The following is a 72,089-nucleotide window of genomic DNA, read 5'->3' on the forward strand; positions in this document are numbered from 1 at the left end:
GATCAATCTCTGCAAAGAGTTAATATGCCTATATCCACTGAAAGTAGTTCATCTCATTCGCAGATGGATGTACATTCAGGGGTGGATATGAGTTTTTCGTTGTATTCTTAAAACGATAACTCTAGATTATACCTTTTAGCAAAGAAATTTGAAATGTTTGAAAAATTTCATTAATTTCTAGCAATGGTTAAAACCATTAAAGTAAGTGGTTAAAGATCTTGCGAACTGATAGGGGTGGAGAAATAGTTAGTAGATATGCAATTCAAAGATCATTAATTTGATTTTTGAATTATATCCAAACTTACCTCCCCAGAAATTTCGAGTTGCATGTTGATGATTAGTTACTAGTCGTTGCCTAATTCCTTCTATGGTAATACAATTTCAGAATGATGTAATGGTTGTATACTTAATGTAAATCATTACTAGATTCATGGATGACGTAATCAAAATCTTAAGAAAAGCTAGAACTGTTAACCATGGTTTGTTAGCTATTCTAAGTGATTAGGGGTGGACCATCCCATTGTCAATAGATAAGAAAGTGTTTGTTCAAACAAATACTACTTTTCTAAGAAAATGACTAAGTCTGAAAAACAAGTAGCAAATAAAGGAGATATTTAATTCTTGATTCCAAAAGTGTTCTATCATCTTATATAACATATGATGATCCCACCGCCCTCTGTTGTCTTGTCACGGTAGAAGAGATCAATACCATTTAGTTTTCTTAGACATAATTCACGGTGCCTTGTCGTAGTGGGAGAGTTTCTAGGAACTCACCTTCTTATGACTTGGGAGACACTAGTGATTAAAATCCATTGTGAGTTTAAACAAGTAATGGATTGTCAAGATAAGAAACTAAGAAGAAAGCCAATAGAACTATGGTTTAATCCATTCACATGGGATAACCTAAAGTTTTCTATTACAAGGACATAAAAGGAAATTTTAGTTAATAAGTCTATTCTATGGACTTAACAAACTTCCTGTTCCTAGTATTATAGGTTTGAGTTTATCTAAACCTATGGCTTGTGGTATACACAGTAATTACTTACTCTAATGCAAGCAACTTACTTTAGTAAGATGCTGAAGCATTTTCTTTCTAATGGCAATCTATAGAAGCTTCACAACTTCTTAGGTATAGATTTTATTTATCTAAGGAAAAGTCTTAACTATTCCAGAAAAGATAAAGCCATGAAAGAATTTCTTATATCAACAGTGAGAGGTCTTAGATATGCTTATGTATGCCTTAGACCAGACACCTGCTGTTGAGTGGGAGTAATGAGTAGGTATCAGATTAATCCAGGAGAAGAACATTGGAAGACAATCAAGTAAATCCTAAGATTAAGAAGAGGAACTATATGTTAGTCTATAAGGGTGTGTTTAAAACTCTTAGACTCCACCATATCAGATTTCGAAATTTGCCTTTGTGCTAGTAAATATTTCTGATAAGATGGTGGTTACTCTGGGGGTGGAATAGTGATTTTGGATAAGTGTAAAAACCTATCTGAAGTCTCTAGGTCTACCAGAGAGGGACTGAATGTTAAAGCTGCAGGAAAGGTACTTATTCAGTCTAAGGAAATTTCTATACATTTTTGGCATCAATCCAAATTGCCTTAAACTACTAGTGTTAATTTCCTGATTAACCAAATGTAGTTGCCAAAGATATAGAATCCAGTATCCCAAGAGAGTAGACATATAGAGAGGAATTTCACATTATCAATGATTTTGTGATTAAGGAAGAGTAATAGTGGAGAAAAGATTGTGGTTAATTCAACCTTTCAGATCCTATTACGAGGAGTTTACTACTACTACACTTGATTTGTATATCAAGGTGTTGAGATTATTTGAAACGCACTTTTTGTTTTATATTAGTGCAAGTGGGAGTTTGTTGGGTTTTATGCCCTAAATAAAACTCATTTCAATATAATCAGATTTACTTATTAATATAGATCAGAAATAACATTTAATGTTGCATGGTTCACATGATTTATTTCATGATTATATGTACATAATGTATAGATTCATCTGAAACCCTTTTCACATACTTGATCCTGTTTATTGTGCCGTCAACACATTGGAAAGTAAACATGACTATGTGAATAAAGTTTCCTAGATTTATCAGACATAGGGTTTTACTGATATGATAATCTACAACAAGAGTTTACTTGTATTTGGAGAAATACTATGTTCTTTCCAGAACATTGGTTAAAGTAAAGCTCAGGTTGGATGCATGGAGTATGCATCGGAAGGGACCGATATTGAACTTTGACTTAGATTTATTAAACTTACCGTAATATCTATTCAAGTCAATATCGCCTAGTTGATCCTAGATCGAATGTTCTTAATCCTGTTATGATTAGGCTCAATCTTGAAAGGCTATTCGTGTTTCTTGAATTGTTAGTTAAGCCTACCTTTTGGTCAGGGTGATACGTACTTTTTGGGAACACGGTAGTGCAATTGAGTGGGAGCGCTATCATAAACATGGAATCTATAGCTTCTATCTGGCGAATAGTAAGCAAAGGATGATCTCCTTTGAGCTTGACCAAACGAACATAAATGATGGAGTACACATTTCACATAAGCTGAAATATCATTTATACGGGGTCAAGTGTTTTAAGGAATAAATACATTGTAGGGTGTAACGGTAATTTAATCCCTTTACAGTGTAGATCATTCATATAGAGGATCATTGATCACATTAGGATTATAACAATGGATAACTAATGATGTGTCTATATGGTGGAACATATAGAGCATTCTATATAACTGAGAGTGCAATTCTAAGTTCTATGCGTGGATTCAACGAAGAATTAATAAGTTAGTGAATTTTAGTGCTAAATCCTTGATCTACTTATTGGAAGCTCGGTTATATAGACCCATGGTCCCCCCACTAGTTGAGATAATATTGCTTGTAAGACTCATGTAATTGGTTTTGATTAATCAATTATAATTCACGAATTAGACTATGTCTATTTGTGAAATTTTCACTAAGTAAGGGCGAAATTGTAAAGAAAGAGTTTATAGGGGCATATTTATTAATTATGATACTTTGTATGGTTCAATTAATAAATATGATAAATGACAATATTATTTAATAATTATTTATAGTTATTAAATAGTTAGAATTGGCATTTAAATGATTGAATTAGGAAATTGGCATTTTTGAGAAAATCAGATACAAAAGGTGTTAAAATTGCAAAATTGCAAAGCCCAAGGCCCAATCCACTAAGTGTATGGCCGGCCACCTATGTAGCTATTTTAAATTGATTTTTTCATTATTTTAATGCCATATAATTCAAATCTAACCCTAGTGGAATGCTATAAATAGATAGTGAAGGCTTCAGGAAAAACACTTCTTCTGATTTCAGAAAACTGAGCTTTCTCTCTCCCTATCTTTAGCTACCACTTCTTCTTTCTTCTTCCTTTGATAATTTTGAAATCCTTAGTGATGAGATTAGTGCCCACACACATCAAGCAGCAATACCTCAATCATAGTGAGGAAGATCGTGAAGAAAGATCATCAGCAAAGGAGATTCAGCATCAAGGATTCAAAGAAAGAGATCCAGGTTCAGATATTGATAATGCTCTGCTACAGAAATGAATCAAGGGCTAGATATCTGAACGGAAGGAGTCATTATATTCCGCTGCACCCAATGTAAGGTTTCTTTAACTTTATATGTGTTTATTTCATCGTTTTAGAAAGTTCATATTTAGGATGTTAATAAACATACTTGTGAGTAGATCTAAGATCCTGGTAAAATAATTTCCAACAGGTAACATGTTTAGAAAAAGGATTATGAGAAAAAGATTGAAAGAAACTTATGTTACAACACATGTGGTGTGTGGCACCACTATCAACCATCCAAGATTCAGAAAAAAAAAAATAAATGAATTGTTACTAGCCATGTTGGAAGCAGTCGCAGGAACAGCACGTTCTGGACGAGGAGCGATTTAGCTGAGTTGTTGACTGAGTAGAGAAATTAGTTGCTGACATTGAGTGAACAAATCAACTGAAATCAGTGTGCAAGATGCATCATCTGCATTGAAACTGGCCGAGGCTTGATGAGCAATGGCATTTCCTTTTTCTTGCTTCTTTTTGTTCCCATATCAGGATGAAATCCATGAATGAAGTAGCATCTTTCAACCAGATGGCCTAGTTTTCCACAGGTGGAACACGAAGGTCTGGGTTTCTTTGTTCGTCGAGGATTGGTGGAAGAAGATGGCCTAATCAATGTGCAAGTGGTGGAATATCAGAATTGCCAAGCGTTCTTTGGCGTTCTCTTGAACAATCATGGAGCAAACTCTGGAGAGGTTAGGAATCGGCTCCTTGAGTAAGATTTGAGCACGAATAGAGGCATATGATTCGTTTAAACCAGTCAAAAATTGCAGTACCTAGTTTTGGTTGTAGTAGTCAAGAAAGACCTTCATGGCACCACAAGTGCATGTCGTATTGGGTTGAAATTCTTTTAATTCATTCCAAAAGGATTTTAGTTTGGTAAAATATGAGGTGACGGATTGATCACCTTGTTGCAAACAAGTTAATTGTGTTTGTAATTGAAAGATGCGAGGACCATTTGCCTCATTGAATCTTTCAGTAAGATCATGCCACATATCAGTAGCAAGATCAAAGTACATTATACTTTGAGCAATTTCAAGGGAGACTGAATGAACGAGCCAAGACATTACCATATTATTGCAATGAATCCAAGAGTTTATATAGGAGGTTACTAGTAGTTGGTCGAGGCAAAGATCCATCGATGAAGGCCCTATCTTGTTTTTAGCAGCAAGTGCCATGGTGATGTCTCTCTTCCATGACTGATAATTTGCACCATTTAGGATCGAGGAAACCAAGACGAGGCCAGGGTGATCGTCGGAGCTGAGGAAGAAGGGGTTGGAAACATCGTCAAGAGTTCCACGATCTTGAGCTGGTGGGAATGAGTATCAACAACAATAGGGGAATGAACAAAGGAATCTAGGCCAATCTAAGATCGAGGTCTTGAAGATCGGCGAGGAGCAGTTGAAGATGGAGGAATCGGAGCAGAGGCGTCGTTGGGAAGTGTCTCGGACTGAGGAGGCTTAGAATTAGATGGAGGAAAACCATCTTGGGATCTTGTTGAAGATTTGGCCATGGAAGAAGTGTGAGATGTGTGCTCTGATACCATGAGAGAATTCGAGAGAGATAAAGACAATATTTTATTATCTCAATTGAATTAAATAGTTTGTACAGAGCATATGCCTATACATAGGCAGCGAATGAGAACAAAGTTAGTTGGAGTTTAACGAACTTGAGTTAGCTCCATAACCGAAAATAACAACCTCGAACATAAACTATAAATTGAACTAAAGCTTATAACTAAGAGCATCTCCAATGGTAATAAATAAAGGGATGCTTGCTTAGGTGGATAGATGAAGTGGCAAAATTTTGAGATGCTACACCATTGGAGGGAAAAGAATGTTATTCTAGGAATATGTGTGAATGTTATACAGTAGCATTAATTTTATCATTATTTTTTTAATAAAAAATTGAAACTAAAAAATTATTGTTACTAAAAAATTAAATAATAATGTGTGAGATTATAATTATAGTATTTTTGAAGAGTGATATCCTATTAATGGAATGATTTTAGAAGTAAGAATGTCAAAAATGATGTAGAAGAGAAATAAAATATATTTTTTTTTTTTAATAATGTAGAGAATTTTGGAGATGCTCTAACTATTTCTAATACGTAGTGATATGATACTTGCTTCATGCACCATGTGTACGTGAAATAGAACAAGATGAGGTGAAGTGAGATACATTTTTATAAATGTTTATACTTATATACATATATATATACATATATATATATATGCAGATCTAGCTTATACTTATATACTTGTATTGTTTATATATATATAAATTCTGTGTACGAGTACAGTTTTCTGGATTAGAAGATGATGGAACGTGAAGTAGTGAAAGTTCGAGCGGACATGGTTGCCCAACGCTTAAAATGCAATCTTTGTCAAAACTTCCTTGATGACGCCACTACTATAGTTGAATGCCTCCATTCCTGTGAGTTATATAAATATATATATATATTTAAATATTTGTATATATATAGATATACATCTCATCATTTTCCTAGTGTCTGTTTATATCATGTATATAGATAGTATACAACAAATACAATAGGCAGCCTTTCTTATATTCTGACCATGATCTTGGTTTTCTTGGCATATTTTCTGACTTGGTTAACATGTTCTTGATTTAAGTCTTGTTTAGTTAGAGTTTCTAATATTAGCAATTATGAAGCTTGATGAATAATGGATTCTTCTACTATATTTATATTCTCTAATCTCTTCCAAGTGAGAATGAGGCCATTTATGGTTTTTCCGTTCTCGATTGGTTTTCTACTTTTTCTAAAACTATTGGTTGTATGGCTTTTGATTTATTCTAAACTCTTGAGAATCATATAAATAGTTTGTCGGGTGTGCATTGTTAAGAAGATAACAGAGGAAGGGTGCAATACCTGTCCAGTATGCAAAGTCGAATTGGGTGCTGTCCCACTTGACAAACTCAGGTATATCACTCTTATATACTATTCAGAGATTTTCACATTGTAACTAATTATTTATATATGCAATCTCAAATCAATGAATGTTCCAGCTCTATTACCTTTTGTTGTACATGTCAAAAACACTGAAGAACCCCCACACATTAGTCCCATGTTAAAAAAAAAACATCACAAAAAATAAAGAGACAGAGAGAGAGAGTTTAAGGAAAAGCTAAGAAGATTCACTTACTAGAAAAAGAAAAAAAAAAAGGAAGTCTTTTGTTTTGGTTTTGACACTTAAGATTCCTAGTGCTCTGGCTGTTGTGAATTGAATTTTAACTGCTTGATCAGTTCTAGTAAGATATCTTGGTTTGTTTAAGAGTTTCTGTTATATATTTTTATCATGCATTGTATATTTGGTTGAAATGTTGTATATCCTGTTATTCGAAACTTCATTCTTTGTTTACACAGGTCAGATTACAATTTGAAACAACTAAGAGAAAAACTCTTCCCTCCCAAACTTATACCGAAACCCAATCCCGAAACCAAAACCAAAAAGGCTAACAACAAAGAGGCAGAGGCACATGATGAAAGCCATAGTATGTACTCATCATCAGTTCCAGTGACAGCTAAGAAGAAGGAGCGATCTCTTTCGTCATTGGCAGACACTGAATGTAAAGTATCAGCACTCAAGCCCCCCCTTTCTGGATTAAGAAGGAATCCTCCTAGAAACAGTTACATCCTCAGAGAATCAGCTATTCCTATTAGAGAAGACTATTTCAGAGCTAAAGTTTATGTGAATAGAAAGCATGGACAGGTTGTTAGACTATGCTTATTATGTCTTTTCAAATCTAACAAGATACTATAACAAAGCATTGATTAGTATAGTCAAAATTGAGCAAATAGTGTGTCTCGTTCTATGTAGACTTTTTATTGCTTGACATGTTTCAAATTATCATGTTGCAGAAGAATGCTACTGGGTCATCTAAGAATGGAGTTCAGAATATGAGTACAGAGAACAATGCCAAGATACTGAAAGAGAAAGTTGCAGCAAGCGATATAAAGACTGATGATCAGGCCAATACACAGGAAGCAACTGTTACTAATAACCCTGTTTTAACTGATCCTCCTGCCACAGTTTCTAAGGTACAAGGAAAAAGATTCAGAGGCCGTGGTCGTGGTCGTGGTGGTAGCCGTAGTCGTGGAAAAGATTCTGCTCCAACACTTTCAAAGACAGAAGAAATAGTTCAACTAACAAGCGCAACTGTCACTGAGGGACAACATAGTGTTCCTCCGGTTGAAAGTAAGGGTAGCGATTTTTCCACCGAGGGGCAGCATAGTGTTCCAGTTGAAAGTAAGGAAAGTGAACCTGCCACAGAAAGACAAGATAGTGTTCGGGTAGAAAGTAAGGGTAGCGAACCTGCAGAGATCAGATTCTTTAGTCCAATTTGGTTCTCCTTAATTGCTTCCCATGACCAGTAAGTGTTGGGTTTAGCTTGTAACATATCTAGATAGGACTTGTCATGGTTGAAAAGTTTGAATCTTTGCTCAAATATTTGATTTCTCTTTGATATAAATGCAGGAAAGTATATCCACCTTTGCCTCAGCTATCCTCACGCTTTTTGAGGGTTAAGTATGTTTCATTGCCTCACTATTTTGTTACACTTTTTCTATTTCATTACATGTTTATGTTAGGCATTGTAATCTATGCTAACACTCTCATTAATATTCTGTCATAATTTTTGCAGACATAGTCTTGAAATGAATTGACTGTGTATACTATTCTCTATTCATAATAGACTCATCAATTTAGCGTTCCTTACATTATGTTTCAAGTTTGATATTTAGTATTACTTTATGCGATTCTTATAAGATTTTTTTCTATGTGTTTCTCTAGAGATGATACTGTAACTGTCTCTTTGATCAAAAAGTACATAGTGAAGAAACTGAATGTTTCTAGCGAGTCAGAGGTAATTACTTCATATTTTGCTATAAATTTTTGACAAGTTTTAACCACATGAATTGATATAGTTTCATAATCAAGTCTTATTTAGTATTTCAAACTAAAACTGTTATTTTTGTGGGACACTAAATTAATTCTCTTAATTGTCAAAACTCTTACAGGTAGAGATTTTACTGAAAGGTGAACCAATGAGTTCAACACTACAACTGCGCAGCTTGCTGGACATCTATGGCCAATCAATGTCTTCTGAGAATATAGAGACGTCACCGGGCAGCTCAGGCGAAGATGTGGTGATGGATCTAACCTATGCTCGAAAAGCTCAGTCTTGAGTAAATCATAGTCATATCTCTTTTTCTATGAACAACAGTTATAATTTGGAGTAGCATCAAGGATTTCAGTCAGCATAAACAATTTCATGTTATTTATTTGTGATCCTCTCTTGCCAATGTTTCCTAATTGGTTTTCCTTTTAAAACAAGGTAAATGAGCTGAAAGTGAATAAGTGAAGCTAGAGTAATGATTTCTCATTACAACAATTTCATATCTGGTTTCAAAAGTAGGTCTTTTCCCAACTGATAGATTTGAACTTGTAAAGTCAAATCCCATTTTTCCAATTTAATTTGGTCTGTAATTTCATTTGGCATTATGACAATTTCTTTTTTTAGTGCATTTCTTTCAACTAATTTGTCAATTTAATTTTAGCAGTATTATTATCCCATAAGAGTAGCTCAAATGGTCTGATATGATATGAGGTTTGAGTCATACTAAACATTTAGTTGTTATAATATTCTGCTCCAGAGAGAGAGAGAGAGAGAGTAGGTAATATTATCACATCTAAAGTGGACAACTGAAATCAATCACTCTATTCTCTATGTACATTAAAACTAATAGGAAATCATAACTACCAAGTAGGCATTTTCAAAGACAGAGAACTAGTAAGTGAAAGAAATTGACAAACAATGTTACAAATCAAAATAAATGTTTCCAAGAACTAAGTTTCCTGTTTATTATGTTGGTACTAGGTACCAAATTGAAGAGACTCAAGTCTCAATGATCTTGTGGAAGAAAACTTCATCTACGTTTTGAACTACATAGACAAAACAAATTTATATTTGGTTCCAATAGTAGAGTGTAATGTATATGAACTCATGAAGGTAATACCAATTAAAATTTTCAATTTAATTTGCTTTATTATCACATCTACAAGTAGAATAAAAGAATGGTCGAAAAAGTACTATGAAATCTTGTAAGTAGCTGTATTAAAGAAACCAAATGGACCATAGAAATCAATTAATCTATATACACCATGAAAATGTATCAAATATGAATTTGCTTAAAACTAAAAGGAAATCATGACTACAAGTGAACATTTTCAAAGCCCAAAAACTAGTAAGCAAAAGAAATTGAAAAACAAATGTTTTGTCACAAGGTAAATGTCTTCAATATACAATGTTGGGAGAGACAATGAGCAATTTTGGACATCGATAACTTGGTTGCCAGGAATTAAGAATACAGTTTGAACAAGCTTAGACGGTTGAAACTTCATAGTATCAGATATTGACAATGAATTAATCGAGTCAAAATCTTCCACCACTATAGTGAGAACACCCCATTATCAGATATCGTTCCCAATCACTGCAAAGAAGAGAAAATGTTGACAGTGAAATTACGTTGAGTAGAAGCACAGAGATCAAAGCCTTCAACAAACATTTAAATGGTGAAAAGCTTTACTGTAATGTAATGGTTGGCTTCAGTTTAATAACCAAAAAAATTCTTCACTAATTACATTTCAAAGCAATTACATTAATATTTTTTATTATTATTATTTTTCTGAAACTAGGCTCCGGCCTAACCTACATTATCTGAGGCCAAAAAGCTAAAGCAATTGTTATGAAGGCGCCCTGGAAAGACTAGAACTTCAAACTTTGTGGGAGCAAACTATTATAGATACTACAAATCTGTTTCCTTGATCACAAATGCATGAAAAGGCCAAGTCCTTTTCAGATAATTGATCTAACAAAATACAACTGCCCATGACCCAAAAATGCAATTTTATTCTCACACAACTTGGTTTCACTACAAAACCTTAATGAGTTACTAAATTTGTTTCCTCATTAACATGACTAATAACATTTCGAGGCACAATCTTGTGTTCTTGATCACAAAAACATGAAAAGGGATTGCCTATTTTCAGATAACTAAGGGATAAAAAATATGCTGTGACCCCAACATGCTAATTTTCATTCCCATACACCTTGGTTTCTCTAATACAAATCATGAGAAACACAAAAGAGTGACTACATGTTTATCCTCGTTAACTCAACAAATAACATTTCAAGACACATTCTTGAGTTCTTGAACACAAATACATGAGAAGGCCAAACCTATTTTAGATAATTGTGATGAAAATAAAACTGCCTGTGATCTCAAAACGCAATTGTATTCCCATACAGCTTGGTTTCACTAATACAAACCAACAGAAGAAAAAAAAACCTGACCAAACACGAGTTTTTTCAGAATTTTTTTTTTCCTCATTATCATTGCAAGACACAATCTTTGTGTTCTTCGTCACAATGGCAAGAAAAAGGCCAAATCTTTTTAAGGTAAAGTGACTAAAAAGACAACATGCAATCGTATTCCGAAACATCTTGATTTTACTAATCCAAACCACCAGAAACATGAAAAGAGTAACCAAGCTCAGTTGGGATTTTCACCAAAAACAAACAAATAAATAAGAAAGCTCACTAGGAAAATTAGCATTACAAGTTAAAGAAATTTATACAAAAGAAGAGGAAGAAGACTCACCTCATATAATAAACAGGTCAAACAATTGTATAGGTACCAGGAGAATCATCTGATAACTGTCCATAAGGGGATTGTTGGTCATCCATGACTAGATCGTCCGTACTCCTAAGCAAAGCGTGCAACGACGCCAAACCAGCTCCAATAGCAATCGAAACAAAAAAGTTGAGCCACACGTGGGTCATGAACAGAGCCACCAAACTAACCACCCCAAGAACCGCCACGACGATTCCATCATCCACAGTAACACCGGCAACGGTGAGAGGGACGTCGCGAGAAAAGTAGAGGAAGATCCAGGCGACGAAGACGATCAAGAAGATGACTAGAGAAAACGGGTGGAAGATTAGGCTGAGGAAGAGGACGGCCAAGACCGCCATGGCGTAGTTGAATCGGAAATGAGTCAGGTTCTGGGCGAGCCTGGTGGTGGCGTCCGAGACGCTGGAAGGGAAGCTCAGTGCGGTCGGGTCAAAGAACTCTCCCCATGGTCGACGCGTGGCCATCGCTGACTGGCCGGCTTCTCTCAATTGGGACGTGAGTCCGGTGGTTTCGCCGGACATTGGAGAATCTCTGGGGCGAAGCAAGGGCAGAATGGTAATTTGGGCGTAATGGAAACCCTTTTTCTGAGAGTTATTGGTAATGCCGTTCGTCAAAGTCAACTATTGTAAATTTATTTGATAGGCATGGGCCTTCGTAACGGAACGACGAAAACGACATGAAAAGAAATTGATTAAACAAACGACATTTCAATGAAAATATAATACGACAATCTTAGTAAAACGAGACTTTCAAAACGGCAAGCGTCTCACTATTTTACTATAGTATATTTGATCATATAGATTTTATATTTTGGATTGAAACTATAGGAATAGGAATGGAATGCAATAAAATTTAAAATGCATAAAAAAAATTGATAAAAAAATCATTAAATTTTTTTTCTTGTTACATTGGAATGGTCATTCCTTTTTTTTTAAAATGGAATAGTCATTCCACCAAAATGGTGGAAAGAGCATTTTATTGGAATGTCATTCCAATACTTTAAAATGTAATCAAACAAATGAATAGAATGAAAATTATTTCCTTTCCATTTCATTCTCTCCAACCAAACGCCACCTTAATTCGCATAATATATTAAATTCAATATATAAAAGTGTGAACTAAATAGTTAATTTTATATTTCACTTTTTAATATCAAATTATTTAATATTTATTAAAAAATATTTTTTAACATAATTAATAAAAAAAAATATATTATTATTTTATATCTCCAACAATAAATTAATAAAAATAAAATAAAAAATAATAAATTCAAAAGATAAAAATATATATATAGAATAATATTTATTTTTATTTTAAATTATATATATAAAAAAATAAATTATATATATTTTGAAAGGGAAATTTAATTTTTTATGCTTACATTTGGTTAAAAAAAAATTCCTAATCAAATAATAACTAATATTTATAGGATATGACAACTTTTATGATATCCCTAAAATACTCCTCATTTACATCACCATCATTTACACAATCGGACCCCCATCGAATTCCACATCGGACACAATCGGACCCATCGGACCACTATCGGACCCATCGTACCATATCTACTACCAATTTTTTTTTTTTTATGTTTTTATACATAAAAAAAATAGCATCAGGTGACCATCGGACCCCATCAGACCACATCTGCTACTATTTTTTTTTTTTTTTATGTTTTCGTACATACAAAAGTAGCATCAGGTGACCATCAGACTAACATCGGACTACTAATTTTTTTTATTTTTTTTTATGTTTTTTGCACTAAAAAATTATGGGAAATTTGAGAGGGGTATTTTCTGGTTTTAGATAAAGTGGTCATATATTTTCAATGGTGATATATATTAGTTTAGGGATAAAATATTATGTATATGTAAGTATAGAAAATCAAATTTCCCTTTTGAAATCACTATATAAAAATAAAATATACATTTATGTTTTGAAATATATTTATATTATATGTATTATATTTTAAAATTATTATTTTTAATTATATATAATTTTTTAAAAAAAATATTTAAATATGTGTAGATTGAATTAGATTAGTTACTTTTACATATCAAATAACATTCCATTCGCACTAGTGCGAATTTTGAATTTTTTAAACCAATCCAATCCGTGCAGATATCCGCACTTTACAAATTAAATTAGATTGACTATTTTACGAATACAATTACATTGTTGGGGAGAAGGCGTGAGGTAAGAGTGTTTTTTTATAAGTAAGACTTATATTAAACAAAACGAAAACACAACCGAAACAGAGTTCAAATAGCAATCACAAAGGGGATTGCTTCCCTAACAACAGACCGCCTGCAAACACGATAAACTCTGGCAAGATAAGCTAGCTTATCAGCAACTAAGTTCTCTGCATGAGGTAGAAACTTGAAAGAAACACAACTATAAATTAATTGACAAAGACAAGCAATCTTTAAAAATAGGATAAGACCCCCAAGCAAAAGGTAACTCTCCTGAGGAAGAGCCTTGACTGCAACTGCAGAATCTGACTTGATCAAAATAGAGCTGCAATTTTCCTCAAAAGCCAGTGCCAAAGCCCTGTGGATGGCCACCAGTTCTGCTTTCAAAACACTACCCACAACATACTGAGATTGGTTCATAACAGCGACATCATCAACAAAACCATATTGAACCAGACCAATCCTAACATCTTCATCCAAAATAGAGGCATCAACTCTCAACCACAAATCCCAAACTTCAGTATCTGAAAGCTGATGAAGAGCAACATCACCTTGAATCACTGAGGGGACTTCAGTATTCAAACTAGCACTAAATTCATTCACCCTCTTCAAAATACAGTTGAGAGTTCCCATCACACTCAGACTTATGCCACGAAAGAGAATGTCAATCCTTCATAACCAGATTGTTTCGAATAAACATGCTACAAACACCATAAGCTTATTATCTTTCACACTGTAAAGCCAAGCAAAAAAGTCTTCAAAAGTCGAAATAGAAAGATTTTTTTTGTCTTTAAACCCCAAAGGTTGAGGAACCATAAGCTACAGACAAAGGAACGGCCACAAAAAAAATATGAAACTCAGACTCCATGTCTGAACCACAAAACTGCAAAGCATCTCCTGATTAGAAAGAAAAGTCAGACGTATTTTCAGAGGAAAACGATCCTTGATTATGTCACTTATTTGGTACAACTATGCTTGCATGGAAGGATCTGTTGCCGTTGCTGTTGCTGAAGAGACTTGATTGACTGGCCCTCCTTAGGGGGCTGCAAGCTTGAATGTACCAGGGTCTGGCTGGCCATACTCTAAGAGAGTGTATGGTGGAGGTCAGCCAGACTTGTGTTGTGTTGTAGGCCTTGGCTAGCCACTCCTAAGTAGGGATGTTGAATCTGGTCGACCAAGCCTATACTGGGTAGCTATCCATGTCGGTCTGCCCTGTGCCAGGCAAGGCTTAGTCGCCCATGACTCCTTGGTTGGTTGATGTTTCTAGTGTGTTGAAAGGAGGTAGATCACACCAGTTGTTGGAGTTAGGTGGACCTAGATACCTGAAGTGATTAGTCTCACTTCTCAAATTGTTGTTTTGGGTGTTTCCACCTATTCACAGTCCTAGTTGGTTGAAGATTGGCCTTTGGGTGGCTCGCTCCCCTCAAGGAGGGAATGCAGTCCCCTGGCTAGCCTGAGGTGCACCAATAGGTGGCTGGCCAACCAAAGGTTGGTCGATGGGGCTGTTATTGAGCCTGAGATCCCTGGTCGGCCCCCTAGATTGCTAGTTGCTGAGATATGGCTATTCTTGCCATTAGACCTTCGTGGCAAGACCTGTTCTCCTTTGGGTAGGGGAAGGTGTGTCCTGGTTCCTGAAGAACCTTGTAGGTCAGCATGCTGATAAACCCTCCCCGATCTGTTAACTAGTCTTCCTTGGAGTGGATCTTTGATGAGATTCTAGTCTCTTCTAGTGGTTCTTTAATTGAACTGCCTTATCATATCATTTTCTTCTCCATTGCGATGATCCAGCTCCGCCAGGTGAGATCAGAGGATGTCCTCTTGGTCATCCATCTATCTTAGGAATTCACGTCTCTATTGAGAGAATACATCATAATCAGCAACACATGGTTCTTCAGTTAGGCTGGCTTGGCAGGCAACCTCTCTAAGTTTGGCTAACTCAAGATCTTCTCCTAAGTCCACATGGGGCTTGCTAATAGCAAGCTCACCAATTCTTGGTCCTGTCTCTCTAGCATAGTACCAGGACGAGGTCAGGTTGTTATTCCTAGGGGTTGTTCCCCAAGGGTCCTTCCTTCAGTGGGAGGCACCAGTGGAGGGTCCTCCCTCAGAGGCAAGGGCCGATTATTCAGATCCACCGAGATGTTTGTGTCACTCTGGCCAGCTGTAGTGACTAGATTTAAAGTGCCTGCTAAAATGGCAGGATTGACCACATTTGCAATCACTACTACAAAATAGACTTTTGGTGTCAGTTCGAGTGATGTTTTCTTTTAAAAAACTGACACTAAAGACTACCCCAACTCTTTGGTCTCGATTTATAACTGACACTTATAATGACTTTTAGTGTCAGTTAATAAACCGACACTAAAAGTATAACTGTGACCAAAAATAATTTTTTTAAAAAAATATATATACAGAATGAGTATATGTCTCGGTTTATAACCGAGACCAAAAACACTAAAATGTTCTTTGGTCTCGGTTATAAACGAGACTTATAGGATTTTTTTTTTTAAAAAATAGAATAATGAAAAAAATAAGGATAAATACAATATATTATGAAAACCTAATATTAACCCTCTCTCTTCCCTTCTCTCTCTCTCTCGATACGCTCTCTCTCTCTCTCTCTCTCTCTCTCTCTCTGCTTCATATACCCTCTCTTCTTCTTCTTTGTGCGGCGCCGATGGACCCAACCCCAGAAACCTAACCCCGACCGAGAACCCATAAATAGTCCCTCAAAATTGCGAGGGTTTCTTAGCAATGGGGCTTTAATGGATTAGAAGAATTTAGCATTTAAGGGAACTGTGAAGCTCTTAAAAAATCTTCATCTTCATCTTCTCCGCCTTCACCTTCTTCAACTACAGCTCCAGAACCAGACCCAGAACCGGCCTCGCCTTACTTCTTAGACACACTTGGTACAGGTCGGTTCTTGACCAATGAAGAGCTTGATATGCTCAAATTCCTTGATGGGTTCTCGTATTCTCAAGAATTGGAATCTGGGGTTTTTTGTGTTCGGGTTATTAGAGTAGAGGAAATGGATATGACCATTTATTTGCTCGCTGAGTCCTTTGTTGAGTCCATGGATATGCCTTCGGCTTATGATACTCTGCTTAAGTTTTTCATAAAGCAACACTTGATGGAAAGAAGGTCTCTAATGCCTCATGCTGTAACCCTCGTTGGGTTTTTCAGAAAGAAAAAACAGCAAGAAGAAGATGATGATGATGATGAAGAAGAGGAATTAGCGGAACCGTAGAAGTTAGTTTTGACAAGAGAGGTGCTAATACTTCTACTTCTCCCCCAACGCCTACTCATCCCAAGAAGAAGACCAATGGGGCTTCATTATCACCTCAGCTTCACTCACAGGTATCATTTTGAGGAACAATATTGGTTTCTTGTAGCTTTAATCCATTTCTACAAAGATTTAATTTTTCCATTTCATAATTTTTGATTTCTCTCTGTTTCTTTATTTACTTTTTTTTTTTCTATGGTGTAATTTTATTTATGAATTAATGCCTGTGTTTTTGTTATGATTAGTGAAAAAGTATTAGTTTAGCTATTATGTCCTATTTTTCAAGCTAATACATCACTGCAATTCGATAATCTAGATCTTCTTTTTATCTTAGCTGATTTTGAAATATTTTATGTTATGTTAGTGTCTATGAAACTGATTGCCAGGGCTGTTTGCATTTGCTGTGAGCGCTGAGTATGAGCAGACGCCATAGTTGATCCGTTTCTGCGAATCGTAGAGGCCTTTTATGGCTGCAAGGAACTCATTGCCTCTCTCCTTTTCGTCATTTCAGGCAAATTTTCTTTCATTTTTATACATTTATATATATGTATATTGTTTAGTTGGAATTCCCCAGATGATTGAAGCTGATTATACTGAGAGCACTATTATTCTCCCTGAGAGAATCAAGCCAATTTTCTGATCCATACATTCACATATATATATATATATACATATTTTTGTTTCTTTTATTATTAAGTTCAACCTAACTTATATTTCAAGATGACTATTTCCCCAAATGATCGAAGCTAATAATATTGAGCGCACTAATGTTCATGGGAATTCTAGCCGTGGCTGGAACATGGACATAAGGATTTGCAATTAGAGGGTCTTGAGGAAGACTCAATGATGCAGATGGTGCAACTAGAGTTCTCTTTGTGTTAACTATGGTGTTTGATCAGATATGATATCAACTCGCTCTTAATGAAAGCACCAAACTGTTGACCTCAGATTTGGCCAACCGACAGCGGAGTCATATTCACACTGATGCTTGCCACATGTTACACAATTAGAACTAGAAAGTAACAGAACACAAGAATTTTTATAGAGGTCTGACCCCTTAATTAGTGGGTAATGACCTACTCCCCTTTTAGTTGTATTGATACTGAGAGTTAATAATTCATATCGCTATAGGTGGGATCTGATATAGCACTCTTAAGGTTACAAAGAATGAATCAAGGATGGCATCTCGAGTGTAGAGAGAAGCAATGGACGTGTGAGAGAGATGAGATGTCAAACCTAGAGCTTAAGGCTTAGGGTTTTCCACTTAGTTATGACTTAGGGCTTTAGGATTGAGTTAAGACTCTTTATATGGGAAAGCTTAAACCCTTCTTAGTAGATAAAATAAGCAGATATTTACATATTAAATTGATAAAATACAAAAGACTTGTTGGGTTTTATGCCCTAAATAAAACTCCATTTCAATGTAATCTATTTTATTCAATATCAATAAAGAAACAGAAGTATTTTTCATTCATTTGTATGTTTTGGTTCATCTTATCAATTGTTTGTCTATTTGATTTATAAATTCATCCAAACCCTTTTCACATACTTGATCATGTTTATTGTGTTGTCAACACAGTGGAAAGTAAACATGACTATGTGATTAAAGATTCCTAGATTTATCAGAACACTGAGGTTTTACTGATATGAAAATCTACAACAGAGTTTACTTGCATTTGGAGAAATGCTATGTTCTTTCCAGAGCATTGGTTAAAAGTTAAGCTTTGGTTGGATGCATGGAGTATGCATCGGAAGGGACCGATATTGAACTTTGACATAGATTTATTAAACTTACCGTAATATCTATTCAAGTCAATATCACCTAGTTGATCATAGATCAAATGATCTTAATCCTGATATGATTAGGTTCAATCTCAAGAGTGTTATTCGTGTTCTTTGATTTGTTAGTTAAGCCTACTTTTGGGTTAGGGTGATATGTACATTTTGGGAACATGGTAGTGCAATTGAGTGGGAGCGCTAACATAAATATGGAATCTATAGCTTCTATCTGGCAAATAGAAAGTAAAGGATGATTTCCTTCGAGCTTGACCAAACGAAAATAAATGGTGGAGTACTCATTTCACTTAGCTGAAATATTATTTATACGGGGTGAAGTGTTTTAAGGATAAAATATATTGTAGGGTGTTACGGTAATCTAATCCCTTTACAGTGTAGATCATCTATATAGAGGATCATTGATCAAATTAGGATTATAACAATGGATAACTAATGACGTGTCTATATGGTGGAACATATAGAGCGTTCTATATAGCTGAGAGTGCAATTCTAAGTTCTATGCGTGGATTCAACAAAGAATTAATAAGTTAGTGAATTTAAGATATAAATTCTTGATATGCTTATTGGAAGCTCGGATATATAGACCCATGGTTCCCACACTAGTTGAGACAATACTACTTGTAAGACTCATTTAATTGGTTTTGATTAATCAATTATAATTCTCAAATTAGACTATGTCTATTTGTGAATTTTTCACTAAGCAAGGGCGAAACTGTAAAGAAAGAGTTTCTAGGGTATATTTGTTAATTAAGATACTTTGGTTGGTCTAATTAATAAATATAATAAATGACAATATTATTTAATAATTAATTATAGTTATTAAATAGTTGAAATCGACATTTAAATGGTTGAATTTGAAAATTGGCGTTTTGAGAAAATGAGATGCAGAAATGATAAAACAGTAAAATTGCAAAAGTGAGGCCCAAATCCACTAAGTCATGGCCGGCCACTTATGTAGGCATTATCATTTAATATTTTCATTATTTTAATGCCAAATAATTCAAACCTAACTCTATGTGGCATGCTATAAATAGATAGTGATGGCTTCAGGAAAAGTAACTTTTACATCTATTCCTTTCAGAGAAAAACCTGAGCCATCACACTAAACCTAGCCGCCACTCTCTTTCCTTCTTCTTCCTTGATTGTTTCGAATCCTCTTAGTGATAGAGTAGTGCCCACACACAGCAAGTAGTACCTCAATCATAGTGTGGAAGATCGTGAAGAAAGCAAATCAACAAGAAGGACATTCAGGCTCAGATCTTGATAATACTCTACGACATAAAGGATACAAGGGTTAGAGATCTGAGTGGAAGGAGACATATTATTCCGCTTCATCTAATGTTAGGTTTCTCATACTTTATATGTGTTTATTTATAATCGTTTTAGAAGTTCATATTTATGATGTTAATCAACATACTTGTGAGTAGATCTAAGATCCTGGTAAATAATTTCCAACAAGACTAAAATGCCCCTCAAAAAAAGATATTTTCCATCTACTTTTGTGGGCTCCTAAGGCTCAATTCCCAGTCTAGCTTGCTGTCCACGTATAATGTTGTACACCAAAGTTATGCCAAGTCCAGTTCTAGCTGGCCATGCACCTGCAGGATGCAGGTTGGCCAGCCTTGTGTTGTCCAGAAGCTGGCTGGCCATAGGGCCAACTAGGGGTGGCTAGACAGCCCCCTTAAGGTGGCTGGTCTGTCACTCATCGTCCCGTTTGAGTGTCGGGACCCCCTGTTGGCTAGGGTGCTGAGTAGATGACTTTGACCTTCTTGTTGGTGAGTTGTATTGCCACGTGACGCTGATATTGGCTATGTGGACATGCCACGTCAGGTGGACAAAAATCGAGATAATAATTAATAAAAGTAGTATTTTTTTTGTATATTTTGTAGTTTATTCAGAATTGATTTATGAATGATTTGCATATATTAACAAGGTTGATGTCTTGTTATTTTTCTATTTATTTATAGTTATCTTTTTGTTATTTTATAGTTATTATGTGTATTATTATGGTGTATATTTTTAGTTTATTCTACACAATTTTTTTTGTTGTATATATGCGCATTTGTTTTGTAATTTTTTAGTTGTTTTAAGTGATTTCGAGAATATTTTTTGTTCAACAATTATTTTTTATTTGTTTTTTTATTTATGTGTATTTTTTTATGGTGTATATTTTTAGTTTTCTCTAGATAATATTTTTTGGTTTTATGTGTGTTGCTTTATAGTTTATTTAGTTAATTTTTTTGACATACTTTATTAAAATATAATGATAAGATTTTTTATTTTAGTTGGTACAATGTGCAACAGTAGTTATTAATATATTAATTATATATTACCCATTATATTGTATACCACATTTTGAAATCATGAGATTTTGTTATTTCTATTACTAGTGTAATTATTTATTTAATTTTTAAAAAATAAATTATTATTAAATCAAGTTGTCAAAACTAAGTAAAAAAATTCGTAATACAAAAACATATTGAGGAGTTGATATGAATTTACATATTGCAATTAAGTCATTATTTTGTTATATCAGTTGCTTTGTAGTTATTTTTTTGTTATTTTATAGTTGTTTTTTTTTTTATTTTATAGAAATATAATATTTTTGTAATTTAAAATTTTCAACATAGTATTTTTGAAAACTTGGTACAATAAATTAATATTTTAAAAAAAGTGTGAGAGTAAAGAGTTTTTGAAGCTAAACTCTCTCAATTATCACTCTACTTCCACTTAATAACCCTCTAAGCTCAAATTTTGATGGTAAAACACTCTAAACTACTAATCTGTTTGTAAATTTAAGGTGACATCTACTTTCCACATTTAACTACCGACATAGACTGCTTATCTGTACACTCTTATACACGTGATACGTTTATATTAGTACAAATATTGTTATTATTTAAAAAATATAAAAAATATTTCAAATTTTATAATATTTTTTATTTTTTTATATATATATTTTTAATTTTAAAATGACTTTTGAAAGTAATTTTTAAATAATAATATCTGGTGTACCAATATAAATATGCTACGTGTATAAGAGTACACACATAAGCAGTTCATGGTAGCAGTTAACCGGATGACACATTAAATTTGCTATTGTTTTAGTAATTTTGAGAATTTTATCGTCAAAATTTAATTAGAAGATTAAATATAAGTGAAACAATAATTAAGAGAATTTAGCTACTAAAAATTTGAAGGTAAAAATATAAAAGTGACCAAAAAAATTAGTATTTTTTGTAACATACCCTATTATTATTTTGGAGATAAAGGGTGAATGAAATAATGATGTGCTATTTCTAAGAAAAAAACATAAGAGAGAGAAATAATTATTGATGTCAAGGTGTTTGAAACGGAAATGGATTAAAAAAATAGTAAATGAGATGGAAAAGATAAAATACCTGGCAACTACTTATTGGAGGGACAGGTGATTCTTTCCACCTCTAAGTTGTAATCTGGTTTTGTTTATTTTATTTTATGAGATTATAGTTTTTTTTTTTTAAAAAAAATTATAATAACAGTGATTAAAAAAAATATATTAGAAAAAGAATCTTTATTTTTGCACAACGTACATGTTATCTTGAAGAAAAGAAAGCTTTGATTTTTCCTTTTTTTTTTCTCTCTCTCTCTGCCTGTTCTACCTACCACCATCACTCATTTTTACAATATGTTTCTCGTGAACTATTCCCACAAGCATTCATAAAAGAAAAAAAGAAAAAAGAAAAAGATATCTTGAAAGGGCAGGGGCAGTGGCAGTGGCAGTGGCAGTGGGTACCAAATACTACCAAAGCAAAATGCCAAATAAATGGTTATAAATATAGTGAAGGTACTGCTCTCGTTCTCTAACCTCTGCAAATCATCCCACTGAGTAAAATTATAAACGACTTACAAGAAAACTCTAGCTTAGACATTTCAATCACCATGTTTAGCTACTCTTTCGTTTCTAATGTGCACCAGCACATTGATGGCGAAGACGAAGTCATTAGCGTCTTCACCATGTCTGATAAGACTATCAAAGATCTGATCTTTGCCACTCACGTCCATTCTGACCATAAATCTTTTGATGAGGACTCTCTTTTCTTAGTCGTAGAAAACGTTGTTATGCGTTCTTCCCAAATTATAGACGAGATTATACAGGTACAAAGTAGAAGTACTATTATCTGATATTCATCAAAGTTTATTTAATGTAGATTTTGTAGTGGCATAGTCTAGAGAATACTATCTAGAAATGTTTTACTTAACAAGTAGTTGTGACTAATTACAGGGAGTTACTGTTCATGTCGACAATATTGAGGAATTCACCGAAGCTAAACTCAGTGTTCCCTTATGCACGCTCAAGGCCATTAATAAAGAGGTAATTAAATGTGACAACCTACTAATTATAATGATTAAAATGACTGAGACTGATTTTTGTCTATTTTTCTTTAACAAGACTTCAAGCTTTTTCATTTCATTTATTTATTTATTTTTGTAACTGCACGGGGATAAACAGAGATATATACTTTATTATTTTTATTTATTTATTAATTTTTTAAAATGGTGGGATTTTGTTAACCTTGGCTAAATATTAAACTTGTGCAAAAGATCAAGTTGTTCTCAAAGTAGAAACTAGGTATTTATGTGAGAGAGTTTGATTTTTGTAATTTCTATAGCTAAAACTGAATGTTGCATCTTGGACCAAAAACAATTATATTTGTTGTTGTTGATGGCTGTCAAATCTTTACAACTGTCTACTATTTTGTTGATCTGTTTGAGTTTGGGGTTGTAATGAAGGATTTACAACATCCTTTTAGAGAACCAAAATTTGTCTTAACAAAATGAATTACAGCTTTCATTCAAGGCTCCGAACGAGCAAACTGCGCACAAAACAACAATGGCGATTCTGGGAAAGTTGTCGAACTATTCATGGGAAGCAAAGGCTGTTTTGGCACTTGCGGCATTCGCTTTTGAGTTTGGGGATCTCTGGCTCATGGCTCAGCTTTACCATTCGGACCCTTTGGCCCAACATTTGGCTGTCCTAAAACGAGTGCCTGCTCTCATCAAAACCACTTCTGAACTCCAAAAACGCCGGCAAGCAGTTTTCGAGCTCAGCAGCCTCATCATGGTGGCCATGCGAGTCATCGCAATCTTTGACGAGTTCGAGAGACTCACTGCTGGTTATGATGTTAAAGGCATTCCTGGGTTGTCATCTGCCTTGGACCATATGCCAGTAGATGTCTATTGGGCTATTCTAACTATTGCAGCTTGTGCTACCAAGCTCAGTATCCTCACCAGTGATGAGTAAGTAAATGTTATTCATTTCCATTTAAGATAATGAACAAAGAATTTCATTTCCTTACACTAAGTGACTAATATAAATCTTTGTATATACCAGTCCGGATCAAGATCATGATTTGTCCCCATATGCTCAAAAAATCAGCTACATTCTCAATCGCCTCACTATGCAGCTGAATGTGATCAGAAGACAACTGGGTAAACGGGTTCTTCTATAATCACTCACAAGTGACAACTTTTCTTCATTTCCTTTGTTTTGTTTTTCCTACTGGTGTGTGTTTGTATATGCAGCTGAGGCAGAGTCTTACCAGAGACCTTGCAACCGTATCTGTGCTCGACCTGTTATTAATGTAGTACTATCTTTATTTATTTTAGTATGTCTTATGAGATATATATATATATATATATATAATATTAAGTTCCTCTAGAAATATAAACTTTTGTTGCTTGACTAATTGAGTGATGCTATTTGGGAATTTCTATGCTTCTATTCTGTGTGCTAGTTTATTTTCCTCTCGTTAGTCGCAGGACTCGTATATTAGTCTTAATGAAATATTAATAACAATATATAACAGAACAGCATGAACACATTGTATGAGTAAAATAATATGATTTACATGTTTAAAGAGACCGATGTGTATTTAACTTTTATGGTAGATAATCACATATAGGAATTATGTTGGGTAGTTGAGATAATTTTTATATTCCTAGATCACACCTAGCATAATTAGGAGTGTTCATCTAATTTAATTCGGATTTTATATTTAAATCATATTCAACCTCACAATAGCCTAAATCCAAAAAAAAAAATGCTGATTGGGTAAATTATTTTAGATTAATTATTTTTTAATATTAAATTATTTAATATTTATTAAAAAATATTATTATTTTCACATAATTAACAATAAAATAAAATAAATTATTGTTATTTTATTTTTCTAACAACAAATTAAAATAAATAGGGATAATTGCGTCAAAAATCTCTAAAAATATAGAGTTGATGCACTTTAGTCTCCAATTCCGAAAATTGGCCGTAATAGTTTCCAATGTGACCTTGGGGACTAAATAAAATATGATATGTTAGTCTTCTTTTCTAACAGATCGGTTTACTAAATAAAAAGTTCACGTGTTGATAATTTATTAATCCAAATTATATTTCTAATTAAAATAAAAAAAAACTAAAATAAATTATTTAAAAACAAACAATTTAAATAATTAAAAAATCAAAAAAACTTTAATAATTTTTTATTTTCTCTTTTCTTTTATTAAAATTAAAAATAAAAAATCTTATCCAAAAAATAAAACTAAAACATATAATTTCCAAACCCACCCACCCAATTTTCTTTCTCTTTCTTCTTCTTCTTCTTCTTCAAACTATAACTTTCTTCTTCTGCTACAATTTCTCTTTAACAAGAACCACGTACATCTATGGTCTGCATTCTAACCACCATAAAATTCTCCCAACCACAATGAACCTTCCAAGCTACATCAATTTTCCTCGCTCAAAATGACTATGCATGCTTCGCTCTCGATCTCCAAGGCCACAACAGTTCTGACATTTTTAAATCCTTCATCTCCTCCTTGATCTAGTCGTGGAAGATTGCCACTAATTTTTCAATCTCATAAAAGCATATACGTACAATTTTATATCTATTAGAAAACATATATATATATTGATTATGTATAAAGTATATGTACATGTATTTATAGATATATATACCTGAAATCGGCAGATGATATCACTATAGGGAGTGACTTTGTAACGATTTAACTTGAGCTCTCTCTTCAGGAGTGCCTGCTTTTTCATCAAACTCAAATCTTTGCCTTCCCAAAAATTGTTTGTACTATACAAATAAGGATCTTCATCATCTCCAGTTCCAAATTTAATTTTCCACATTATTATTAGAAAACATCAAAATCAAAACCCTCAATTTTAAAAATTAAGGTTTCGAAAAAATCCTTAATTTTTTCTGGAGAGAATCCATGGGAGGAGTGATTTGTCTCTTAATCTACCTCCCCAATCCGAAGGGCTTCGATGGTGCTGCTTTGGTCGCACCCATGTGTAGAATTTGCGAGAAATTGAAACCTAGATGACCGATTCCTCAAACATTAACTCACTTTGCTAAAAAAAGTCCAACCCTAACTGTGGTACCGACTGAGGATCGATGCCCAAATCAGTTAGGATTGAGGAGAAGAAATTATTGTCTGATCAAAATCGGATGAGGTATAGAGGAAAGCCTAGGCTTGGGACTGTGTGTGGAGCTTTGGAGAGTGATTGAGTACATAAGTGAAAAGTTTTTTTTTTTTGCCAAATATTTAAGTGAGAAGTTGAAGGATGTGAAGGTGCTCGGTGGTGCTCTCTGTGGCTGGCTGGGTTCATGAAGAAGATGAACAAAAAAAAAAAAAATGAAAAAATAAAATAAAATAAAATGTATTTATGATTTTAAAATATATATTTTTTTTAATTTTTATTTTATTTTAAATATTTTAATTAAAATAATTATTTGAACCAATAAAAAATTGATATGTGGCATTTTATTTGAGTTTAACGAATCAATTAGATAGAGGGACCAACGAACTTATAGAAAATGTGACTTTAGAAACTATTACCACTAATTTTTGAGGTTGGAGACTAATGTGCATCAACCCCATGTTTTTGGGGATTTTTACCACAATTATCCTAAATAAGTAAAATAAAAACTAACAAATTAAAGAACAAAAAAAGTTGCATGTTGAAAATATTTTGAATTTTATTTTAAATTATATTTTTCAAATATATAAGAATAAAATATATTAAAATATATTGGGTAATATGCGACTAAACTATCTGAACTTTCAAGTTTGGTACGAATAACCCTGTAGACATAATTAACCTTTCAGAGTTTATACCCGGAAAAATCTGTAAAGATATTTTTTATTATAAGTATTAGTTGCATATTTTTATATTTGATTGAATGTTAATTAATTGTTAATATTTAATATTAAATAATTTAGATATAAATATTAAAAAAAATTATTCATATAATATGAGGTGGTAACTTGTATGTTAGAGATATTATTATAATGGAAGAAAATCATGATGTATTACAACTCTATTGCAATACAATATAAGGACCAACAAAGAGATTAAATTAATGAAACAACACATAATATACAATATATATCCAATATATATACACTATATTTTTTTATATATAAGAAAGGTAGAAGAAGATATATATATATATATAAATATATAAATCCACTCACTCATAACCTTGAGTGTAGAATAGTGGGGATCACCATGACTTGAACAAGGTATTACACCTATTATATTATTTTTAATATAACAACATGTAGATTAAAATATGGTAATATATATTATTATGTGAATAATATATATTAAGTGTATGGTAAATAAATGTGTAACCTATAATTTAACCTACACTTTTGTAACCTACATAGTAACTTGGAGAGGAGTTACAACTTGTTATCACTTGTAACTCATGTGTTGATCACACATTATTAGTGTAATAAAAGGGCTGCTACACAATTGATGATAGGATTCAAATATTATGAAATATAGTTGTTACAATTATATTAATGCTCATTATATGAGAGAAATGAGATGGTGTGTTTGAATTCTAAGTGTGATCACCTAAACACTTTATAAAGAGGTCTAAGGTGCTCATTTGAGAGTAAGAGAGAAAAGAAGTTTTCTATCAAGAAAGAACTTTGCTAGAAAACCCTAAGGCTTGATAATTTCCAAAGCTATTTTCATTAGAGTTCCCTTAGTGCTTAGAGTAGGGGAAACAAGCTTTTGGACAAAAGTGTAATACCTTGTTCAAGTCATGGTGATCCCCACTGATCTACATTTAAGGTTTTAATGTATATATATTATATATTATGTGTTGTAACATTTATTTAATCTTTTTATTGGTCCTTGTATTATATTGCAATAGAGTTGTAATATCTTGATTTTCTTCCATTGTAATAAAATCTCTAACAATCAAAAGCTTATTCCTTTTCAATGGAAGAGGTGATAAATCAAGATTTTGAGAATACAAGGATAAGAGATTATATGTGAAAACCATTCATGGGTGAGCATGGTGGTGTATATTATGTGATTTACTATTTTATATGATAGTAATATATATATAATATATATATATGAGTTATGTATATGTATATATGTCATATATATGTGATCATAAGTCTATATCATATATTATATATAGTAGTATATAATATGATATTTGAATTTTATATCATTTTATTATATGTATATATGTGAGATATATAATATATAACATGTATATATGAGTAATATATATTATATATATGTAGAGCATGTGATATAATATATATTAGTGAGATTAAATATGTAGAAATAATTATTTCTATGTATTTATATGAGACATGCATATATAATATATTTTATATATATCATGTATATTAAAGTGTATATGTATTATATATGTGTGAGGTATGTAGCATATATAGTGTGTAATTAATATACATATGTATTATGTGTATATGATATATATATATATTATAATATATAGGTTATATATATGAGATATGTAACATATATATTTGTGAACTTAATATTGATATTATGTGTATGTTAGATATGAGATGTTGACTAGTTATATACATATTATATTAATATATGAGTTATATAGTATTACTTTGTGAATAAAGAATATATTTTAATTCTTTTTCAATTTGGTGGTGAACATCTCACTTTATGAGATAATAAAAGATGGATTTTGAAAAGTTACATCTTTTATTGAATTATAAAAGATAATCATCTCATATTATGAGATAAGGAAAAGTGGACTAGGAGAGTTACACTTTTATTGGACTTCCATTGTCATAAGCAAGAACAATTAAGATCATAGTGGTTCCAAACTTGTGAAATTAGTCATAAATTAGAAGAACAATTTTAGACTCAAATAAAAGTGAATCATGGATTCAAAAATAGTAAAAAGATAACAAAATTGGAGAAACAATTTTGAGTCTTAAATAATCAAAGTTGTGAACAAAATTGATGAGAATTTTGTTAACTTTAGTATAATTTTGGGCTAATCTCAATGAGGAGATAATCTTAAAATTATGGGTAAAGATAATCACATTATTTTGTGAGTAATAATGTGAGTTTGATATTTTAGTTTTGTTGAGAAAACTAAAAATGTCAAATGGTATTTTTAAGGTGACCTTAAATAGTCATTTCAAGAGAAAAATATACGAAAGTGATATTTTATATACACTTTATGGTAGAAATGTGGGGGTGAGCCACAAACTTAATCACAATGTGTTGAGACATTGTTGATTAATTTATTTGATTTTGAATTCAAATTCTAAATCAAGTTGGCTATGTGCATAAGTGAAAATATTGACTATTTAATGTCAAAGTTTAGTGAAAATAATTTCAAGAAGGAAATCAATCAAAAGAGCTATAGAGACAAAGTGGTCTTCTATATTTTAAAATCAAGATATTATCTTGATAGTGAAATGTGAAAGTGTGGGGGTGATACTCCAATGTGAAAAGTTTAAGACATGTTTGGTGTCTTAAAATAGAATGTAATTTAGACATATTTAGTGTCTAAATTAGTGTTTAATTTTGATATGCATGCTTGGTATCAAAATTATTCAGAATTTGAGTTGTGTGAAAATTAATCTTTTATGATTGAATTTTCAAAGCTTAAGTACTTAAGGAGAAAAGTGGTCACAAAGTGAACACTATATTTTGGCATGCATGATTCATATGGAATCAATAGTGAGAGGTTATAACAAATCGCTTAATCTTCGTACAAGATTAAAGCATGACTTTTCGATGGATGGGATTTAAACTCCGTTAGTGTTTTACTCATTGATGGTAACCTATCTTAATACTAGTAAAAATTTAGTCTTAAGTTCAATAGGTAATAACAAGTCAATAGAGGGAATTTAGTACTTAATTGTCCCATCTATGGATGAGTACATGTGGTGAAAATTGAGGGTTAAAACCGAAAGATTTTTTAATGGAGCTTAAGCTTAAGAACACTCACTTAAGCTTAAGAAGTGTCTAAAGAGTGGTAAGACACTAAAACTCCACCTATATGGACTAGAGGTGTTGCCGCCTCTTATGAAAATTGGGAGTATTCTCTAGAGAGTCTATGAATTAGAATTTTACACATGACCATTAACGGTGCAAAGCGAGACATGCGGTCTCAAGTGAGCATTAGCGAGGGTGTGTGTGTTATCACCGGTTTGTACTAAAGGAATAGTGGTTCAATTTTACGGCAACTAAAATTTCATCAAACTTTGTGGTAACTACACTAAGGTAAAATTCAAATCGAAAGATATTTTACCTAATGCACCTAAGCAAGACTTCTTTGAAAGTGTGTATTTATTCAATCATAGTGGGAGAATGTTATATTTTGATATAATATTTTGATTGATTAAATAAATGTTATAAGTGTGTCACACATTTTAATCTAGTGGGGGATTGTTATATTATTTTTAATATAATAATAGGTAGATTAAAATATGGTAATATATATTATTATGTGAATAATATATATTAAGTGTATGGTAAATAAATGTGTAACCTATAATTTAACCTACACTTTTGTAACCTACATAGTAACTTGGAGAGGAGTTACAACTTGTTATCACTTGTAACTCATGTGTTGATCACACATTATTAGTGTAATAAAAGGGTTGTTACACAATTGATGATAGGATTCAAATATTATGAAATATAGTTGTTACAATTATATTAATGCTTATGAGAGAAATGAGATGGTGTGTTTGAATTCTAAGTGTGATCACCTAAACACTATATAAAGAGGTCTAAGGTGCTCATTTGAGAGTAAGAGAGAAAAGAAGTTATCTATCAAGAAAGCACTTTGCTAGACAACCCTAAGGCTTGATAATTCCCAAAACTATTTTCATGAGAGTTCCCTTAGTGCTTGGAGATAGGGGAAAGAAGCTTTTGGACAAAGGTGTAATACCTTGTTCAAGTCATGGTGATCCCCACTAATCTACATTCAAGGTTTTAATGTATATATATATATTATATATTATGTGTTGTAACATTTATTTAATCTTTTTATTGGTCCTTATATTATATTGCAATAGAGTTGTAATATCTTGATTTTCTTCCATTGTAATAAAATCTCTAACAACACCTTTGTCCAAAAGCTTATTTCTCCTATCTCTAAGCACTAAGGGAACTCTCTAAGAAATAACTTTGAGAATTATCAAGCCTTAGGGTTTTCTAACAATGTGCTTTCTTGATAGAAAATTTCTCCTTCCCAAATGAGCACATTAGACTCCTTTATATAGTGTTTAGGTGATCACCCTTAGAATTCAAAATACACAACACCTTATTTCTCTCATATAAATGAGTATTAATATAGTTTGTAACAACCATATTTCATAACATTTGAATCCCTTAAATCAAATTGTGTAACAACTCTTTTATTACACTAATAATGTGTGATCAACACAAAAGTTACAAGTGACATCAAATTGTAACTCCTCTCTAAGTTACTATGTAGGTTACAAAAGTGTAGGTTAAAATCATAAGTTACACATTTATTTACCATACACATAATATATATTATTCACATAATAATGTATTCATCATATTTAATCTATACTTATCATATTACAAAATAATATAACAATCCCCCACTAGATTAAAATATGTGACACACTTGTAACACACAACATTTATTTAATCCATCAAAATATTATATCAAAATATAATATTTTCCCACTTTGATTGACTAAAAGCACACTTTTAAAAAAGTCTTGCTTAGGTGCATTAGGTAAAATGTCTTTCGACTTGAATTTTACCTTACTGCAGTTACCACAAAGTTTGATGAAATTTTGGTTGCCGTAGCATTGAACCACTATTCCTTTAGTACAAACCGGTGATAACACATACACCCTCGCTAATGCTCACTTGAGACCACATGTCCTGCTTTTGCACCGTTAATGGCCATGTGTAAATTTTCAATCCATGAACTCTCTAGAGAATACTCCCAATTCTCATAAGAGGCAGCACCACCTCTAGTCCATATAGGTGGAGTTTAGTGTCTCATCACTCTTTAGACACTTCTTAAGCTTAAGTGAGTTTTCTTAAGCTTAAGCTCCATTAAAAAACCTTTCAATTTTAATCCTCAGTTTTCACAACATGTACTCATCCATAGATGGGACAATCAAGTACCACATTCACTCTATTGAATTGTTATTACCTATTGAACTTAAGACTAGATTTTTACTAGTGTTAAGATAGGTTACCATCAATGAGCAAAACACTAAGGGAGTTTAGGTCCCATCCCTCAAAAATTCATGCTTTAATCTTGTATAGAGATTAAACGATTTGTTATAACCTCTCACTATTGATTCCATGTGAATCATGCATGCCAAAATATAATGTTAATTTTGTGACCACTTTTCTCCTTAAGTACTTAAGCTTTGAAAATTCAATCATAAAAGATTACAACTCAAATTCTCAATAATTTTGATACCAAGCATATCAAAATTACACACTAATTTAGACACCAAACATGTCTGAATGACACTTTATTTTAAGACACCAAACATGTCTTAAACTTTTTACATTGGAGTATCACCCCCAAACTTTCGCATTTCATTATAAAGATAATATCTTGATTTTAAAATACAGAAGACTACTTTGTCTCTATAATTTCTCTTAAATTTAATTTCCTTCTTAAATTTTTTTTCACCAAAATTTGACACCAAATATGTCAAAATTTTCACATATGCACATAGCCAAAACTTAATTTAGAATTTGAATTCAAAATCAAATAAATTAATCAATAATGTCTCAACACATTTTGATTAAATTTGTGGCTCATCCCACATTTCTAGCGTAAAGTGTATATAAAATATCACTTTTTGTGTGTATTTCTCTTAAAATGACTCTTTAAAGTCAGTTGAAAATACCATTTGATATTTTTAGTTTTCTCAACAAAACTAAAATATCAAACTCACATCACCACTTACAAAATAATGTGATTATTTTTACCAATCATTTTAAGATTATCTCCTCATTGAGATTAGCGCAAACTTATACTAAAGTTAACAAAATTCTCATCGATTTTGTTCACAACTTTTAAGATTCAAAATTGCTTCTCCAATTTTGTTATTTTTTCATAATTTTTTTGAATCCACATTGATTCACTTTATTTTGAGTCAAAAATTGCTCTTCCAATTTTATGACTCATTTCACAAGTTTGGATCCACTTTTGATCCATTTGTTCTTGCTATGGCAAGACAATTCTGATAAGTGTAACTTTCATAATCTACTTTTCCTTATCTTAAATATGAGATGACTGTCTCTTATAATCCAATAAAAGATGTGACTTTTTAAAATCCATCTTTTATTTTCTCATAAAGTGAGATGTTCACCACCAAATTGAAAAAGAATTCAAAACTATTCTTTTTTCACAAAATAGATGATAATAATTTTCACATCAATAATAATAAATAATAATATTATTATATTACTATCTATTATTATAATACTATATAACTCATATATTAATATAATATGTATGCTACTAATCAATATCTCATATGTAACATACACATAATATTAATATTAAATTCATAAATACATATATTATATATCTCATATAATATACATATTAGGCAAGATTATGGTAGGACTTAGCATAAGTTCCTTATTGGTAGGGAAGCTTTTTTGACCATTGATTTTAGATCATATGGTTATTATAAGGTGTATACTCTTACGATAAGACTGCTTGTATACGATAAAAACTTTATTCATATTATAATAATATTTAAGAATATATTTATTTTCAAAAATAAATAATATTAATATATTAAAAAAAATTATTTATTTTTCATTTAAATTATTATTTTTTTTAAAAGTTAATTTAATCATGTTGTTCAATCTCTCTCACAAATAATTTTTCTTTTGATATTTTTTAAGTCTCAATTGGTTTGATCCCCCATAGATTTCCATGGATGCTCTGTTTCTGCACTGAAGTATTTTTGCTTCACCAGTATGGATCTTTTGCTAAATGATGAAATCTATTTATTTATTTTTATTTTTATATAACATAAAGTTGATAGAATAAATAAATTTATTTTATCAAACAACTGTGAGTACCAGTCCAAAACGATTCTTATTTATTACCGTGATGGTAGATAGAAAATAAAGATCTTAATTTTGAATTATGTATCTCATAGATTAATCTATGATATATTGCTCTTATGTCTTGAGTAAGTGAGGCAAACAAAGAGCTAGCAAAAACCAGTTTAACTAGTTAAATCCATTTGTTTATTCCAATCTAAGTATTGTACTGGTGTTTGCTTATATGGGTTTGAGGGTTCCAAGGAGGAGATGATTTCATCTATTTCCCCCAAAAGAGATGAACGGTGGAATTAAACATCAATTAAATAAAGCAATTAAAGTAAAATATCAATTAAATAAAGTAATGACAAAATCTTGTACCCTTGTTTCACAAAAATTTCTGTATACCCTATTTTCTATAAGATTTGATTGGTTCAATTTGTTTTCCCATAGCATAAGGTGAAAACAAGCAACCCTACCTTAAAATTCCCCCATACATATATATCTTATACACATAATATATATCATATATACATAATATGCATACTAATTTTATACAACTATATATGTTACATACCTTACACATATATAACATATATACACTTTAATAGACATGCATGATATATATTATATATCCATAATATTTATTATATATGCATATTTATATAAATACATAAAAATAATTATTTTTACGGGTAAACTCTTAATGGGTATTACCCATGGATGGGTAAAATTAGAAAATTTTGAGTTTTTATGCTTAATTTTTCTATCTAATTAAAAAAATCTTTCATTTTTATATCATATGGGCTGAGATTGTTCCATCGGTGAAAAAAAATTTTAAAAAAAAGTTTTTTAGCAAGAAAAATAAGAAAAGAAAAAGTTGAATTTGAGTTAAATATTTTTATATGAACATATTTTTGATATAGTGTAAAAAGAGATATTTTTTGATATATATTTTTTTAATTAAGTAGTTAAATTAAGCATAGAAATTCAAATTTGTGATTTCATCATTCATTATTAGATCAAAATTTGATGGTTTGATATTTTTAAAGTTAAATTTGTTTATTAACCATTCATGGGTAATACCCATTAAAAAGTGTTCCTTATTTCTACATATTTAATCTCACTAATATATATTATATGATATGCTCTACATATATATAATATATGTTACTCATATATACATGCTACATATATATTATATATCTCTTATATATATAAACATGTTATATATAAATTCAAAATATCATGTTATATATCACTATATATATTAATATGATATATACATTCTTAATGGGTATTACCCGTTGATGGGTACTAAACAAATTTAACTATATATATTAATTTTAAAAATATTAAATCATTAAATTTTGGTCCAATAGCGAATAGTAAAAGAGAAATTTGAATTTCTATGCTTAATTTAGCTACTTAATTAAAGAAAATATCAAAAATATTTCTTTTTACACTATATCAAAAATATGATTATATGAAAAATATTTAAGTCAAACTCAACTTTTTTTTATCATTTTTTTGCCGAAAACTTTTCTTTTTATTTTTTTTTTCAGCTGATAGAACAATTACAATTCATATAATGTGAAAATGTGAATTTTTTCTAATTAAATAAAAAAATTAATCATAAAAACTCAATTTTTCTAATATTACCCATTCATGAGTAATACCCATTAAGAGTGCACCCATACATATATATGTCACGTATACATATATAACTTAAATATATATATATATCATATATATGTGTGTGTATGCTCTTAATGGATATTACCCATGTATGTGTATTTTATTCTTGACCATTGGATCAAATATCAAATGGTTGATATTTATAATCATTAATTAAATATTAAAAAAATTAATATTTCCTATTTTGTTATTCTCTATATTCCTAAAATAGATAAAACTATTAATAGAAATAAAAAAATTTATAAATGGAATTATTATTTAAAAAATAAAACACACTAAAAAACTAACAAACTATTTTTTTTTAATAAAAATCATTTTAAAGATTAAAAAGAAAAAAAAGTGTATATTTATCTTTTTATAAAATTTCTTTAAACTAGAATTCTAAATTGCATTACTGAAAACAAAAAACTAATAATTTTAAGCTTTAAACTGTAATACATATAAAATGTATTAGATTTTTTCTAAACCTAAAATCTTTAATTTTATAATAATTAACAATTATTTATATGTTTTTTTATTTTTTTTTAAAATACTTGAGCTTACCAAATCTATAAGAACAAAACAAATGAAAAAAATTTTAACAAAAAAAAAAAAAAAATGAAGGAAGAACAAAGTGTCATAAACATTATTGAATAATGGCAATTACCAACACAAGAATTTCAACACAAAAAATTATATTTGACCCACATACAAGATTATCATCTTTCAATCCTAAAAATATAAATAATGAACAACACCTCATTAGTTATTCTAGGAGAATGATGCATGGTAATATCAAAAAAATCATTGGATGATAATAATATTTCTCTAACAATGATAGCCTAAGTAAGAACTAAGAAGTATTGTAGCGTTTTATTTTTAAGAGTATGAATAATATTAAGACAATTGGATTCCACAATCAAGCTCTTATTCTCCTAATGAAAAAACACATTAATATACATGTAAATGATTTTTAGTTTTACAATAATAAATTATTAATATACTCACAATTTCATAAAATAATAAAGTAGTAATTTTAATTAATTTTTAAAAATAATTTATAATTTTTTTTTTCAAACTATTAATTGTAATTATTATTTCCAATTTTATAAAAAATAAATATAATTTTTTTAAAAAAATAATTGTTAGAAACTTGCCATAAAAGGTTATTAAATTGTTACCTTATTAATTTTTTTTAGTTCCCATCAATGGGTATTACCCATTAAGAAGTGTTCCATATATATATATATATTACTATCATATAAAATAGTAATCACATAATATACACCATCATACTCAACCATGAATATTTTTTATACAAAATCTCTTATCCTCTTTGTATTCTCACAATTTTGATTTATCTACTCTTCCATTGCAAAGGGATAAGCTTTTGATTGTTAGAAATATTATTACAATGGAAGAAAATCAAGATGTATTACAACTCTATTGCAATATAATATAAGGACCAACAAAGAGATTAAATAAATGTTACAACACATAATATACAATATATATACACTATATATATTATATATAAAAAAAGTAGAAGAAGATATATATATATAAATATATGAATACACTCACTCACAACCTTGAGTGTAGAATAGTGGAGATCACCATGACTCGAATAACAAGATATTCCACCTTTGTCCAAAAACTTATTTCCCCTATTTTTAAGCATAAGGTCCGTTTGTTATGCAAGATTGGATTAGATAAGATTGAAAAGGATTGGACTATACTAGTTAAGATTGAATTATGCTGAAAGTAATCATGTGTTTGATTTAAGAATAGAATAGACTATTTTATTTATTTCCTTTTAAAAAAAACACTTAAATTAAAATAAAAAAAATATAATAATAAATTAAAATTAAATATATAATAATAAATAGATAAAAATAAATAATTCACAGCAAAAAATAAAAATAAATAAATTATACAATAAAATAAAATAATATATCTTATATAATTAAGTATATATCATAAATATATAATAAAATATTTATCATATTTTTTATTTAATAAATAATTAAAATAGTAAAATGAAAATACTTGAATAATATAAAATTATTTATCTTCAACACTAATTTAATATAAATATTAATTTTAAAAAAAATTTATATAAATTTTATAGTAGTTTAAAAATAATATATAATATTAGAATCAATTAAGTAACTATTGTTTAATTAATAATATTTTAAATTTTGAAAACGTATGTATAATAATTCAAAATTATACATTTTCACTAATTTTAGTGAACATATTTTTGATAAAAAAATGTAAATGTGTGATAATTATTTCCTTTAAATTCTTATTAAATTTAAAATTTATTAATAAAAATAAAATTAAAAAAAAAACCGATAAAAAAAAATCTCACCTGCATGGGATTATTTATCCCACCCTGCTGGATGGGATAAATAATTCCAGAAGGATGAGGTTAGCTGGATTAGTTATCCAGACTTCTAACATGCCCAAATACTGGATTGGACAAATTAGCCTGTCTAATCCAATCCAGTCCTGCGTACCAAACGGGCCCTAATGGAACTCTCTAAGAAATAACTTGGGAATTATCAAGCCTTAGGATTTTCTAGCAATGTGCTTTCTTGATAGAAAACTTCTCCTTCCAAATGAGCACATTAGACTCCTTTATATAGTGTTTAGGTGATCACACTTAGAATTCAAAATACACAACACCTCATTTCTCTCATATAAATGAGTATTAATATAGTTTGTAACAACTATATTTCATAACATTTGAATCCCTTAAATTAAATTGTGTAACAACTCTTTTATTACACTAATAATGTGGGATCAACACAAGAGTTACAAGTGACAACAAATTGTAACTCCTCTCCAAGTTACTATGTAGGTTGCAAAAGTGTAGGTTAATATCATAAGTTACACATTTATTTACCATACACATAATAATATATAATTTTTTATATTTTAATCTATACTTATTATATCATAAAATAATATAACATTGAATTGTACGGAAAGTTAAAATCACTTAGCCATGAATAAAATAATCAAAAACATATTAAAGTTATGAAATCTTTAATTAACGGTTGTTAGTACACACTACAAGAAAACCAGCTTTTGCCGGTGCATTGTTGCGCCGGCAAAAGTACCCTGACTGCGCCGGCAAAGTTTTGCCGGCGCAGTTGTGCGCCGGCAAAGATTATCTGGGAAGCTTGGTCGGTAAAGGACTTTTTACCAGCGCGTATAGTAACTGCGCCGGTAAAACTTCCTTTTATCGGCGAGGAACAACGCCGGTGAAAAATAAGCGCCGGTGTTAAAAAATGCCCTTATCCGCCTTGAACCTGCTATGATTAGGTTTTGCCGGCGCAATAGTGCGCCGGGAAAACTATTGGCGCCAACAGTCAGATTGGCGCCAATTGTTTTTGCCACTTTTTACCGGCGCACTATTGCGCCGGCAAAAGTATTAAATTTTATTTTTAAAAAAATTTAATTAATTATATTTAATTAATTATAATATTAATTAATTAAATATAATTAATTAAAATTTTTTAAATAATTATAATATTATATTAACAAAATAAACCAACATAATTTACATTAAAAAGATAAACCAACATTAATTACTACTAAAATCAGTATATAAACAAAATGTTAAATGTTTGAACTGGATAATAAAAAAAGTACAGTTCTATAGGCGGGTAATGTCGTCATCGTTATTTCTCTGAGTCTCGGGAGGCTGCGATGACGATCCAGCACCGACGACGGCCAGGATGATCCGGCACCAGGAGTGGGCAATGGTGGAAGATCCATGGGAGGCAAGTTGAAACCCGGCACAACTCGAGAAAGATACTCAAACTGATCTTGGAATCGTCTGAGGTAGAGTTGTTGTGTCTCATACTGCTGCCTCGTATGTTGAGTTGTCTGCTCCGCTTCCTTTACTTTTTTCTGTAAAGCCTCGTACTGTTCCATTGTAACAGTCGGTTGGGCTGAAGGATGCGTGGCAGGTGCTCTTTTGGCTCCAACTCCCTTCGGTGCCGGGGAGATGGCCAAAGCCTCTAAGATGCCGAGATCGTTCCCTGAGTACTTGCGTCATAACAGGTAAGTCTCGGGGGTACTGTGTAGGATCGACAGCAGGCTCTTCAGGCTCATCTTCAGTGGGCGCTGGTTGAGTTGCCGCTATTTCAACCATTTGCTCCTAAAACAATTAAACAAGTAAGTTAAATGGTTAATTTTAACACAAAATAAATTGAAAGAAATAAATAAAAATTGAATTAAAACGTAAACTTACGTAAGCTTGTTGCGCGAACTCGTTGCGCCAATCGTTGCCTTTATGGTGAAACTTTTGAAAAGTTTCCACCGCAGCTTGCGATTCTCCCGTGTGTCCAAGTTAGCCTATTTTCAAGAGAAAATATATTAGTATTGTTATTTTACTAGAAAAAGTTAAATGAATGATAGTTAAATATAAACTTACCCCTTCGACAACATGTGAAACAATGGGCTTGGAGCCCCAGCCTCCTAGAAATTTCATCTTACCCCGACTTTCTTTATTTTTCGCTGCTCTCGCCTGAAATTAATAATTTTTCTAACAATTAATTATTTATTATTGACTATATAAATTAAACATTACCAAAATTTGAAATTTTAAAAAATGTACCTTTTGTTTGTCTGTGCTCCAATAAGCGATGCAGTCACTCCACACCTCTTGAGTTACTCCCTCAGGAGGTGACATGTCGGCCCTCTCCTGTCCAAGCTCCTCAATGTTTTGTATCCACTTCTTCTTGCAGTCTGCCCTCCAGTCACGTAAACCCTTTGACATCTCGTACTCACCGTAGTCTACGAATGTAGGGTTATCTCATGGGAGGACAAACTTGGTCTGCAAAAAGTTACACATTAATACATTAATTACAATTTAATAAGAGTATAGTAATTTAGAAATTAAAAAAATTAGTAAGGCATACCTCAAGTCTATCCCAGAGTGTTTTGATGTCAGCTCTACTGACATCTTCCCATTTGAATTTATTAATGGGGATAGACATCCGAGTCATCCATTTGGCCATATTGTTGAATTTTTTTCCGTTTTTGCCTACGGGGGTGCCAGTCTCTGCGTGCACCTCAATCGGTAACTTGGCAGATTGTGTTTTGGAGAGCTCCTCCTCAACATTCTTGCCCTTGTATTTACCTCTGACGCCTTTCTTTTTCGAACTACTGCCACCTGGTGTAGACATACTACATATACAACACATATTGTTTATTTAAAATAAACTAACATATTGCAAACATATTAAAGAAGAAAGGGTTGTAATTTTTATTTTATTTAAAACACTATTTCAATTACAATTCATCATCCTCATCATCAGTTACATATACAGCATTATCATCACTGTCACTCTCTAATTCTAAGGAGTTGTCTTCTTCGGTATTTAGACCCTCGTTGTCATCATCGACAATGAAATCATCTAATTGTTGAGGCTGTGAATTCACACGATGGATGTTTGCAACTTCAGTTGGGTCGACATCATGGCGAACATAGTCAACATCATCCAACTGTGGAAGTTGAACAACGAACTCGGTTTCAGCTGAATTGTTTTCCTGTACAAAGGGTGTCTCCCCATCCGTGTCCGGGAAGTCCCAAACATTGCGCGGTATGTACTCATTTACAATCAGCCAGTCTTTACCGTTCTTTAAATCAGGAATGTAGTAGATCAATTTTGCTTGAGATGCAAGTATGAACGGTTCATTTTGGTACCACTGTCGGTTGACGCAGATGCTAGTAATAACACCGTCACTATCCATTCTACTCCCGTTAGTGTCAAACCACTTACAAAAAAATAAGAGAACACTGCAATCTTTCAAATAAGTGAACTCCATAATTTTTTCAAGTGTGCCGTAAAAATTTTGTCCATCTTCACCGGGGACCATGACACCGCTATTCTGTGTTTTGCGGTTATCATCCCTTAACTTGACCAAAAATTTAATACCGTTCACTATGCACCCTGGATAAAAATAAATTGCTGTATTCGCTGGGTTAGCGATAGCATACAACTCATCTGACACTGCACCCTGGTTGCTCAACCGTAGTTCATTAATCTACATATCAGGGAAAATATTAAATTAAGAAAAGTTGAACAGTTATTGAGAACAAGATTAACAGTATTGAGAGGCAACAAGGCTTACTTGAGTTTTGAACCATTCAGGGAACTCAGTCTCTTGCACTGTCTCAATATTGCCTACACCCCTTGCTTGAAGCAACTCCTTGTGCTCACTATATAATGTAATCCACTTATTAGTAAGTTAAGAATTTTTTAGATGAAGTCGACTATTGTGTGTTTGTGTTTATGGAATTTATACTTACTTGATATACGGTTCAACCTCTGTGCAATTGTTCAAAATGTACCACTCCGCCTTACGCTTGCTTTGCATGGGTAAGGTGTCGACTGTCCTCATACCGAGGGGTCGGCCAACATGCCTAAATACAGAGAATTGTCGAGTTGGCATGTTTTGGACAATGTCATTGTTTCGGTCCAGACGGTTGAATCGAGTTTCCACTTCCCGAAAGTACATTGAGCAAAAGGTTAATGCCTCATTAACCACAAAAGATTCAGCAATAGAGCCTTCCAAACGGGCACGATTCCTGACATATTGCTTGTACACAGACATTGAGCGCTCAATGGGATACATCCACCTGTACTGCACTGGTCCACCTAGTATAGCTTCTTTAGGGAGATGCATAACTACGTGAACCATTATGTCGAAGAAGGCCGGTGGAAAAATTGTTTCTAACTTGCACAAAATAGTTAGAATATTTGTTTGCATTTTTTCTAAATCTGAAACATGAAGTGTTCTTGAGCATAATTGTTTGAAAAATACACACACAGCTCAATGATTGTGTCCCAGGTTTCTTTTTTCAAGAACTTACGGATACCTGCCGGTAGTAAACGTTGTAACAACACATGACAATCATGTGATTTGAGCCCGGAAATCTTGCCCGTATCCAAATTGACATTTTTGTCTAAGTTTGCTGCAAAACCGTCAGGAAATCGTACAGACTTTATGAAGTCTGCAAATTCAATCCGTTCTTGAACACTAAGTGTGTAACTAGCTGGAGGCTTCTTCCACTTCCCATTCCGGTCTTCATACAACCACAACTCTCGTCGTATTTGCAAGTCTTGCAAATCCATTCTCGCCTTGTCGGTATCCTTTGACTTCCCGTCGATACTTAGAAGAGTACCTACTAAGCTATCACACACATTTTTCTCAATGTGCATTACATCAAGATTATGTCGTAAGGACTTTGACTTCCAGTACTCAAGCTAAAAAAAAATACTTTTTTTAGACCAATTGAGCTCTTCACTAGAACGCTTCCGTTTCACACCCCCGAACTGTTTGTGTTTTCCAGGCAAAGTCAATGGAATTCGGTCTAATTGAGATAAAATATCATCCCCCGTCAATACAGGAGGTGGTGCTCTCTTCTCAGGCTTACCATTGTACTTTTTGCTTCTCCTTCTCGGATCACTCATTTCGAGAAAGCGTCTGTGGCCAACATATCCAATCTTACTATTTAGGCCAATGGAAGGAGTATGTTCATTGCAAGTGGGACACGCCATATACCCTTTTGTGCTCCAACCAGACATTAGAGCATAAGCAGGAAAGTCATTTATTGTCCACAACACTGCCGCACGCATTGAAAACACAGTTCCGTTGTAGGCATCTCGGGTTTGAACACCCGTCGCCCACAACTGTTTCAGTTCATCAATTAACGGTCTCATGAATACATCTATGTCTTTCCCAGGAGATGATGGGCCTGGAATTAATAAGGTCAACAACAACGATTCAGAACTCATACACTTCCACGGTGGCAAATTATATGGGACACAAATAAGCGGCCACGAGGCATGTAAGAGTTGCTCATGTTGCCAAATGGATTAAAACCGTGAGTCGCCAATCCCAGTCTGACATTTCTAGGTTCAACAGCAAAAGACGGATGAAGGCGGTCAAACTGCTTCCATTCTTCAGCATCCGCAGGATGCCTAAGCACACCGTCTTCTTTTGGTCTCTGCGAGTAATGCCACCGCATATCCTCCGCAGTGTGTCTTGAGCAATATAATCGTTTCAGCCTAGGTGTGAGTGGAAAGTAACGCATAACTTTGTGAGGAACTTTTTTCCCCTTACCCTTTCTTTTCACCCATCGTGATTCGCCACATACAGGGCAAAACTCCTTTTTCTCATTCTCCTTCCAGAAAATAGCACAATTATACTTGCACACATCTATTGAGTCGTAACCCAAACCTAGATTGCGCAATCGCATCTTCGACTCATAATGCGACTTCGGTAATTTTGTCCCCTCTGGAAATAGATCAATCAATATGGACAGCAACATATCGAAAGAGTGGTTGCTCCACCTATTCAAAACCTTGCAGTGCATAAGCTTTACCAGTGCATTAAGGGCTGATTTTTTGCAACCTGGATATAACTCAGCCTCCATCTCCTTAAACAAGTCATCGAACTTGTTGTTGTCGTTGATAGGGGGTTCATTGAAAGAATCAGTAGTGTTAGCAGATTCGTCAAACCCAGGGTCCCCTCTTAACATGTCCGCCAACACATCTGCCATTTCCTCTTCGTCATTTTCAAGAAGTTCAACTGCGGGCTGAGAGAAAGTCTCCCCGTAGAAATACCAGGGGTTGTACGAAGGTTGGAACCCGCTGAGAAATAAATGAACCCTTATAGTTGCAGGTGTGTGGAAATTCACATTCAAACACCGCATGCATGGGCATCGAGCTAATCCGTCAGCATTCACGTGGTTCGTTGCTACCGCAACGAACTCGTCAACGCCACTTCGAAACTCTGCAGAGCGCCGGTGCGCCTTCATCCAACTTCGGTTGGCAGGCATCTTCCACTACGAAGTATTTAACAAAAACAATTTAAAAACAAACAAAAAAATGTGCAAGTGTCCTAATCCACCTTCTCACTCCATTACTAAAAGGGTAAAGAACCTATCCCATTCAGGTTTGTAATATACATATAGTGCAATCTACGCTCTTAAGATTATTTCATTTTTGTAAAAATTTCGGCAGCACCTCCCCACAGTTCTTATAAGTTAGCAAACTTGTAGTAATTAAGTTTGCCGACTTACAAGAACGTGTCAGAAGACGTTGTACCAAAATATCTACTAATGAAATAATCAAATAAGCAATAGATCATACTACAAGTATAAAACAAGCCCAAACTATCCATGCGGACAAACAGTCCTGGATAATTTGGAGAAGCGTATTTAAGAGTCCTTACTGACTCAGCCTCTCCAAACGGGTCTAAGGTATTTCGTGCATGTGTAAAATTTAAAAAAAATTAAATTATCACTATGTGATAATACAAATACAATTGTTCTATCCTATCTTTGGTGTATAACCAAAGAGATGAAGAAAAGATAAAAATATTTTAATTTTATGCTATTTTAATATCTTATGCTCATGTGTACTTACTTTATAGTTACACTTACTTTATGATAACTTGATTAAATTCTAAATATAATTACTTTAAAATTTTATTTTATTTTATTTTTAGATTATAAGTATAAAAGTTTTAAAATTTTAAAAATATCACTTGATTAAATTTTAATTTTTATTATAAAAGTTAATTCATAATTTTTTATTTTATTTATTTAAATTACAAATTACAAACTTTTAAATCTTCAAAATATCATTTGCTTACATTTTCAATTTAACAATAAATATTCATTTATAATTTTCTATTTTTTTTAACTTAAAAATTACAACCTTTTTAAAGTTAATAATATCACTTACTTACTTTTTAAAATTAAACAATAAGTAGTAATTTATAATTTTCACATTTATTCATTTAAATTAAAGATTAAAAATTTTTTAAAATAAAAAATAATTGATTACATATTATAGATTATAATATATACTACATATTATAGATTATAATATATACTAATTTATATGTTACATTTTTTTTATTTTTATTATTTTTTTTATCATTTATTATTTAAATTAAAATTACTAACATTTTAAAAATTTTAATATATAGTAAATTATATATTACATTATTTTTTACTTTTATTATTTTTTAATCATTTATTATTTACATTAAAATTACTAACTTTTTAAAAACATTTAATACCACTTTATTACATTTTAACTTATATATTACATTTTTTAATATTTTTTTAATTAAATATTTTTCTAATTATTTATTTGAAAATATTTTTTTTTTAAAAGAAAATTACTTCACTAAATTTTTAAATTACATGTTCCAATTTCAATTTTATGTTTCACTTTATTTATTTTATTTTATCAACAATTACTTTAATAAGTTATTCTTAATTTTTTTTAAACAATTAATTAATTTCACATTTTACCTACTAAAATTTCGGCAGCATAACGGCTTAAAAATTATAAACCCAAAATTTTCAAAACCTATAAACAACACAAACAAATATTGCAAGACAATATATAAAGAAAAAAATAATCCACCCATCCAACAGCAGTCAATTTTATCACAGAACCTACTTCACTAACATGCATATACATATAAACTAATATCAAAAACTACTACGTACTAAGCGAAAGCAAAAAAAATATACCTGAATCGAGTGCAAAAATAACAACTTGTGGCAGCTTGCGGTAATCCCGAGCGGTTGAACACGGACCTAATTCCATAAATAGTAAAATCAAATTAAAAATTTAATACCTAAATACATATCAACACATACAACCACAACTACATACACTCACATACACTTATACACACACATACACACATATATACATATATATTCCCATACATATACACATATATACACATATATACATATATACACATATACACATATACACATATATACACATACAGTTTACATATATTTATTCATACATATATACATACATACATACATACATATATACATACATACATACACATACACACATATATACCTACATACACATACACACATATACGTATATACACTCACATACACATATATACATACATACATACATACACATCTATATACATACATATATACCATAATACACATACACATATATAAAAATTTAAATTTTTAAACAATACATTAAAATTAAAAAAATACCTTGCAGCCGGCGTTTGGGGGTGCGGTGGTGTGGACGGCGGCGGTGCGGTGGTGCAGCCGGCGGTGGTGAGGACGGAGTGGTGGTCGGAGTTTTTTTTTGGGGAAAAAATTGATGAAAAAAGAGAGATTGAGTGGGAAAGAGAGATTTTGAGAAAAAATTAAGAGAGATTGAGAGAGTTTGATAGAGATTGAGAGGGAAAGGAGAGAGAGAACGAGAGAGAACTAGAGAGAAGGAGAGAGAGGGGGCGATGGAGGCTCTGCAAATGAAATGGGGAAGAAAGGGGGCTTCGTGCCCCCTGATACATATTACTACTTTTACCGGCGCATCCAATTGCGCCGGTAAAAGTTTTTTAATAAATTTACTCTGACCTAGGAGTGAAACGCGCGTTTCACTAACACTTTTGCCGGCGCATAATTGCGCCGGTAAAAGTGTCCCCACCTACCAAATAAAACCCACGCGGGAATTTTCCCTCCAACTTTTTTTAGCCTTTTGTCGGCGCATATATGCGCCGGTAAAAGTAAAAAAGCGCCCCAAAAATGAAATCAAAGGCGGTAAATTCTCGCGCCTAATGGTGTTACGTTTTACCGGCGCATTTAACTTGACTACGCCGGCATTGCTATGTTTTACCGGCGCACAAATGCGCCGGCAAAAGTAAACCCAAAATAAATTTGGAATTCCACAATTTTGGTACTCTCGACAATTTTTACCGGCGCATGTCACGAAATGCGCCGGAAAAAACACCTTTTCTTGTAGTGACAGTTCACTGATGCCCATTATTCGGTGCATGCAATCTCGATTTGAATTGCTGATGTAGTATGACATCTAAGTGAAGATCATGTATATAATAGAGATTATATATGACATGTACTGATATGTAGGCCGTCTTAAACTTATCGTTTGCTATAAAGACCTAATTCATATTACAATGATGATTAATAGTAGATTAACCAAAATCTTGAGTAATCATGAACTCTGGGTCATGTCATTAGTTTTTTTGATTTACATGTTAAAGTTTCTCAAGGAAGATGATTCTTACAACTTCTGTTTTAGGAACCTAATAATGTGGATGACTGGGAACCCAATTTTTTTTTCTAAAAATAATTTTATATAAATTATATACGCTATAATGCTTATAACACGGAGCTGAAATTTTAATCTCAAATCTCGGCTGTGCAAACCCTAATGACCACCATCATATGCAAGATCAGGTCCATATATTCTAGCCATGCACAACGTTGCGCCACCATAAACCACCATTGGTCCTCGCGTATTATGCCTCTTCTCTATGTAAATTGATGTTAACTTCGATCTTTTGCGTGGGTTACCATGCGCGTGAAAGGACTGTTTAGGTCTTGTGGTAGTCGACCGAGCATCAAGTCGACCAAGCTACTGGGCATCGATCAGGACCTCTTGGTCTCTAGTCAATCAGTGTCACAGCTCTGAACGGAGCTAAATTGGAAATTCGATTCTCGTCCGTTTGGTAATTCGTGCGATTGGTAAAAAAACCTGATCGGGTCTGGGAGTTCCTCAGCTGCTCAAACGGGTTCGACGAGCCTCTTGACTCTCTCTCGGCATCAACGAGCATAATTTTCCATGCAAAAGGGGACAAATGTCCCTAGCCGTCCCCAGAGATGATGACACATAAGGGTCTGGGTCATTTGATCCTCGTGGTGCGTCGATGATACTTGTGGCCTTCCAAGGCCACCGTGGCCATGTTGGCTCCCCAAAGCTGCCGGCCACGGTAGTGACCATGGTCGACCCTAATGTGTATATAACATATAGTGTATATATATATGTATAAGTGTATGTGCATATACAATATAATTTTTTTGATTATTATTTTATTTAATAATTATATTATTTTTTGATAATATTTATTTTAATTATTTTTAATTAAAATGAGTTATTATTTTTGGTTTTGAATTTGAAATTCAAATGTTAATTTAAAACCACTTTTAATTATTTAAGGCAAAAGTTGTCTTAAGTTTAATTAAATAATAAAATGGGTTTTATTATTTAATTAAAAATAATCAAAAGAAAAATAATATGAAAATTATTTGAAATAAAATTATTTTATTTAAGGATAAATTAATTAATTTTTTTAATTAATTTATGGGTTTAAGGAAAATTAATGTCTTAAATAACATTATTTTATTTAAGATGAATTAATTAAATGTTGTTTTAATTAATTAATGGGATTAAAGTGATCCTACGAAATTATAAAACTACGCATGGAGTGAATGAAGAAGACGGGCATGATTTTTTAATTTATTTCTAATTTTTTTAAAGGTTGTAAAATTAAAAGAAAAAATACATAATTATTACTCAGTTTATCATTATTGTTTATTTATTTTTTTAAATAAATTTTTATTAATAGTTGATTGATAACATGGTCATGCATTAGTGAATAATATGCTAAACATAGAAATTCTATATAATTTAATTATTATGTATCACATAGTAGAAACATAATATATTAGATTTTCCTATGTGTTTATATATGTATCGTTTTAAAAATAAAAAGCTATGTAAATGATTAAGATTAATTTTAGAATTAACTTGGTAAACTAAAATTAACCTTGAAATTTTAAGAGTTTTAAATTATTATTTGATAATTATGACGGGTAATTTATTTATAATTTAAGATTTTTATTATAAATAAATTAATCAAAATTATTAAAAGAGTTAATATGTATTAATTCTTAGAATCTATATATCTATATATTAATATAAAGGAAAGCACAAATGAGATGAAGTGGCATTCTATAATTATTTTTTGGCTATTTATCTATTTTATTAGGATTTTAGTAAATTTGTGTTTTCTTAATTTTGTGCATGTTGAATCATATGACTTCTTACTAATTTTGTTTTGGTAAAGTTCCACATGGATTACAAACTATATATAGTGGTTATACTATAAGTTATAAATAACATATTCTTCATTTACTTTAATATGTCCAAAAATTGTTTTTCTTTTTATTTGTATGGGTGATTGAATTAATACCTCAATCTTGCCCAATGAGTTTTTTTTAAATGAGTTATATATATTTTTTTAATTGGTCAAATTTATATAAATATTCAATAATTAGTATTTTGCATTTGAATATTTTTCTTAATTATTTATAATTTTTAAAATTTACTTTTTTATCTTATAATTACTTTCAATATATATATTTTTTAAAGCAACTTTTAATATATATTTTAATTAGTGTATATGTTTGTTTAATTTTTGCATTATATATTTTTATATAAATTTAATTTGTCATATATTTTACATTTAAAAATAATCATGTTCAGTAACATATGAACAAGTTCAATAAAAATAATTTTTTTACATAAATTAGTTTAACACCGAATCGACATTACACTTAATAGCATGAAGATATAGTAGGTTGGTACATGTTTTGTGTGCACATATAATTATTCTAATTATTACTAAAAAAACATATATTTTCTTAACACGTATTTAAACTTTTGATAACTAATTACAATTTAAATATCATTTCTATTTATAATCGTCCTAAGTTTGGACCAAAATTATTTATAGCAAAATTGAGATTAATTTTATAGAAGTTTTATTATATCTACAAACACATTTTTAAGTAATTTGACATCATAAAAAAATAACTTATACATATTTGTAAATTCTTATACATGTTTACAAATAATATTAATAAACACAATCTATTATATTTGAAATTAATTATTTTTAATATAAATTAAAAAAAAAAAAAAACTAAACATGTTATTCAAAAAAAAAAACTAAACATGACTAAAAATGTAATGTTTCCTTATTGTAAAAAGTAATTATTATTAACACCTTATGTTTTACAAAATAAAACAGAATGATATCATGAACTTGATATTCATCGAACTATTTTAGTGTTAGAATTATATTAAAAATCAGATCAAAATTGTTAAAGATACATTTTAGAATTAAGATTGAAAACGTTGATCTATAAAGGAAAACACAAACGAGATGAAGTGGCATCCTATAATCACTTTTTAGCTATTTATTTATTTTATTAAGATTTTAGTAAATTTGTGTTTTTTTAATAGTTTTGTGCATGTTGAATCATATGGCTTATTAATAATTTTATTTTGGTAAAGTCCCACATGGATTTCAAACTATACATAGTGGTTATATTATAGGCTATAAATAACATATTTTTTATTTACTTTAATATGTCCAAAAATTGTCTCTTTTTATTTGTGTGGGCGATTGAATCTATACCTCAATGTTTCTCAATGAGTTATTTTTTTTTTCTTTTGAAAATGAGTTATGTACATAATTTTTTCTGAATTGGTCAAATTTATATAAATATCCAATAATTAGTATTATTTCTATGTATTTGATCATTTTTTTTAATTATTTATAATTTTTATAATTTTCCTTTTTATCTTATAATTACATTCAATATATATTTTTTAAAATAATTTTCAATATATATTTTAATTAGTGTATATGTATGTTTAATTTTTGCATTATATATTTTTATAAGTTTAATTTATCATATATTTTACATATGAAGATAATCATGTTCAGTAACACGTGAATTCAGAATAATAAATCCTTTACATAAATTAGTTTAATACTGAATTGACATTACACCTAATAAGGTGAAAATAGTTAGATGTAGTAGGTTGGTGCATATTTTATGTGCACATATAATTATTCTAATTATTACTAAAAATTTGTATATTTTCTTAACATGGTATTTAAAATCTTAACAACTAATTATAATTTAAATATTATTTCTATTTATAATCGTCCCAATTTTGGGCCAAAATTCTTTATAGCAAAATTGAGATTAATTCTATAGAAGTTATATTATATCTATAAAGACATATTTTAAAGTAATTTGACATCATAAAAAATTACTTATACATATTTGTAAATTTTACAAATTTGTAAAATTTTTATACATATTTACAAATAATATTAGTAAAAAAAATAATTTATTGTATTTGAAATTAATTACTTTTAATATAAATTAAAAAAAAACTAAACATAGTTAAAAATATATTACAAAAGATAATTATCATTAACACCTTATGTTTCACAAAATAAAACAAAATGATACCATGAGCTTGATATTTATCAAACTATTTTAGTGTTAGAATTATATTAGAAATTAGACTAAAATTGTTAAAGATAAATTTTAGAATTAAGATTGAAAGCGTTTGTCTAAAATCAGACTCAAAATATCATTATGTTTTATTTTACAAGATATATGGTCTAAAATTATATTAACTCTAATACAAAACCGCGCGAAGCGCGGATATGTTACCTAGTTAAAATATAAAACACATTAGGCCTAAGATATTGAGTGGGAGAAGAATTACATGTCCATGTAACCTACAGTCTCCATTATTGGCCAATACTGCAGGAGTATAGATTGGCCTCGCGACAACTTTGTTTTTGTCCCCCTAAGGAAGGTATTTGTCTATACAATTGTTCAAGATTGATCTCTTTATTAAGATAGGAGGAAGTGATATATTTTTAGTATGACCGACCTTAAGGCAGTGTTACTAAGTTAAGTCATGGAATCTAAAATTATAGGTCACACTCACAAGTGCAACTAAGCTTCCATGCAATTACTTGTTAAATTGACTAAACAACAATAATTTATATTTTGAAAAGGAAATATGAGATATTTAGGTTATAATAATAAAGATAAGAATCGTCTCATATGCTCAATTAAATTGACTTGACCGACCCTAAGGCAGCAATCAATTGCCAAAGAATTTTATCGTGAAATAACTTAAATATTATTTTATATATATATTTTTTAAATGTATGTACTCATGCATCACGTTTATATTAAATTCAAAATGATATTTATTTAGTCAAGTACATTAATATGTTATCTTTATTTATTTTAGTCATGTCTACTATGCCAAATCCCTTTACTGCTTTAGCACTTGAAAAATTAAATGGTAAAAAATTCTTGAAATGGAAATCTAATCTTCATTTTTTGTTGGTTAGTAAGAACCACAAATGTTTTCTAACTGAAGAGCGTCCTAAAGAGCTCGCTGTCAATGCCCCAAAAAATATTCGGGGACAGAAATGATGCTTGGATTTAATCCGATGACAAGGCCAAGTGCTTTATGCTTGTCAGTATGGATGACGTTATGCGTAAGATGCATGAAATATGGAGAATGCATCTGAAATAACGAATTCTCTACAAACCATGTTTTGGCAACAGTTTGATAACACTAGACATGATGATACTAGTAGCTACATGAATAGTAAGATGAAGAAGAGTGTCCTTATAGGAGCTCATGTCTTACACATGATTGAGATAATGCATGAGGCAAAGACACAAGGGGATATCATTGATGAGAAGACTCAAGTAAGCATCATCCTTGAGTCTCTATCTCCTAACTTCAAAGTGTTCACCACCTTATTATGTGATAAACAATTTATAGTTCAACATGACTGAATTGTTGAATCAGTTGACTGTATCTGAGAACCATAACAAGAATAAGTCTAAGAAAGGTGAATAGAACATTGTTGAAGCAAAATCTAGCTCTCCTTCTTATTTAGATAAGAAAAGGAAATGGGACTGTAAGGACAACAGTAGTGGCAAGCCCAAGCAAAAAGGCAAGAAGGCACCTAAAGCAAAGAAGAAAAAAGCCAGTCATAAGTCTAAGGACAAGAAGGCAAAAGGCAAGTGTTTCCATTGTGGCGTGATGAGACACTGGAAGAAAATTTTTAACAATTATCTCTTAGAGCTAAAAAAGAAAGGTAAATATGATCTACTTATTCTTAAAACTAATTTAGTAGAAGATGATAAATCTTTATGGATTGTTAATTTTAGAGCCACTAATCATATTTTTTTCTATGTAGATACTTGATTCGTCAAGGGAGCTAATTGATGAAGAGGTGACCATGCGTGTGGGTAATGGAACACAAGTGTTAGCCAAGTGTGTTGGCAAAGTCCGTTTGAACTTCAAAAATAAGTGTTTGGTTTTGAACAATATTTATTTTATTCCTAATTGTACAAGGAATATTAATTCTTTATCTCTTTCTTTCGCACGAACAATCCTTTAACATTGTTTTTATTAATAATAAGATTATTATTTCAAATCAATTTTAAATAATTAATTATTTAGAGTAGCTTTGCCTCAACAAAATAAGAGACAAAAGGTTTCTAAAGATGATGAGACATATCTATGGCATCTGGGTTTAGGCCACATCAGCCTAGACAGAATAAATTAGTTAACAAATGATTGTCCATTGAGAGAACTAAAAGTTGGAACTCTTCCAGCATGTGAATCCTGTCTTGAAGGAAAGATGGCAAAAAGACCTCTTACTGCGAAAGGCAACAAAGCCAAAGAACAACACGAGTTAGTACACATTGATGTGTGCAGATCAATCAATATTCAAGCTTGAGGTGGTTAAGAATACTTCTTTAATTTTATCAACGATTATTCTAGATACGGTCATACTTACCTAATGGCCAAGAAGTATGAAACTTTCAAAAAGTTCAAAGACTTCAAAGCCTTGGCTGAAAATAAATTAGGTAAATCATTGAAGACACTTCAATTAGATCGAGGTGGAGAGTATTTAGATTATGAATTCAAATACTACCTGCTAAAATAGGGAATTTTATCCCAATTCAAAACACTTGGCACACCTCAGAAGAACGGTATTTCAGAAAGAAAAAACCAAAACTTGTTGGACATGGTCTAATCAATGTTGAGTTACTCGTCACTGCCACTGAACTTCTCGGGATACGCACTTCAAGTGGCTACACACATTCTGAATGTAGTACCCTCAAAGAGCAAAAGCGAAACTCCTATAGAATTATGGAATGGGGCAAAACCCAGTTTGAAACATTTCCATATTTGTGGTTTTCTTGCTCATGTTCTTAAACCCAAGACAGGAAAACTTGCTCCTAGGTCTGAAGTGTGTATGTTTATGTTGATGACATTCTACTCATTGGAAATAATATAGAAAGGTTATCAAACATAAATAAGTGGTTAGTTGAAAAATTCTAAATGAAATATTTTGAAGAAGCAAGCTATGTTCTTGGAATTAAAATCTATGGAGATAGAAAGTGGAGAACATTAGCACTTGCTCAAGCAACTTATATGGATAAGGTGCTAGAAATATTATCAATGGAGAATTATAAGAAAGGACAGTTACCGTCCAGACATTGAATTTCTCTATGCAAGGATCAATGTCCAAAAACTCCACAAGAGATGGAGGACATGAGAAAGTACCCTTATGCATGAGCAATTCAAATCTTAATGTATGCAATATTAGGTATAAGGCCTGATATATGCTGTGCAATAGGGATTGTTAGTCGTTATAAATTAAAGCCAAGTTTAGAACAATGGATAGTTGTAGAGCACATTCTCAAGTATCTTCGGAGAATGAGAGATCTCATGCTTGTGTATTCTGGAGGAGAGTTGAATCCTACCAGATATATCGATTCTAATTTTTAATCAGACAAAGATAGTCCAAATTCAACATCAGAGTTAGTATTCACTCTTGGTTAAAGAGTTGTAGTCTAGAGAAACATTAAGCAAACCGGTATTGCAGATTCAACTATGGAAGTCGAATATATTGCAGCTTGTGAAGCAACTAAGGAAGCAATTTGGCTGAAGAAATTCTACACTTATCTAGAAGTAGAAAAACCACTGGTACTCTACTATGAAAACATTATAGCGGTGGCCAACTTCAAGGAGCCAAGAAGCCACAAGAGAGGCAAGCACATCGAGAGGAAGTATCATCTACTAAGAGATGTAATAAAGGGATGTGATATGACAGTCTTAAAGATTACGTTGGAACATATTCTGATTGATCCATTCATAAGACAATACTAGCAAAATCTTTTATGGGTCATATTACGAATATGGGATTAAGGGAGATGCCTAGTTTTATTTTAGGACAAGTAGGATATTGTTAGAGTTTATGCCCAGAAAATCCTTTAAAGACATTTTTTATCATAAAATTTTACTTGAACATTTTAATATATTCTTGAATATAAAATTATTAATATTGAATATTAAATAATTTATATATAAATATCAAAAAATTCATTATTCATATATAAAGTTGTGACTTGTATTGTACGGAGAATTAAGATCACTTAGCCATGAATAAAATAGTCAGTAACATATTAAAGTTACAGAATCCTTAATCAAGGGTTGCTAGTACTGTTCATTGATGCCTATTATTCCGTGAAATCAGTATTGATTCAGATTGCTGATGTAGTATGATATCTAAGTGAATGTGTTGTACATAATGGATATTTTATATGACATGGACCGATATGTAATAAAGATGTCTTTATCAAACATGCCGATTACTATAAAGAACTAATTCATATCACAATGACTATCAATAGTAGATCGGCCTAAATCCTGAGTAATCATGAGCTCATGTTCATGTTATTAGTTTCCCTGCTTCACTCATTAAAGTTTTTCAGAAAGATGATTCTTAAAACTTTTATTCTGGGAAGCAAACAATGTGGATGGATGGGAACTTGATTTATAATTATGGAATCCTGTCTTTACAAATAGATCGAATGCTGGTTCCTTTAAGTATTAATTCTGGAGCTAAAAAATTATGCACAAATTTAGATTGGATCTAAATTATACTTTCACTAGTGAATTAACGGTACTAAAGGAGAGAGAATTAATTAGAAAGGTAAACGATAATTTGACCAAAACTAATTACGAACCGACACAAGGAGGAAAAATCACTCAAATTTATCATATCAGTAGACACTACAATTATACTCGGTAAATATAATTCTAGAATTACTAAGAGTTCAGTTCCATATTTATAGTGAAGTAATCATGGAATTGATAAATAAAATTAATTGGTTAATGAGATTAAATAAATAATCTAATTTAAATGAGATTAGTATTATAGGTCCATGGTCACCTGATCGCCACCTTGCAACACTATCAAGGGTATGGATAAAGTTATATAATGATGTTCGGAAAAATCTATTTTGAAATGGTAAAGTAGTAATTATTTATTTTGTAATAAATCATTTTTTAAATTTATTATTTAAATAAATTGGGAAAAAGACAAAGTTTTGTCAGGTTAAAGGCATTACCATTGTCTGGGTAAGACAATGGTGGTGCCAGTCACTGTGTAAGGACTCAATGATAGGCGCCTATCAGATAAGACAAGCCCCACTATATTTGTTTTAGATTAAGTAATTAATTCAAAAGATAAATATTTATTTAAATTTGAATTTAAAAAGCGGTTATAGATAGTTATGGTGGTTGAGATATTCCCTCAAAGTAGTTGAAATATTCTCTCTAGGTGATTGAGATATTTCCTCATTTGTATAGAGATTCTATTGATCAGTTATTAGATATTTAGTTTAAATTAAATATTTAATTTCAAATAAATATAACAGAATAGATTACAAATATTTAAATATTATTAATTTAAGAAACTCAAAAATGTTAAGCTTTACATTATTATTCACTCGTAGAGAAAAATTGTTCTTGCTCACGTATTAAGATAACTCAAGAATACATTATACACTTTTATTCTAATTAGCCCACACTATTTCTTGTGTGTGGTGGTAGATCTAGAAGATCGCGGTGTGAGTTTGCCATCACCATATTAAGGTGGAACTTATAAAAAGATTTGAGGATACTAGTTGTGTGATGCTGATGACAGACCTAGAGCACCATGCTCCAACCTTCTGCTCCCACCTCAGGTGGACCTTAAGTCACTTTTATTGAAATCCAGAACCCTAAAAACCCTTAACCTAGCCTCCTTCTCAGCCCTCTCTTTATCACGACGTCACCACCACCGCCAGCCTAGGTGACGCCTGAGAAGACTTACCTTGACTAGCTAGTCAACCCCTGTGACCCAAACACCGTCAACACCTTGTGAACCTAAATGCATTGACCCCTTAAGAACCCAAACACATAAAGAGAGAGAGAGAGAGAGAGAGAGAGAGAGAGAGAGAGAGAGAGAGAGAGAGAGAGAGAGAGAGAGAGAGAGAGAGAGAGAGAGAGAGAGAGAGAGAGAGAGAGAGAGAGAGAGAGAGAGAGAGAGAGAGAGAGAGAGAGAGAGAGAGAGAGAGAGAGAGAGAGAGAGATCAAACCTGATACTAGTTTGGGCTGCCACTCATCAGAAATAAGCCATTTGGATGAAGGAACTGATGCGAACGAAGAGAGAAACCTAAGCTACTAGGTGCAACTGAATTCAGACAGAAAGAAAAAGATAAATAGAGAGATGATCACCTTGAATTTTGATGGTTAGCAATCTCAAATTTGATATCGTTTGGTTCATTGGTTACAGAAAACAAACTGTCTGGCTTGAGCAGCTGATGTTGAGAGAAAGAGGTTGAGAGAAAGAGGTCAAGAGAGAGAGAGAGTTTAAGATAGGTCGAGAGAGAGAGAGGTTATGTGGTTAAGAGGTCGAGAGGTTGAGAGAGAGACAAAAGGATGGGGAGGTGTCGAGAGACAGAGAGACAGAGGGGGGAGATCTCAAATCTAATACTCATTTGGGCCACCGGTCACCAAAAACAAGCTGTCTAGCTAGAGTAGTTCATGCACACAAAGAAAGAAACCTAAGCTACTAGGTACATTTGATATAAAACAAAAAAAAAAAGAAAAAGAAAAGATAGATAGATAGATAAAAAGAGAGAGATAACGAACCTTGGATTTTGATTGGCGGTGATCTCAAATTCGATATTCATTTGGGCCGTCGGTCACTTGAAAAAACTCATCTGGTTGGAGCAGGTGATGCTAAGAGAGAGGTTGAGAGAGGTAGGGGAGATCTCAAATTTGATACCCGTTTGGGCTGCTGGCCTCCAGAATTAAGTTGTTTGGCTGGTGTAGTTGATGTGCACGAAGAAAGAAACTAAGTTACTAGGTGTGGCTGATATTAGACAAAAAGAGGAAGAAGAAAATAAAAGGAGAGAGAAAGAGAGAGACAGAGAGAGCGAGAGCTACACAGAGAGGGTGAGAGAGAGATAATAGACCTTCAAATTGTTGGATGTTATGTCCTAAATAAAACATTTTCTTTGTAATCTCATTTATTAATTCAATAAAGCAAATAGAAAATCATTTATGACGTAATCAATTACTTGGTTCACACATTTTATTTTACTTAATTATATGTTTAATACTTACATTCTATTAAATATTGATCATATAGTTATTCACATTTATAGTGATGTCATCATAGTAGAATATAGTTGTGATTATATGATTTAAAGTGTTGACTCATTTTTTAGTCAACAACCCTGAGTTAATAAAACAAAAATATCAGTGTTTGAATAATTGAAACATGCAAGAGCAAATAAACGACAGAGAATTTTATGGAGGTTCTGCCCCTAGATTGGTAATGGCCTATTGCCTTTTTAGTTGTATTTATATGAGAAACAACAGGATCACATGAACTTGGTCAAGTGAGTTTCTTGCTAATTCTTATGTAAAAGTTACAAATAATTTGCCAGCATAATAAATTTCTTGAGAATACAGAATTCGATCAATTGAATAGTGAATATGATCCCTTATTTATAGGAAAAAAGATGTAGTATATTTACATTAATTATAGAATAAAGCAGTTAATATTTGAATGATTCAATCTCACAAAATCCTCTTATTTCCCCTGATTCTCGCAATTCCTCAATTATAGGTGTGTTGATTGACCTATTTGTAAGGAAATTAGTTGTTGAGATGAATTTGGAAATTTACCTCTGTGAACTATCTAGTTGGATGTCTCATCCGTGAGATGGCTTTTTGGTTGCTCAGAATGCTAGTCAGTCTGATGCTGGACGACTCTGGTTTATACTATAGACTAATATCTTTTGGAGAACCTAATCAAGGGTCTCACGTCCATCCAACCTCTTCCATACTTTTCACATGTCACATCATTGTATACCACATCATCAGAGTGATTTTTGGGATAAATCTTACCCCCATCTCTGTGTGGGGACTTTTTAGCTTTCCTCTTTGCACAGTTAGGTGATGCGTGGTTTTACTTGGATGGTACGTCTAGCCTGGGCATCGTACCTACCTGAGGCGAATCTTTTCCTCGTCCTTTCAAATCTTTTGCCATGATTATTTTCTCTTGAAAACTACACCTTGGGGATCGTGTCTGACGGTTACATATTTTCCCATGTGGGATTTTCATGCAAAGCAAGGCTTTTGGATTCCTTGTGGGGATAAGCCAATTATTTCAAATTTCATCCCCAAAAACTTTTCCAATACTCTCATCCTTCCTATAAATACTTCAAAGGAAATTCATCTGAAACTTTAAAATTTTCAAAACCCCAGAGAAAAAAGGAGAGTGTTCTTTGAGTTCTTGAGCTTTTTCTCTTAGATCGATTGCTACATAGACCAATTCTCCTAATAATCCTTCTTCAATACACCAAGATAAATAATGTGTAAGTTTTCTAATCCTCCATTTTGCATGATTTTTGTACAAATTTGAATTTGTATTCTGCTAATATGTTTGAATCTTCTTCATTCTTGAATTGTGAATCTGCATTTTGCTCGGTCATTGTCTTGCTTATTCCATCTATTAAGGAATAGCCTAACTCGGTTCTTCTGCGTACTTAGTTTTTTTTTGCAAACTTTCTATCAAATTAAGCCATTTTAGAAATTTTTAGGTTTTTGAAAACCCTGAAAACCTATCTCGATTTGGAATTCTATCAACGAGATAGAATCTTCTTATTTTGATTCGAATCTTTATGTTGGTCGAAGCATTAGAGGTGTTTTTCTATGAAAGGAACTTTCCATGCTTTTGCGGTGCCTCACCTCTCAGTCCTTCTTTTATAGATGAGCCCAGGTGAATTCTGGGGAGGTGATCACCGAATACATGAATACTTGCTCAGACTACTTTTTGAGGACCACTAAGCATTCTGAGCAACAAGTTCATCTTCATCCTCGAGTGAAACTTCATTTTCTTCAATATCCCATGAGGAAGGATTTTGAAGTGACTCTTCAGAGTCCACATTCCAACATCATCACTATACCGACCAGGTCGGTGGTGATAGTTACGACTGTTATATTTGGGAGTTAAACTGAGGTTCGAGGAAATTCCCTCTAGCTTTGTGGACGTACATAGTTCGAGCATACATCTAGGACACTCTGCTGGTTGGACGTCCTACTTTGCTCAGGCTACTATTTGTCTTTGCAGACTTAGCTATTTTGGTAGCAAAACACACTTCAAAGCCAACTCGACCTCTAAAGTGCACACTAGCTCAAACGAAATAGACTACCTAACTAGTCTCCCCTTCATATCCTTATATCGGGTGATTAATGGCGGGCCAAGCCCAAAATGATCTAGAACTTTAAGAAGCTTTAGAGGAGAAGTTGAAGTAGAAATGGAAGAGATCAAATCCTCTGACATTCTGGGTGGTTACTTAAGGCTAGTGTAAACTAAACTAAGGAGGAGCTTACAGAGGCCATGCCCGTCTAGAAAAAATCCAACAAGTCTCAACCCGTATGTCAATCTCCTCCTTACAGGTTGACGGTAAAGAGGCCGAACAACCTTCGTGCTACTAGCTTATTTAATGAAGCTTTTATTTATCTTCCTCGTGAGGGTCAGCTGGCCGACAGTCTTGGGAATGGCTTATGCACGTGGTCTGGATCCCATGCCTATCAGGGTTCTATCCTTCCTCTCCACGTTTACTTTTGAAGGGCTGGCCAATTATTATAATATCTTCCCCATGCGGATTAGCTTGAAAAGGTTAAAGTACTTATCGGAACTGTGCATACTGGTACGCCCAACAAGGTTTGGGGAGCCTTCTCCCCACAAGATCAATTAGTTTTTTGATCTTAGACCAACCCCAAAAATCACAATTCGAGGTACTTTACTTTTCCCTCCTAACCTACCCGTGGCTAACAGGCACGAGGGAGATAACAAAGATAGGAGGTTATGCTCGAGATTACTTCATAATGAGGTATGTTGAAGCTAACCACCATTCTGTCCAAACTGCTTGGCCATTCCTCTGCCCACTCCTCACCTTGGACTTGAGAAGAAGGGCCCACCAGATAGTCAGGCTTTCCAAGGAGGCTAGGGACATCTCTAAGTTGGCCACAGAGGAGAACTTTCACAAATATGGACTCTATATGTCCATTGCGAGCATGAAGAAATGAAAAGAGGCCAAAGGATAGTCATTTGTTGCTCGGGCTACAGTAAATAAAGAAATATTTGCCCTAACAAAAGCCACACCACTAACTCATTCAAACTGATCGACTATTAGGATTGACAAGCTTGTGGATGGTGTAACACGGTCTTATTTGCCCATTGTCGATGGCAAGGGTAAAATGGTGGTGGAGGAAGAGTCTACCCATGACCCTTTGGATGATGAGCATCTTGCTGTCATTCTTTATGAGAATGCTCCTTAGGTTATCAAGGGAGTGGTTCATACGGACTTTTACTTTCTCTAAACTTTTCATATATGTATGTTGTACTTGGTTTCTCTTTTATTTTTTCACTAAGTTTTTGTTTATGGTGCAGCAATGTTGTCCAAAATTCTTGCCCAGCTCACCAAGAGGAAGCAGAGCCAAGACTACCAAGCAAACTTCCTCCGCCTAAGGAGAGAAAACTCTTTCAGCCAACGAGGTACTCCTTGATGTTCCAACTAGTGACACTCAAGTCCAACAAGGAGAGATAATTGATCTAGACAACCCAACTCTACCATATAACAAGAAGACCACCATGATTCCATCTAATGCCTGGCCACCCACTATTTTGACCAAGAAATCTAGAAGGTATTCTGAGGCAGACATCCCCTTTCTTCCGAGGCAAAAAAGGCCAAGGAGATGGTGAAATGATACCAAGACTATGTAATTTTTGAAACCAATGAGCAGCTGAAGGGGGCTGACAAATTCAGGGTCAAAACACTGGTCGAAGGGCTCCTCAGGGATTTTACTAAGGTAAAAAACTTTGCATCTTTTTCTCCTAGCTCTAGATACACTATTAAGTAATTTCTAACTTTGATTCTTTCTTCCTTTAGGTGAATCTCAAGCTTGGTCATTGTTACTCCCGAGCAAAGTCTATGGAGAGTTCCTCCAAGGAACTCTAGAAGGTTGCTAACGCAAATGAAGAGCTTGAGATGAAAGATAAGGTGCTGATTGATGCGAACAAGCCCCTGAGTGCAACCAACAACAAGGTGACTGATTTGGATGCAGAACTAGCCGACCAAACCCAAGTTCATGAGTTGGAAAAGGCATTTGAAGTTGAAAACAAAAGAGTCAAGGAGCTCGAGGATGAAAGGGAATGCTTTCATAGGATGAATCAATCTCTCACTTGCTAGGTGAATGAGCTGATTAAGTCTCTCCAGGCTGAGGAAGTGGCACATCAGAAGGACAACAAAAAGTATGAGTCCATAGGCAACATGCTCTTTCACCTTAAGGATGAGCTGGTTCAACAATTGACCTTCTGCGAAGGAAAAGCTGGTCAGTTGAAAGATGAGGATGTGGCTGAGCATCCTAACAATGCTACTAATGAAGCTGCCGACCCCAACTTTTCTATTCAGGAGTAGGACGACAACATCCTAGCCACTCAGGATCTGAACCTGCCAACCCCATGGACATATAAAGACTTTTCTATCTTTTATTTTCTCTATGTACTTTGGCCTATGACCTTATCTCTTGATACAATTTTGTTGACCAAGTGGCTTTTAAACTTGATTTGATTTTTATTATGTAGACATATGGTTGACTGGGTTGCCTTTAGTCCCAGACTTAAAATATATATAATTTATAAGTATGTTCCTTTCTTCAATATCCTCTGAGGAAAAAAGAAATTTGAATGGACTGAGCAGTGTGAAGATGCTTTTTAAGACCTCATGAAAAGACTTGCACAACCTCCCATCTTATCAAAACCTCTAGACTGAGAAGAATTGGGAATATACCTAGCAATAACTAAATTTGCGGTAAGCGCTTTGTTAATCTAAGAAGAGGAAGGTGCCTAACATCCTGTCTGTTATGTCAGTAAGAGGCTAATTGATGTTGAAAGTCATTATCTTCCAATTAAAAAACTAACCATTTGTCTCCTACTAACCTTGAGAAAATTACAACCCTACTTCCAAGCTCATCCTATCAGGGTGTACACTGACCAACCGCTTTGAAAAGTATTGCAAAAACTTAATGCGTATGGCCAGCTACTTAAGTGGGAAATTGAGCTAGGGCAATATGAGTTCACCTACCAGCCAAGGTTAGCAATAAAAGGCCAAGCTCTAGCTAACTTTGTGGCTAAATGTACTAAAAACCATGAATTTGTTACTAAAAATAGTGGTGAGCCAGAGAAGAAGCAAGAGGAAGAGCAGGAGCAACATGCAGAACAAAAGACTAAACAAGGACCAATATGGAAAGACCATGTGGATGGCTCATCTACCGAGCAACTCTCCAGTGCAGGATTGCCCTAGTTACTCTCAGGGGACAAAAACTATACAAAGCCATAAAATTTTGTTTTCTAGCCTTGAATAATGAAGCAGAATATGAATCGCTAATTGCTGGACTCAAACTTGCTTGGGAGATACGCGTTGAATACTTAGACATCTATCGTGATTCACAATTGGTTGTCAATTATGTTTTGGGAAATTATATGCCCTGAGGAGAAAAAAATGGTTGCCTACCTCAGCAAGATTAAAGATATATCAGCACAATTCAAAGGGTACACAATAAGGCAGATCCCAAAGGAAGAAAATGCGACTGTAGATGCTTTGGCATGACTAGCAAGTAGTATAGTGGTTGACAAGGCAAACTTCCTTGCCATTGAATATCTTGAAGAACCAAGCATTACCTTCTTGAAGACATCAACATGTTGGACAACTCTCCTACCTGGATGACCTCGATCGTAGCTTGCCTCAAATCAAGAACACTATTGAGCAACAAGAATAAAGCTCAAAAGTTGATGAGGAATGTTGCATGATATTTTATTTTGGATAGAGTAATGTATAGACGTGGGTTCTCACTTCCCCTCCTAAGATGTGTAACCAAAGAAGAAGTTGCACGACTACTTACCAAAGCACACGAAGGATTTTGTGGGAACCATGATTGGGTACTTTTGGCTGACCATGATAGAAGAATGATGCACGACAAAGTAGAAAATCATAACCTCCAAGTAGAATCCCTAGATCATCTTGGAGAAAAAGAGATCAAGCCAACTTGAAGATATAGTCCTACCAGCAAAAAGTGGCAAGATACTTTAGTAAGAAAGTGAAAATGAGAAAATTCTTTGTTGGGGATTTGGTGCTTAGAAGAGTTTTTATTAACACTGAGGATAATGCAGTAGTTGTGCTCGGAAAAAACTAGGAAGGGCCATACCAAGTGAGTGAGTCACACTGTTCAATGCCAACAAATTGGGTCGGTATAATGATCAAATACAGTTCATCCCAGTACAAAGATACAAGAATGAAGAACATGTAAAAAAGTACTACCAGTAAAAATATTGTTCTTAAATGACTTCTTTTGGATGGCATGTCTATGTAAAATCCTTGAAAATTTTTACAAATGCCAAGGTCTGATGACCACCTATGTTGCATATTTTATCTAGAATAAATGTAAGTTACTTATGTAACCACACATTTCGACCAATAAATGAGAAAATATGATTTTATAATCATTCAAATTGTGTCTTTTATGTATATGATGTCTTGCAAATACTTAGTGGTTTTCCAATCACGAAATTCCTAACATGTGTACAAAAAGATTTTCCAAAGAGTAGAGGCCGAACAGACTACTATGGTATACTCTAGTTAATAATTTTGTAAGTGAGCAAGTGTCTAAACTATTCTCGGTCACTTGGGAGCACTTACACCTGGTACGACATAGACAAACAACACATGAAAATACTTAAGCGAAAATCTAAGAATTAAGTCTTAGCAAGAGAAAGGTTTTATTATCACTAAGTATTTGCAAGACATCATACAAATAAAAGACACAATTTGAATGATATAAAATCATGTTTTCCAATTTGTTGGTGTGGTTACATAAGTAAATTACATTTATTTAAGATAAAAAATGCAACATAAGTGGTCATCGGACCTTGCGATCTGTTAAATTTATAAAGGCTTTGGACGAACATGTTGTCCAAAAGATGTCATTTAAGAACAATATTTTTATTGGTAGTGCTTCTTTAGATGTTCCCCATTCCAGTATATTGGTACTGGGATGAGCTGCATTTGATTATTTGTAGGCACCAAACAATGTGACTTCAGTCACTTGGTATGGCCTTTTGCCAGTTTGGTTCGAGCACACCTATTGCACTGTCCTTAGGGTTAAGAAAAACTCTTCTAAGCACCAATTCCCAAACAAAGAATTTTCTCTTTTTAACTTGTTAAAGTATCTTGCCACTTTTGGCTAGTAGGACCATAGCTTCAAGTTGGAGATAATAGGTCAGCTTTTCGATTGGATGATAACAACTTTTAGCATCAATAAACCTTTTATTGGCACAATAGACAGGATGTTGGACACCTTCCTCTTCTCGAATTAACATGGCGCTTAGCACGAATGTAATGCCTGTACTTGAAAAGTAATTACTTTAGATTTAAATATAATTAACTAATTATAATTATATATGAATATACTTATAAAATTTTATATGTCGAGATCCCGAGTTAAAAACCACTGTTGGAAAACATACCATAAATATATACATAATATTTTTTTACAAGTCACAAGGCGACAACAAAAGATAGTTCAAAATACAATATGACAGAAACCCTCCAGGTTGCACTGCCGCAATATGTACAATCCTTGCCGAGCAGCAACCCACTACTCCTCCATCTTAGCTTTACCCTTGCCTACACAAGGTAGCAAACTAATGAGTCAACAAACTCAATAAGATATGCATAAAATATATAAAACATTGCAATATCGAATTGTACTTAAGCCCTCCTGAGCCTAAGTATAAGGCTCATCAAATGGTTAAGAACGTTCTCAACGGAAGTACGACCTCTGTACCACATGTACTGAAGTACCGACTACGTACTAGTGTTTGTAGGGCCATATTGTACCTCCAAGAGTTACTAGGTGTTGTACCACATGCACTCCGTACCCACTTGTACTCGTGTTGGTAACAACGTAACTACCCTTAAATACCCTACATTGTACTAACATGCATTCATTCACACACACATATACTTTATGGTAATATTTAGAGATGGAAATTGGGCGGTTAGTGTACGGGGAATGCAATCCCCGCCCCCATCCCCGCTACTTATTTATACCCCTATCCTCGCCCCATCCCCGTTTAATAACCAACGAATTCGGGGTAGGAGACCCCCATCGGGTCTCCATTAAGGTAAAATGAAAAAAAAAATTAAAATAATTGAAAAAAATAAATTAAACTAATATTCTCTCAAATATTTATTATGCATTCATAATTCATAGAAGATAAAAGATAATCTTACCTAAAAAAAGCATAACCTAGTAGAAAATAAAAACTAAATATGTCTCAAAGTTTGAAGAAAAAAAATAAAGAAAATAGGATCATAGTCTCATACATCTCAAGCCTCCCAACAAATTAAAAATCGAGAAGAAAATATCTTTATACATGTAATCCACAATGGTTATCAGTTCACTACCGTCATTAGATCTTCATAATTTAAGTATATGATATATAATTTTTATTACGGATGATAATCAAAATAATTTTGATTATCAATCATATATATACTATATATATGTTAAGAATAAAAAGGAAAAAATACATATCTATATCGGGGTCGGATATGGTGCGAATAGTATTATCCCCGTTCCCGCCCCATCCCCGCTTCGGATATTGAAATTGTCCCCCACCACCGCCCCATTAACCACCAAGATGGGGAATCCCCACCCCATTAGAGGCGGGTCCCCGCGGTTACCCATCCTTGCGGTATAAATTTCCATCTCTAGTAATATTACCTTGTTTCTGTGTTGAGGTGTGCCGATCAGCCTGAGTGGAACAACAGTTCGACGCTTTACAGGGCCTTAAATCATAATATTTGAAAATCTAATGAGAGACACGCTAACATGATTATTCAGGGAATTATAATCAAAATTGGAACTTTTTCTATCGATGGATAACATGGAAATACCCTAAACATTGCAAAAAGGGAAAAAACTAGGGTTCACAAAATTGCCCCAACCAGCAGACCAGTTCTCCAACTAGAATTCCGCTTCAGTGGGGTTTCCTAGGGACCAACCAGAATTCCGGTTCCTACTAGTCTCCCTAAACCAATCAATAAATTCAGTGTAGAAAACCCCAAAACCACTCCCAACACCTCAAATCAACCCCAAATTTGCTAATAACCTCTAGAATATCTATACATACCATAGTAGACTCAATTCAAGCAATACAACATAACATTTATTTCAGAAATCAAAAACACTATTAGAGAGCGAAGTTTGAGTTCTTAACCTCTAACCTTGCTCAAGCATCACCACAACTAACAATTCTAACACAATTTAACTTAAATAGCCTCAATCTAACTTCAGAACACGAGTTCAAGCATCAATTAACACTATAACACCCTAATACCCAAATTTAATGCAACAACTCAAACTAGAACTTAAAAAACAAAGAATAGATGTGCTAGAGGGTATACATTAGATTGAAACACCTAACTCTTGCTAAAATCCCTTGGATTGCAGCTAAAAAACCTTCCCTTCTTGTTGGTTCTTGGTGATTCGAAAGAGCGAGAGTTGTAAAGAGAGTTTTAGGTTTTTCTAAGGTTGTGTATAATTAATATCAATTTATCAAATTTTGTTTTATAAAATCTGAATATTAATGTCCACAAAAGACAAAAGTCCCATATTAAAAAGACTAATATGCCCCTTAACATACACCAACAATTTAATGACATCTAAGGGTAATTTGGTCATTTCTAAACCCTGACTATATCCCGACACTTCAATGTCTAACCATGTTGCCCTACTACTAATACAATTCTTAATCATATGAAAACGTGACTCTCTAATGGCCCAACATCGCATTTTACTACTACTGAGCACAAGTACAAAAAACAAGAAATTTCTTACATAACATATTTAGCACATTTTGAATCCAAATAAATCTCAATAAATTCATAAATCATGGTTGATAATTTAATTTTATAAATAGAACCTAAATATCTAATAATTCATTGTATTAAAATTTAGCAGTCTTTACAGCGAATTTGGTTATTGCTAGGTATATTCCTAATTCTTCTTCGTCTAAAGGTTTTATAAGATGGAAGGTTGTGCAAGTCTTTTCTTTAGCTCTTTAAAATCTTCATCACACTCCTCGGTCCATTCAAATTTCTTGTTTCCTGGAAGGATATTTAAGAAAGGAACACACTCATTTGGCTATTTGACACAAACCTGTTGAGGGCCGCTATCTGACCAATCAAGATTTCTACTTCTTTGATCCTTATTGGTGACTTCATATCTAAAAGGGCTTGTATCTTTTCTGGGTTGGCTTCAATTCCCCAGGCATTGACAATGTAGCCTAAGAACTTACCAGAGCCTACCCTAAATGAACACTTAAGAGGGTTGAGCTTCATGTTGTACTTCTGAAGTATCTTGAAACACTCATCTAGGTCCTCTATATGCCCCTAGCCCTTTTAGATTTGACGAGTATGTCATCTATGTATATCTATCCATCCTATGTTTGGTCCTTGAACATTTGGTTGACCAAATGTTGGTAAATTGCTCTGGTATATTTTAAACCAAATGACATAACTATGTAGCAGTACAAACCAACATCCATTTGGAAGCTTATGTGCTGTTGTGCTAATGGATGCATTTTGATCTGATTGTACCCGCAGTATTCATCCATGAAGCTAAACATCTCATGCCCAACATCTACTAGTTGGTCGATCCTTAGAATTAGGAAGCATTCCTTGGGCACCCCTTGTTGAGGTTAGTGAAGTCTATACAAACTCACCATTTGCAATTGGGCTTTGGAACTAGCACTAGGTTGGACACGCAAATAGGATAGAATGCTTCTATGATGAACTTGTTAGCTTGAATCTTTTCTACTTCCTCTTCGAGTGCTCGTGCTCTTTCTTTATCCAGCAATCTCTGCTTTTGTTGTACTAGATGGAAATTATGGGTGTTTATGTTCATGGTATGGCAAATTACAGATGTACTTATTCTAATCATATCATCATGTGACCATGTGAATACATTGGGGTTTACCCTTAGAAATGTAATTAAGGAAAATTTTATTTCTTGCAACAAACCTCTACCTATTTTGATTATATGGGTCGACGTAGTTGGATCTATCTACTTTCTCTAATTCTTCTACTGGCCTAATTCATGTGTTAAGGTCCCCAAAGCGAGGATCCATCTCATTGTCCCTACCTTAGGCGGATCCTTATTTATTCTCAATTTGTTAGGCCTTGGAGTTGTGGTCGAACTGATCTTCTTTCTTTGCCTTCGTTAGCACGATGTTGTAGCATTTGCGGGCTATCCATGGATCCCTTTTTGTGCACCCTACCACATTGATGGTAGGAAACTTCATACAGAGGTGATATATTTATGTTACTGCCTTTAATCCATACAGTATTGGTCGACCGATCATGATGTTGAAGGCTAATGACATATCAATAATGGAGAACTATGCCATAACCGTGCTATTGGTAGAAGCCTTCCCTAAAGTAAGACGAAGACAGGTGACTCCTAGAGGTGAAATGTTATGGCCTGAGAAACCACAAATAATTTGTGCACAAAGAGCTAGATCCTTGAGGTGGAGGCCCATTTTCTCATAAGTAGAGTTGAACATTATGTTTGATGAGGCTCCATTTCTATCATGGGTCATGCCACTGTCATGTTTGCTATTTGTACTTCGTCGACTAGGGGGTTGTTATGTGGGTAATTAACATGAGTGGTGTCTTCATCACCAAACAATACAACGATATCATCCCCATGCGACTATTTGGGAGTTCTTTCCTCTACTACCAATACTTCTTCATTTTTATCATACTAGAGTGTGCACGCATACCTTTCTCAATCCTTTCTTGTATCTCCAACAATGTGGGGTCCTCCAATAGTTACTTGTAAATTCCCATCCACAGGTGGTGGCATTAGGAAATTCTGGTCATTGTTTTGTTACGAAACTCTTTAATTTTGATTTGTCTTCATGTATCGATTCAGATGACGATTGTTTCTTCAAATAAGGAACTCAATTTCCTCCTTCAAGTTGTTGCATTCATAAATATCATGACCAAATCTTTGTGAAAGCGGCAGAATTTTGTGGTGTCCCTCTTATTGATATCCTTTTGGATTTGAGCAACCTCTCATCATCCCTATTTTTGGCATTGGAGCAATTGACCCTGGACAAGTTATTGCCCTTAACCAATTGGTAGCCTTATAGAAGCTGACTTCTCTGACAGTTAGACGTGGTCATCAGATCTTAAACATTAAGCTCGTCCCTGCTAAGCAAAGGAAAGGTAGTGACATGGTTAAGGAAACGTTGAGTAGGGGCCATCTGCAACAAAGGAGGAATCTGGGTCCACTCAGTCAATAGGTTTGGACGCTCAAAATCTCTGAAACTAAAAGAGAAGAAAAACTGAAGATGGCAGTCCTTGACCTTCTTTTGGAAGTTAAACGGGACCGAAGTCTCATTAGTTGGATGAGGTTGTATGGAGTAGAAGCCATCTTTGAGTTTATCTCCCTTTTTTGGAATAGATTCAAGTTCATAAAAATATAATATTTCTGCCGGGCTAGGGGCACTCCAGCCCCTTAAACCATAAAAAATGAAAAGGCCCAATAATAGACGATAGCCTTGGGGAATATGTTGGTAAGGAGATAATCCTACGAAGAATAAGAAATTAATAAAATAGTTTTGGAGTGGTAAGATCGCCCTAGACATGAGGTGTGTTTGACTCGAAGCCCTGAACCCTTCAAAATTATGATTAGGGGTCTTAGATTCTCGAGCTAGACGATGGAAAACCCCAGGTTCTCAGGGTATGATCCTGTTCTCTTCAACAATCTTTTCCAACTGATGAGCACACCCCAAAGTTAAATGCAGGTCATCAGCCTCCCATCCGGTAGCTCGGTGAACATAATTGTGAATCGAGACCGAACCCTAAATTACAACTGACAGGGGGACGACATGGGGAAGCTATATTGTGTCTTAAGCTGAAGAATTGGAAGGGGCCTCATGATTCAACATTTTTTTCTCAGAGTAAAGTGTGAGGATCTCTTGGTCGAATGCGTAGAAGCCATGCGCGTGTAGATCTCTCAAAACCTCATTCATCTAAAAAGCAAGAATGTACTCAGTAGTTAGCCCCCACATCAAGCCCTATGTCCAGAAAGGGAATGGGGTTCCCTAAAAAACAAGAATGTACTCAGTAGTTAGAAGAGTCCCCCTCTGGATGGTATCATGTTCAGGAATTAGAAATTCCCTATGCCAAGCATCGAGTGCTAATT

General features: G+C 32.8%; 4 protein-coding genes and 1 non-coding gene across 5 annotated transcripts; 3 read left to right on the top strand and 2 right to left on the bottom strand.

Moving 5' to 3' along the window:
* Nucleotides 1-5,788: 5,788 nt before the first annotated feature.
* LOC115723765 (E3 ubiquitin protein ligase DRIP2-like) lies at nt 5,789-9,157 on the top strand. The gene is made up of 7 exons (XM_061104031.1): nt 5,789-6,046; nt 6,455-6,554; nt 6,999-7,344; nt 7,494-8,005; nt 8,110-8,160; nt 8,425-8,497; nt 8,652-9,157. The coding sequence occupies exons 1-7, from the start codon at nt 5,929-5,931 to the stop codon at nt 8,817-8,819; spliced, it is 1,368 nt and encodes a 455-aa protein (XP_060960014.1). The 5' UTR covers nt 5,789-5,928; the 3' UTR covers nt 8,820-9,157.
* Nucleotides 9,158-9,721: 564 nt separating this feature from the next.
* LOC115721695 (PRA1 family protein D) lies at nt 9,722-12,015 on the bottom strand. The gene is made up of 2 exons (XM_030650760.2): nt 11,295-12,015; nt 9,722-10,124 (listed from the first exon to the last, which is right to left on the bottom strand). The coding sequence occupies exon 1, from the start codon at nt 11,846-11,848 to the stop codon at nt 11,312-11,314; it is 537 nt and encodes a 178-aa protein (XP_030506620.2). The 5' UTR covers nt 11,849-12,015; the 3' UTR covers nt 9,722-10,124; nt 11,295-11,311.
* A 5,344-nt stretch (nt 12,016-17,359) lies between these two features.
* On the top strand, nt 17,360-17,444 carry LOC115724331 (small nucleolar RNA Z103). The gene has a single exon (XR_004013128.2). It is a non-coding gene; the product is annotated as a small nucleolar RNA Z103 (small nucleolar RNA).
* A 4,725-nt stretch (nt 17,445-22,169) lies between these two features.
* Nucleotides 22,170-24,239, top strand: LOC115724135 (protein SIEVE ELEMENT OCCLUSION B). Its single transcript, XM_030653602.2, has 4 exons — nt 22,170-22,733; nt 22,861-22,950; nt 23,425-23,876; nt 23,971-24,239. The coding sequence occupies exons 1-4, from the start codon at nt 22,518-22,520 to the stop codon at nt 24,086-24,088; spliced, it is 876 nt and encodes a 291-aa protein (XP_030509462.2). The 5' UTR covers nt 22,170-22,517; the 3' UTR covers nt 24,089-24,239.
* Nucleotides 24,240-40,480: 16,241 nt separating this feature from the next.
* Nucleotides 40,481-44,515, bottom strand: LOC133031255 (uncharacterized). The gene is made up of 8 exons (XM_061104715.1): nt 43,558-44,515; nt 42,964-43,429; nt 42,551-42,864; nt 41,981-42,452; nt 41,803-41,890; nt 40,964-41,715; nt 40,716-40,854; nt 40,481-40,501 (listed from the first exon to the last, which is right to left on the bottom strand). The coding sequence occupies exons 1-8, from the start codon at nt 44,513-44,515 to the stop codon at nt 40,481-40,483; spliced, it is 3,210 nt and encodes a 1,069-aa protein (XP_060960698.1).
* Between the last annotated feature and the right edge of the window lie 27,574 nt (nt 44,516-72,089).

This window comes from Cannabis sativa, chromosome 9 (assembly GCF_029168945.1).
Source record: "Cannabis sativa cultivar Pink pepper isolate KNU-18-1 chromosome 9, ASM2916894v1, whole genome shotgun sequence".
Taxonomy (NCBI): Eukaryota; Viridiplantae; Streptophyta; class Magnoliopsida; order Rosales; family Cannabaceae; genus Cannabis; species Cannabis sativa.

What these genes read in the sequence shown, in the direction of transcription:
- LOC115723765 (XM_061104031.1), top strand. Translation starts at nt 5,929, where the DNA reads ATGATGGAACGTGAAGTAGTGAAAGTTCGAGCGGACATGGTTGCCCAA. An exon ending in AGTTGAATGCCTCCATTCCT is followed by an intron (nt 6,047 to 6,454) that starts GTGAGTTATATA and finishes TCATATAAATAG; the next exon opens with TTTGTCGGGTGTGCATTGTT. An exon ending in GTCCCACTTGACAAACTCAG is followed by an intron (nt 6,555 to 6,998) that starts GTATATCACTCT and finishes TTGTTTACACAG; the next exon opens with GTCAGATTACAATTTGAAAC.
- LOC115721695 (XM_030650760.2), bottom strand. Translation starts at nt 11,848, where the DNA reads ATGTCCGGCGAAACCACCGGACTCACGTCCCAATTGAGAGAAGCCGGC.
- LOC115724135 (XM_030653602.2), top strand. Translation starts at nt 22,518, where the DNA reads ATGTTTAGCTACTCTTTCGTTTCTAATGTGCACCAGCACATTGATGGC. An exon ending in TTATAGACGAGATTATACAG is followed by an intron (nt 22,734 to 22,860) that starts GTACAAAGTAGA and finishes GACTAATTACAG; the next exon opens with GGAGTTACTGTTCATGTCGA. An exon ending in TCAAGGCCATTAATAAAGAG is followed by an intron (nt 22,951 to 23,424) that starts GTAATTAAATGT and finishes AATGAATTACAG; the next exon opens with CTTTCATTCAAGGCTCCGAA.
- LOC133031255 (XM_061104715.1), bottom strand. Translation starts at nt 44,515, where the DNA reads ATGCCTGCCAACCGAAGTTGGATGAAGGCGCACCGGCGCTCTGCAGAG. An exon ending in CTGAATGGTTCAAAACTCAA is followed by an intron (nt 41,716 to 41,802) that starts GTAAGCCTTGTT and finishes CCTGATATGTAG; the next exon opens with ATTAATGAACTACGGTTGAG. An exon ending in GATGATGAGGATGATGAATT is followed by an intron (nt 40,855 to 40,963) that starts GTAATTGAAATA and finishes TTGTATATGTAG; the next exon opens with TATGTCTACACCAGGTGGCA.